At 40.9% G+C, this 72,089-nt stretch overlaps 1 protein-coding gene across 4 annotated transcripts; it reads right to left on the bottom strand.

The window, feature by feature from the left end:
• Positions 1–42,339: 42,339 nt before the first annotated feature.
• LOC105009343 (bromodomain-containing protein 1-like) lies at positions 42,340–56,997 on the bottom strand. Of its 4 annotated transcripts, XM_034288347.1 has the most exons (12): positions 56,672–56,994; positions 53,862–55,237; positions 53,569–53,737; positions 51,741–51,872; positions 51,430–51,558; positions 50,993–51,305; positions 50,625–50,894; positions 49,795–50,298; positions 49,056–49,182; positions 47,376–47,506; positions 42,662–42,816; positions 42,340–42,457 (listed from the first exon to the last, which is right to left on the bottom strand). In XM_034288347.1, the coding sequence occupies exons 2-12, from the start codon at positions 55,217–55,219 to the stop codon at positions 42,443–42,445; spliced, it is 3,303 nt and encodes a 1,100-aa protein (XP_034144238.1). In that variant the 5' UTR covers positions 55,220–55,237; positions 56,672–56,994; the 3' UTR covers positions 42,340–42,442. The 4 variants fall into 4 exon arrangements, with proteins under 4 accessions (XP_034144238.1, XP_034144239.1, XP_034144237.1 ...); XM_034288348.1 differs by lacking the exons at positions 42,340–42,457; positions 42,662–42,816 and adding an exon at positions 45,380–45,715 and having other exon boundaries at positions 53,581–53,737; positions 56,672–56,997; XM_034288346.1 differs by lacking the exons at positions 42,340–42,457; positions 42,662–42,816 and adding an exon at positions 45,380–45,715 and having other exon boundaries at positions 56,672–56,996.
• Positions 56,998–72,089: the final 15,092 nt, after the last annotated feature.

Raw genomic sequence — 72,089 nt, 5'->3', positions numbered from 1 at the left:
AAGTCAACCGATAGGTGGGACCATGGTCGTTGTGGAATGGGCAAGGGGTGCAACTTGCCCACAGGTAGGTGCCGGGGTGCCTTACTCTGGGCGCACACCGAGCAGGAAGAGACGTACACCCTCACGTCCTTAGCTAAAGTGGGCCACCAGTACTTACCGGCCAGGGCGCACACCGTTGGCCCGATGCCAGGATGACCGCAGGAGGGAGATGTATGTGCCCAGTAGATGAGGCGGTCGCGGACAGACGCCGGCACATACGTACGTCCCTCAGGGCATGTGGACGGAGAGGGCTCGTCGCGCTGCGCTCTAGCGATGTCCGCGTCCAGTTCCCATACCACCGGTGCCACGATGCACGACTCCGTCATCCACTGGCCTCTCCTCCGTGTCATGCTGGTGGGATAGTGCGTAAGCCCCGACGTTCTTACTCCCCAGCCTGTAAGTAAGAGTAAACACAAACCGGGTGAAGAACATAGCCCACCTTGCCTGGCGAGGGGTCAGCCTCCTCGCTGCCCGCATGTACTCCAGGTTCCGGTGGTCAGTCCAGACAAGGAAAGGGTGTTTAGCCCCCTATAACCAGTGCCGCCACGCCGACAAGGCTCGAACCACGGCCAGCAGCTCACGATCACCTATGTCGTAGTTCCGCTCCGCCGCACTGAGCTTCTGGGAGAAGAAGGCACAGGGATGGGGCGTGTTACGACTCCCCATCCGTTGGGAGAGGATGGCACTGAGCCCACAATCGGACGCGTCCACCTCCACGATGAACTGGAGCGACGGGTCGGGATGGGCCAGGACCGGAGCGGTGATGAAACAGTGTTTCAGTTCCACAAACGCCCGCTCCGCCTCCACGGTCCACTGCAACCGGGTCGCACCCCCCCCCTTCAGAAGGGAGGTGATCGGAGCCGCAACCTGGCTAAAGCCCCGGATAAACCTCCTGTAATAATTCGAGAAGCCTAAGAAACGTTGCACGTCCTTTACCGTGGTTGGGGTCGGCCAATTACGCACGGCGTCAATGTGAGGCTCCTCCATGGCCACACCTGTGCTAGAAAAGCGATATCCCAGGAAGGACACAGACGACTGGAAAAACAGACACTTCTCGGCTTTCACGTACATGTCATGCTCCAGCAGTCTAACAAGCACCCTGTGCACTAACGAGACATGTTCGGCGCGGGTGGCAGTGTAAATCAAGATGTCATCGATATACACCACCACGCCCTCGCACAACATGTCCCGGAATACGTCGTTGACAAAGGACTGAAAGACTGAAGGAGCATTCATTAACCCGTACGGCATCACTAAATACTCATAGTGGCCGGACGTAGTACTAAAGGCTGTTTTCCACTCATCCCCTTTCCGGATACGCACCAGGTTATAGGCGCTCCTGAGGTCTAATTTAGTGAAAAAGCGGGCCCCGTGCATCCTCTCCACCTCCGCAGAGATCAAAGGGAGAGGGTAGCGGAACGGAACGGTGATCTTGTTCAGCGCCCGGTAATCGATGCACGGGCGCAAACAACCGTCCTTCTTTTTCACAAAAAAGAAACTTGAGGAGACCTGTGACTTGGAGGGCCTAATGTAACCCGATTCCAGCGCTTCCTTAACGTACGCGGCCATAGCCTCCGTTTCGGTGCGGGACAGTGGATACACGTGACCCTTTGGGAGTGCGGCTCCGTCAACGAGGTCTATCGCACAATCCCCCGGCCGGTGTGGTGGTAACACAGTGGCCTTAGCCTTGGAAAAAACCGCAGCCAAGTCCCTGTATTCGGGGGGAATTGGCACGGCGGGAGCACTGTCTGGACTTTCCACCGAGGTCGAGCCAACGGAAACACCCAAACACCTACCTTGGCACTTCCGCAACCACCCCGCAAGACTCTGACTGGACCAGGAGATGACGGGGTCATGTAGGGACAACCAGGGGAAACCCAAAACGACAGGGAACGTGGGTGAGTCGATTACGTGGAACAAGAGGGTTTCGCTGTGTCGATCGCCGGTAACCATAAGGAGGGGGGCAGTGCATCGCGTGACCAAACCCGACCCTAGTGGCCGGCTGTCCAAAGCTCTTACGGGTAGGGGGGTAGTGAGGACCTGAAGGGGTATGCGTGAACGAAGGACATATCCATAAAATTCCCAGCTGCGCCTGAATCTACCAGCGCCTTACACTGGGAAAGCAACGGAAAACCGGGGAACATAACAGGGACAGTGCACATGGAGAGGGAAGAGGTAAGTGGTGAATGGGCATGTGCTACCTGGGGTGACGCGGAAGTGTCCTGCCTGTCGCCTCTCGACTCGGGGAGGGAGGTGCGATGTGGTGCGGTTGTGCGGCCTCGTCTCCTCTTGGAGGCTCTCCGCACCCGTCCTCCCCGACCCCTGCCCGACAGCGCAGCTGCCCCCAGGTCCTTGGGGACGGCGGCGTCTGGTTGGCAGGGTGGAACGGGCGGGCCTCTTCCGGGACGTCCTCGGGCAGCTAGCAGGTTGTCGAGACGGATGGACATGTCTACCAGTTGGTCGAAGGAGAGGGACACGTCTCGACAAGCCAGCTCCCTCCGGACGTCCTCGCGAAGGCTACACCGGTAGTGGTCGGTCAGAGCCCGCTCGTTCCACCCCGATCCTGCTGCCAGGGTCCGGAACGCCAGAGCGAACTCCTGCGCCGATCTCGTCTCCTGCCGTAGGTGGAACAGCCGTTCACCTGCCTCTCTCCCTTCGTGCGGATGGTCAAACACGGCTCGGAAGCGGCGGGTGAACTCGGCGTAGCTGCCCTGAGTGGGCTGCTCGATGTTCCAAACGGCGGTGGCCCACTCCAGGGCTTTCCCGGACAGGCAGGAGACGAGTGAAGAGATCTTCTGGGCTTCGGTCGCCACAGGATGCCTAGCCTGGAGCGCGATGTCCAGTTGCAGCAGGAAACCCTGGCAGCGGTCCGCCGCCCCGTCGTAGTCCCTGGGTAGCGGGATGTGCATCGCTCCCATGCTGGGCGGCGCGGCTTGGGGAGGCGGAGAGACGGCCGGTGCTGCGGGGTTCCGCTGGCTCAGCTCTAGGCGATGCACCGCTTTCAACACAGTGTCCATCGTGGCGCCTAGGCTGACCAGCATTGTTGAGTGTACTTGGACCACATCCGCAACACCGGCCTCGCCTGTGGCTCCATTTCCTTGCTGTATTCGTAGGGTGTGTAATTCTGTCACGGCTTCGGGGGGTGGAACAAGGAGGAGCAGGAGAACGGCGTGATCGTTGTATGTTTTTAATGCTACAACGTATAAAGTATATATATGTGTCGACACAAAGCGTACACAGCTCTTTCGTCTATACAGAGACAATTACACACAAAGACAGGGGGAGCAGAGGGAACATATATACTGGGGGGAATGATGAGGATGAGGAACAGGTGCGCTAAACAAGACACAGGTGAAATGCATGATGAGATGGACGGTGGTGTCAGAAGGCCGGTGACGTCGAACGCTGGAGCCCGTCCGCTGCAGGGGGAGGTGAAGCAGCAGAGGGCGCAGTTGTCACACCAGTGGTAAAACAAATCACTTTAATAAATAATTGTTCTTTATGTTAAGGTGATAAAACATGGTTCTTACAAAAAGACAGCATGAATATTCATGTGCTAACAACAAAGTGTTTCAGAACATGCTTTTCTTGTGTGGAATGTCATGTTAAAAACATGTCACATGTCAAAAACCAAGTCATCACATTTGGAGTTTCTAAAACCACAGATTGTCACATTTAAATTGTAGTGTGAAATAGTGTTATTGTGTATTAAGGGCAGTGAAGGAGAAAGACAAGCAATCAAAGACAGGGCAGTGCGTGGTGATGAGCCGACTTCTTATCTATGCTCAGCAAGTTTCCATTGATCGCACCACCCCCCCCACTCCCTTTCAATTGTGCGTCCATCAGCTTGCTGGTCCAAACATTACCATTTTGCCCTAACCCGGGAACCCCATTGATCCGTCATGCCATCGGACTTGAGATCAGTCAAAGCCGGGCCCCTTTGTGTTTCCTAATGAATTAAATAAACAGGGGATGGGTGGATGAGAGAAGTGCTACGTGGCTGACTGCTAAGGTGAAGGGGGGTCTAACGGGTGTACTAAGTGGTTGAAGTTAGAATCAGCTGTGTACAAGAGATCTGCCTGGACTGTGTTGGAGGAAATTAAAGGGACTTAATGGCTGATTTTGTGTGTCAGTGTATATGTTTCTCTGTACTTGTGGGGACCAAAATTCCTTGCAAAAAAAGGTAAAACAAGGAACATTTGACCTTGTGGGGACATCCACATGAGGAAAAAGTCTATTTTCAGTTTAGGGAAAAAGTTAAAATTTGGGACACAACAGTTTTTACTTCTATTTTTTTTGTTGAAAAAGCAGAACTTCTAAGGTTATTCCCAGTGTCAGCACATTGATTGCTTTGTCCTTTAGTGGTTTCAAGATCAGTAGAGGACTTGAATCAGAAATATGTAATTTCAGCCCTCTAGCGTGACTGAAAGCGGAATAACAGAACCAGTGTTTTTATCTCTTGATAGCCTTAGCAGCAACCTAGATAACCGCTAGCTGGATTGACAATCTAGCCAACATGTGGTTAGCAAACTGACATGTCAATGCAATGCTTTGATCTGTGTTGAGGACTATATTTACGTATACCAAGTCACACAAAGCACACACATTATTTGTACTGAATGTGAATTAAAAATGCATTAAATTGGATCCAACTTCTTATACCTACTTGTAAGCCTACTTTATTTTTGTGTATTTCAAAAATGTAATTGTTGTGTAAAAGCTTCAGATAGATGAATGCCTCAGAAGCATAATACAAAATATTAAATATACAGCTGTGTCACAAACTACTCCATCATTCAGCTGACCTACATCAACAACAAAATGAAGCAAGTGCATAAAGGTGTTGTTGGTTATTACGTTTTATTATAGCGTACGCACAGCTGTTTTATTTTCATTTGAGTTGAACAAACAACAATCCTGAAATATTATTAAGCTGTTAAGTGTGTTTTTTTCAATCCTACTTGTCAATAAACTGGCATGGGGATAATTTTTTAAATATTAATGTTTCTTAGTTCAGAACTACACAGAGAGCTAGGTAGTTAGGCCAACATTTACACCTGTACATATTAAAATTATGGCAGTACTTGAAAATACAAAAAACATATAATTGGAGTTATTAAAATGAGACGACAACTTGGCGGAAGGTCTTCCAAGCAAAATCAAAGCCGAGTTACTCACACTGAAGTATTGCAATTGCCAGATAAGGCTCCACAGACATAGCACTGATATACACTCACCTAAAGGATTATTAGGAACACCATACTAATACTGTGTTTTTCCCCATTTCGCCTTCAGAACTGCCTTAATTCTATGTGACATTGATTCAACAAGGTGCTGAAAGCATTCTTTAGAAATGTTGGCCCATATTGATAGGATAGCATCATGCAGTTGATGGAGATTTGTGGGATGCACATCCAGGGCACGAAGCTCACGTTCCACCACATCCCAAACATGCTCTATTGGGTTGAGATCTGGTGACTGTGGGGGCCATTTCAGTACAGTGAACTCATTGTCATGTTCAAGAAACCAATTTGAAATGATTCGAGCTTTGTGACATGGTGCATTATCCTGCTGGAAGTAGCCATCAGAGGATGGGTACATGGTGGTCATAAAGGGATGGACATGGTCAGAAACAATACTCAGGTAGGCCATGGCATTTAAACAATGCCCAATTGGCACTATAGGGAACATTCTTCCAGTCTTCAACTGTCCAATTTTGGTGAGCTCATGCAAATTGTAGCCTCTTTTTCCTATTTGTAGTGGAGATGAGTGGTACCCGGTGGGGTCTTCTGCTGTTGTAGCCCATCCGCCTCAAGGTTGTGCGTGTTGTGGCTTCACAAATGCATACTGCATACCTCGGTTGTAACGAGTGGTTATTTCAGTCAAAGTTGCTCTTCTATCAGCTTGAATCAGTCGGCCCATTCTCCTCTGACCTCTAGCATCAACAAGGCATTTTTGCCCACAGGACTGCCGCATACTGGATGTTTTTCCCTTTTCACACCATTCTTTGTAAACCCTAGAAATGGTTGTGCGTGAAAATCCCAGTAACTGAGCAGATTGTGAAATACTCAGACCGGCCCGTCTGGCACCAACAACCATGCCACGCTCAGAATTGCTTAAATCACCTTTCTTTCCCATTCTGACATTCAGTTTGGAGTTCAGGAGATTGCCTTGACCAGGACCACACCCCTAAATGCATTGTAGCAACTGCCATGTGATTGGTTGATAAGATAATTGCATTAATGAGAAATTGAACAGGTGTTCCGAATAATCTTTTATTAAAGCCCTCCATTTCAAAATATAATTTTTGCTGTAAAATTTTGGAAATCCTTCAAAATGCACATTTAACATAAAGGGACAACAGAAACTTTACGTTTCCTAGCCAACACTCCATCCGGTTACATTTAATGGATTACACATTCTGAAAGCATTTCAGGAAGTCTAAAGGGTCCTAGGTATAAGAACAAAAACAGACCACCTACAGCACTGGACCTTCAAAAACAGACCCATGTATATTCCTCACACTATGATCCTATGAAACACAAAACAGCTAAGTCACGTCCTCAACATCCCCTGGATGGCAAGTGTACCTGCTTATTAGCTTATACTTTTGTGCTCAGACCAATTAAGCAGGCGTCCTCTGCACGAAAACAACGTTTTTGTTTCCATTACAAACTGATAATTACTGTGTAATTACACTTCCATTGTGGTCTTTCATTGCAAAGAAGACTGGAGCTAATATCATTAAACTTCAAAGCGATGGAAGGATGGAGACAGGGAATGGTATTAATATTCATATCGCATTAGATGGAGTGAGGGGTTTATCCATAAGACAAATGAGCCAATGCTGATGAAAGAGGAACATTTTGCATACAGGACATCATCATTATCAAGTCCTTGGATACAATCATATTTGGGTATGTGTGTGCTGTGTGCATGTTTAATTGTGTTTGATTGCCAATATTGTGATGTAACCTTTCCTGCAGTTTAGTTTCAGTAGAAATAGGTCAAGTTAGGATTCTGGACATAGTTATCAACCTGAATGATCCATCAGCTCTGCACTGGGGTCATTGTTACAGGTAACATATGGCAGCTCATGTCAATTCTGTTAATACAGTGCCCTCCACTAATATTGGCAATCTTAGTAAATATGAGCAAAATGGGATTTCTCTGAAAAATAAATCTATTGTCTATCCTTTTGATCTTTCATTCAAATTATTAACAAAAATCAAATCTTTATTAAAACAAAAAATGGAAAGAAAATATTTTTCTCAAAAATATGTGATTCAGTTATTGGCCACCCTTAATATAATACTTTGTACAACCTCCCATTTGTCTCACATGATTACTGTATTCTTGAGGCATCCCCATAGTGATGGATGACTTTGGGAATTTGGCCGGTGTGTCACCTTGTATTTATACCCCAGTAAAACAGGAAGTTATGGCTTACCACTTAAGTTACCACTTAAGGTGGTCATGATCACTCGAGTGAACTTAAAAACATTAAATATTAATAGAAATATACTTCAATTAGATTTTCCTAATAAATATGGCCCATGCATTGTACTTTTTTCCCCATATTTATTATTTTGAATAATTTAAATTAAACAAAACTTTTGTGAATATTTTGAATGAAAGACCAAGAGGATAAACAGCAAAGCAATGTTTCTCTCAGTCCATTTTGCTGATATTTAACAAAGGTGGTAATATTGGTGGTAAATTGTGGCCCCTTTTCAGGGCTCAATCAATAACCCTAGAAAAAGAAAGGCTTAAATGTATTCACAGCACAGAGACACTTGTGAATCAGAAATGTAATCACATGAGCACACCAGGTATAGCTGAAGGAGAGATGTCAATTCATCCTCTCCTGAATAATTCGGTTTGCCGTGTTGTCAAAAATTACTCTGATGAGGTGCTGATAACACCTAGCGAGTTTATTTTGAAGGAAACTAGGACTAGTAAGCCATACATCTATAACTATGTATTATTGATAATCTGCCTGTTATGTTTCAGCCATAACTAAGGCTCTCTTTACTCAGATTGTTTTAGGGCATTGAAACTCCGGTCTGTGGAGTCTGAACTGTGACAAATGGAGACAATTTTATGTCAGGTTAGGCCGAGTACCCGCTTCTTGTCCACGAAAGCACCATAAGCTTCTCACTCGTCATTTTAATTGAAGCAGACAGAGACAGCTACTGTAATTATACAGATAATTTTCCCATCTGACTAATTATATTTCTCATTAGAGTCTGATAATGCTCATTAGATTAACTTTCTCATGAAGAATTAAGAAATAATCGGACCGAGGCAAGCTCATTGGAATCTTGTGTTGGACAAGGAGGAACAGCACTGCTGGGAACCTGCTGAATAGTCAATGTATTGGCCAGAGAAAAGACATAGCATACATGCAGTCGGTCTACAGTACATTTACCAACTGTTAGTTGCTCTGGGTAAGAGCGTCTGCTAAATGACTAAAATGTATTTGATGTAAAACGATTAATACCATTATACTAATATAATTAATTTAAAGCAATATTATTTTTCATCAGGGCTACTCTCATGCATACATGTTGGACCTCCTGTATCCACACAGATATAACCAACAGTGCTTCAGAGCTGACTTTATTTAGTTGGATGAGGAAAATGGGAACGACTATTGGGAATCATACTAAAGGAATTATAAAATCTTTTAATCTGAAGGCTTTTAAAGCAATGGATTCGCATTTTGTTGGATAAACATTAATTGCGTGCAGGCCTAATGGTGATGAAATGACAGGCAAGGCAAGAATGTGTTAATTCTCAACTCTGATTTCAGTTGTGTGATGTGACAGTGATGACATGTTCTCAACACTGACAACTCCCCAAGCATAAATTAACTCTCCTACTTTGTTCTTTTTCTCCCTGGGTAGAGTTGTTCCAATTTGTATGTGTTTGTTTGTGTATCAACCTCCAGTTTGTGTTGATTTATGTGAATTATAGGTAATACTGTGTCCAGCCCAGCTGACCACCAGTAACGGATAATGTTGGAAAGTTTTAATAATTGCATGTGGTCTTTGTATGTTCATTAGCCTCATGAGTCACAGCGTCACAGTGGCGTTATTTGGATTTGTCTGATATGTACTTATGGATTTGTCTGTTAGGACTAACCATTTATGTTTGTGATTAACAGGGACTAAAGTGGAACCATAAAATTTTTAAGTATCATTATGTGACATACATCATTACTCTACAGGTAATTGGTCATCAAAGCAGCAGCATTATTATTCTATGCTTTATATATTTCTTAAAACAAGAATTTCATTGTTCAGATTGACGCATGTTATTCGGTATACTTGACAATAAAATACTTTGACTTTGTATATAGGGCTTGTGGGAAGCAATGTTTAACAGAGTTAAGTTACAAGTAAGTGAGATACATACATATTTTTCACTGATGTCATATTTCTGAAGTTGTCTTGTCACCAGAATGAATGCCAGGACGTTGGATCTACAACCCCATTTCCCAAAAAGTTGGGACGCTGCATAAAATGTAAAAAAAAAACAGAATGCAATGATGTGCAAATCATAAAAAAATACAGAAAATACAGCTCCGGAAAGAATTAAGAGACCACTGCACCTTTTTCTTTCCTTTCCATAAAAGTTGAAAAGGTTGGTTTTGAGTGAGGAACAGAAGGGTTAAAATTAAGAGACCACTGCAAATTGAATGCTTCTGTTCCTCACTCAAAACTTTCCTTTTAAACTTTTTTGGAAAGGAAAGAAAAAGGTGCAGTGGTCTCTTAATTTTTTCTGGAGCTGTAGTACAAAGACTACATTTCAAATGTTGAAACAGACATTTTATTGTTTTCTTGAAAAAAATATACCTTCTTTGAATTTGATGGCAGCAACACTTTCAGAAAAGTTGGGACAGAGACAACAAAAGACTGGAAAAGTTGTGTAATGCTAAAAAAAAACACAACTGGTGCAATATTACACAATTAATAAGGCCAATTCGCAACAGGTCAGTAACATGATTGGGTATTATAAGATCATTCCAGAGAGGATGGTTCTGTCAGAAGTGAAGATGGGTAGGGGGCAAAAACTGTAACACTTAAAGAATAACGTTTCTCAACGTAAAATTGCAAAGAGTTTGGGGATTCCATCATGAATGGTACACAATATCATTAAAAGATTCAGAGAATCCAGAGAAATCTCAGAATGAAAGGGATTAGGCCGAAAACCTATATTGGATGGTCATGGTCTTCAAGCCCTTAGGCAGCACTGCATTAAAACCAGATACAATTCTGTAGCGGACATCACTGCAAGGGCTCAAGAACACTTCCAACACAGTACATCGCTGCATCCATTTAATGCAAGTTAAAACTCTACCATGCAAAGAAGAAACCACATATAAACAAGATCCAAGATCCCATTCTCTGGGCCTGAGCTTATTTGAGATGGACTGAGGCAAAGTATACTGTAAGGCCTTACTTATTTCAGCAAGAAAATGCCAAACCACATTCTGCATGTAGTCATGTGAAAAAATTAGGACACCCTATGAAACGTGTGTTTTTTAACATATTTAGACATATGGATATTTAATATAAATTTTAACAATACTGAGAGATTCAAATAATATAACTAAACAAGTAAAACTGAAGGAAATACTTTTAAAAAATGTTCTATAAAATGGAATAAAATAAACATGCAATTTCGCAATGTAATTGAATTATTCGGACACCAGAACAGAGGACATGTTTGGCGCACACCAAATAAAACGTTATAAGAAAATAACTTCATACCAACTGTGAAGCATGGAGGTGGAAGTGTCATGGTTTGGGGATGCTTTGCTGCAGCAGGACCTGGCCAGCTCACCATCATAGAATCCATCATGAATTCTACAGTGTATTAGAGGGTGCTTCAGCAACATGTGAGACCATCTGTAAGAAAATTAAAGCTGAAGTGGAACTGGACTCTGCAACATGACCCTAAACATACCAGTAAATCCACAAAGGACTGGCTGAAAACTAAGAAATGGAGAGTCCTGGAATGGCCCAGTCATAGCCCGGATCTTAATCCCATTGAGATGCTGTGGGGTTACTTGAAACGGGCTGTACATGCAAGAAACCCCTCAAACATCACACAGGTTAAAGCATTCTTCATTGAGTAGTGGGGCAAACTTTCCTCAGACCGATGTCAGGAACTGGTAGAGGGTTACAAGAAGCTTTTCACTGAAGTTATTTAAGGCCAAAGGGGGTAACACCAGGTATTAGGGGGTAGGGTATCCTAACTTTTTCCTCAGTTAGAATATGCATTTATGTTGATGTCTTTTGATTAATGAGTCAAACAATGTTATTTTTTGCTGTTTACCTGCAATTGGTTCACTTTATTTTCCAGAGATGAATAAAACAAGATTAGACATCGATAGGTGAACATTTCTTAATGAATAACTGAATATTTAATGGGGTGTCCTCATTTTTTCACATGACTGTATTACAACAGCATGGCTCCATGGTAAAAGATGTCCAGGTGCTAAACTGACCTGCCTGCAGTCCAGACCTGTCACCCACTGAAAACATCTGGTGCGTTAAGAAATGAAAAATATGACAAAGGACACCCCAAACTGTTGATCAACTGAAATATTGTATCAAGCAAGAAAGACAGTAATTTGTTTTCTCAGTTCCAAAACGCTTAGAGTATTGTTAAAAGAACACAGTGGTTAACATGCCCTTGTCCCAAAAATTGTTAAATGTGTTGCTGGCATCAAATTCTAAATGGGCATGTATTTTTACAAAAACAATAATTTTTGGCAGCTCAACTATTTCTTGGCTAGGTGTGTGTCATTGCACTGTTACTTCAGAAAAGCACTGGTGAGCTCTGTAATAGTAAGGGACCCTGTAAGACCACTGTAGTTGATTAAAGTTCCCTACTACCGCCGGAATCTAAGAAGAAACTTCCAGATTTTGAGGAGCGGCCAATCCACTTCTGGCTGTGTCAGGGGGAAGATAAGAGTACATATTTTTGCATTTTTGCATAAATATGTCCAAAGACTTTAGGCAGAAACTATATCAGCTGCACACCCAAGTGGACTTTAGACCGGACAAGGTAGGTAGTCCTAGGGTGCGGTCCAAGAACTCAGGACATCTTAAAATTCAACAGAACCGCACAGGATCTAAATGAACAGCAGAGTTCAGCTTGATCCATGTCCCCCGGCACAAACTATCGCAGTGTAAAACTAGGGCCAGACATGGGGGATCTGAAGGCACTGTGGCCCCCTTCCAAAGATAAATGTGGATAGGGACAATCACCTATGAAATAGCTTCATTCACTTTGCCAAGCCCCAGAACATCAAAAGTACGCCAACCACCTGCAAATCAGCTTGAGAGAGGTCAGAGTATAGCCCATAGAGTTCACTCCCACTGCATGAGCATTAGAAGCGGCATGGGGTAACAAGTCAGTGACTCAGCACCTGAACAGAACTGGAGAAAGGATATCCCAGAGGAGAGAGTGGAGCCTGCAAGGCAAAGACAGCAAGGTTGGTTTTCCAAATCCAGTGCCTTGTCATTCACCTTCACACCCCTGGGCCAGACTACACTTAATCATAGACCCTACTTCAGTAAACAAAACAAAAAAATAATCTTAGATTTTTTTTTTTTACTATATCAATTCCAAGTGTGTCCTTGACATTTATTGACACATTGTCTGGGGGTCTACCTATTCCCTACATGCTCGCCAGACATTCCCAAATAATTTAGCATAAAATAAATCCTACATTTTGGCTTCAACTTAAAAACCTTACTTCAAAAAATAATAGTTAATGACCAACTTAATAAAAAAGTATATGGTAATGACAGAGGAGACATTTACAACTAGTATAAACCGTAAGGAGAGTGTCAATGCACGGCATCCTACACTACATGCCCCAGTAAAGTATCTGGTAGCTATTAAGTTAAGTAGCTATGTCAAACAGTAAGTCAGGTTTGAAGGATAGTATTGTAACGTTACTGTTCCATTCCTCAAGCCTGTAGCTAGTAAGCCACAGTTCTATGTTATTTATAATGATTACACAGCAATTCACATGAGATGATATCAGGTTTGATTTAGCCTCAAATACTATGACGGCATTTTATTTTATTATATCTTATATCTTTATTATTATCTGTTTATGACACTTTGAACTGAAGTAAACACATACCTAAATAACATGTTGGCTTGCTCCAATTTCCAATACCTAGATTAGGTTGCTCTGGGCATTAATAATTCAAATGAATGATATCTGTTGGAAAAGATCAGTAGGTATAATAGTCAGATTCTCCATCACGTTTCTTTATTGGTCATGCTGAAACGTAGAATGCCAACACACAAATCACTGACCAAAACATAAGATTATAATAATTAAATCAACTCATGAAAAACCAAATCTTTTCTCCAAATGATTTCAGTTTAGCCATGATTGCATTCTCAACATAAAGCAGAGAAAATGTTCTGCCCTCAATGGTACTGTCCTTATCATAGATGTAAAGGACATCAGTTAAAAAATTCTATCTAATTAAATAATCTGTGCAAAAATAATGAATATGCCAACTTTGATTTACAATATTTTGGGGGAGAAACCAAATTATGTCCTGGTGCCACCAACTAAAAAACTGCGGATCAGTTTATTCTGGAGCCTTGCGTTGCCCACATTGTTTTCATGAGGATGTTCCATTTTGTGGATGTCAAGAATGTTTTCAAATCGACAGCTACAAGTACAAAGGATTGGCCCCTCCTTTTAATCGCGCACAACACTATTTACCTCCTGTCAAACACTGGCTGATCAATCCAAAAATGTCAGTGATTAATCAAAGGACTTGGCTATACAGCAAGTTTCCACCATCCCATAGGGGCCTAATGCCCTCCTTTCTGTCCGTTTTAAAAGCACACAGCGCTATCCTCCTAGTTCAGTGGCTGCTTATCTGCCTTAGGTGCCCGCTTAGGTGCCTGCTTCAGAGCCAGCGTTGATGGAACAGTGATTGATGCCCCTGGTCTGTGTGCAGCCGATAGGGAACACCAAACTCCCGTAGGCACAGAGCGCTGGGATAGTGAAGAATGTGCAATGGAGGTTTTCTAGGTGGTCTGCTCACCCCTACCAGACTGATACCATTAAACACAAAGGAAATACTATCTGGTCTAGGAAAACATGCGTGAATCTATGATTGTCTGGTAATGTAAGTGTGTGATAACATTCTAAAATCTGATTATATATTGCCAGATAAAGACACAATATGCCCTCTGAAAGACTGTAAACAAGCTGTGCTGATGATGGAGTTTCCTGTCCACACAAGCACATTTAAAACATTTCGGATATTAATATGGGAATCAGCAAGCTGAAACAGTTGCAGCATCTCCACAGCTGAAGGGGCTGGAAAAATGCAACCAATCTGTTCCAAGACAGAGCTATGGAAATAAGCACTGACCATCCATGATGTCAACATCATCGTAACTTAACCAGGTTTCGAGGCTGTAGACTTTGTTTACAACAGTTACACTAACAGCTGGGCACAACATTAAAACTAAGCTCATGTGGTGTTTTTAAGGGACTGATTGTTTTGTATGACACGGGGTATCCAGAGAATAAAGGCCCCCGAAATTATTAAAATGGTTGAGCATCCCAGAAACAAAAAAATTTTCACATCACCCTCCCAAAGCATTTGAGAAAGAATTGCGTAAGGGTGTTGAACACAATGATGGCAACAGTAGAAACCTGGAAATTAAATGAAAACTTATTTAAATAACTCCTACATGCTGGGGCCATATTCATAAAACATGTTATCTTACCACTAGAAGGACTCCTAAACAGCAATAAAGGTTCCTAGCTAAGAGTTTCCTCTTAAAACCTATTCACAAAGCTGCAAAGACCAACTTTTACTGAGGAAAGGGGAGAAGTCTTGAGCTAAGAGAAAGGGCAGGGTTGATCCTTTTGCTATGGATGATGTCATGAACAAGCTTACTTACTATGCCCACAGTGATTGGCTGATAGTGGAGGGGTCTGTCAGTGATTTCATCATAGTAATACTGTAGAACAATGCGTCATGTTGCCATATTGAAATAAAGATATTAAAATAAAAATGTAGAGTAAGTGTTACTGATTAAACATGAAACCAAGAATACTGACTAGTCAAGATATGTTCAGCTAATTGTCAGCCTCTTGTATGTATGGCAGCTTGTAAATAAATGCGCATTCATCTTTTGAGTGTGCAATAATTAGTGCAATTAAGTGTCCCATCTATAGCATCAACTACACAGGGTGGTCCAGCTATGGCCATGAAGTCAGATTTGTTTCTTTGTGGTTGGGGAATGAGGAAACCAAAAGATTATTCTGACAAAATGGGGTCTGGAGAGGGCATTTATTGTTTGGAGTAATATTCAAATGACTGAGATATATACGTAGTTCGTCTGGGCTGCATTTTCCATGTGGCCAAGTAGCGTAGAGTTACTCACAAACTTGATCTCCAGTGTTATTGGGTCGTTTCTGTGTGTCGGTGAAGTGACTGCATCAATTACTGGCTCTATATCACAGGTGTCAAAACGGTTCCTTGGAGGGCCAAGTGTCTGCAGGTTTTCACTCTCACCTTGTAATTGATTGATTAATTATGGCACTAATTGGTTAGTATCTACCTTCACCTGGTGGTTAAGGTCTGAACTGGGAAGCAATTTATAGGAAAAACCAAAAACCTGCAGACACTCGGCCCTCTGTGGAACCGGTTTGACACCCCTGCTCTATATGATCATAATACCCTCGCAATTAAGCCGATACCTTTTGAAAGGCTCTGTGTCATTAAGTGTTTCTAAAATGTTGACCAGATTATGAGGCGGATTGACGGCAGCAGACTTCAGGATTGTTTGTGATTTGGTCTTGGAGATTTAGGAGCTCTCTTGACTACTCCTAATATTTTCCAAATTTAGGAGCTGGTTTTAGCAGTAAAACACTTTGTGAAATACACTAAAAATGTAGGAGTCTAAAAGTTAGGACTGACACGCCCAATTTTTTAAGAGATACTCCTAAATCAGCAAGTGAGGAGCTACTTAGCCTCAAAATGTTTTGTAAATACGGCCCCTGGGCTTTATAATTATGTTGCTTATTTTGAATATTCTTTTAATAATTACTTATTTATTTGAACTCACACATCACATTGGTCTATGGCCCGTTTTCATTAGAGCTATGCTCCTCGTGACCTGTCCTGTAATTAAACTGGAAACCCCTTTTCATTTTATTAGAACAGACTTATGGACTCATTTTCATATTATTTAATATTATAGGGGTTGTTTTTACTTTTCCAAACATTATCCGTAGTTACAGTTAGTGGGTAAATACAATCACCTCCAGACCAAATTGTGTCTGCCATTTCCAGTGAGCTGGCCAAGTATGCCACTAGGGCATCAAGGCCATGACGAAGTCCACTAGCTCCAAATAAACCGCTACTTTCAAGCACCTTACAAACCTAAAAAAAAGCAAAATGTTAATTGGATTAAAAAAACTGGAAGGGAACGCTTCAATGTGTTTAAGCCACTTGTGTCCACAAGCCATATGGACTTTTTAAGATTGTTAAATAGAAAAGCATTTATCAGTTTCATTCATAGTTTTGTTACATTCCCCAATGACCAAACAAAAATAATTTATTTTCTCTAACAAAAGATTTTAAATTGGACTGGACATGGATGTGTCCAGTGAATTCTATCAAACATAAAGGAAAAAAGCTCTAAAATATTAATACCAGTGGCCACTAAATGTTCCCAAGTAAATGCCAACCACAGTTAATACCCACACCAATAAAGGAAGGGACTGAATACCTACAACTGAGTAAAGAAATCAGGGAAAACCTAAGTTAACGTTAACAGTTGGTCTTAATTATAGATTCAATTCATTATTTTCTTTGTTTTTTACTGACTTGGGAGTCACAATTCTATTAATTCAGTCATTAGTAGGAACGTTTGGCAGCAACAAGTTCTACAACAGAATTACAGCCAGGATTCATATGCAGAGCTGTGGCTCATACTTGACCCAAAAATGTTTCTTTCAAGTGCAAAAAATATAAATCAAGTTGCAGACAGCATTAAATGAGTAAAATAGATGTTTAGAACTGGGATGTTATGATAGACACAACTTTGTAGAAGCTAAAAGTACATAGAGCCTCCGCTAAAACCAAATTCCACTCATCGTTTCGGAGCTGATGTAGTTTGCAAAATATGTGGGTTAACCCTTACAAAAGTCAAGTAAAAGTGGTTCACAATTAAATCCGGTTGCAGGTACAACTAGAAGTACTTTGAAATTCAACAAGAAATACTCTTTATTGGTATGCCCAGCAGTTGCAAAGTGTATATTTTCTTAGTCACATATAACAGCGGTAAACCTACGTTGCTGAACTAATGTATACTGCACGCGAATGAGAAGCTTGTAGAATCATTACTCTTTCAAGTTTGCTGTTTATCGTTCACTGCAAGGGGGTCCTGGGCACTGGGGGTGTTATTGACAAAATTAATCAAGAGTTGTTCTTTTCACTCAGTGACTGATTAACAAAGACAGTAAAAAATATTACAACTTTCCATCACTAGTCTAAATACATGGGAGTGAGCAACTGAATGGAGTTGCTCTCCATGCATACCTTTTTTAAACTGGCATTGTGCTTGAAGCTTTTAAAAATCAGCCAACACAGGTGAAAGACATCCTGACTAAAGAGAGAACTGACACAGGTGAAACTAATGCTGATCAACCAAATGGGTCCAATAGCAACTTTCTATAAGCTTCTCTAAGTGTTTCCACTTTTAGGTAACTATCAGCAACTTTTTAGTCACCAATGCTTTTAACCGGTTGTGGACTGAAGCAGATATGCAAAGACATACAAAACATTTCTATTACAGAGCATTCATAGATAAAAAATATATTGTGCATCTGCCTTTACTGCTATGGTGCATAGAAACTCATTGTAAAACTTAAGTAACATGGCTAAACTGTCAAAAAAATAATAACTGCCCAGTTAGTTTTGAAGTGCATTTGCTAAATCTGAGAGATAAACATAGAAAAAAACTTTTTTTACAGCATGAATGCTCTATGGTTAGCCATTTTAAGAGCAATGATACTTACAAGCTTACAATTAGATGGTCACCAAAGCTTGCATACATCGTAGAGAAAACCCACCACAAAGATTATTGTGTTTCTGAGACTTACTGTGTTTCTTTGAAAATACAACTAATATGAAAAACTAAAATGTTTGCAAACCTGGACTAATTCCTGTGTAGCACTGAAAATGATTCTGTCGTCAAGACCAAGGGTTTTCAAATTGTGAGGTGCACTTCCGCATGGGGAGCCAAAAGAGCTTCAGGGGATACCTATCATATTTATGGTATCAGAAAATGTTATACACATTATTTAGTTACTGTAATTTGTTCCCGCTTTTAATTCAACCAGAAGCAAAGGAATGCTAATTGACCTAATGGGTCTGGTGCGCTCTTAGCAGGACTGATCAAAGCATTTCACTATAGCATGTTATTATGTACAGCTGTAAAACATGTAGAAGTCATAAAGCCAAAGATTAATCAGGAGGCAGGAAGGTAATGTAAATAGCAGATCAATTTCTTTACCCAGCGCTGGTAAGGATTCTTATAAATGTAGCCTAAACTGAAGAATTAATTTGAGAGAACGCCAGTGAATCAACCATACAAATTGACAGGAGACATTTTATAATTGTATAAACATTTCCCCTGCTCTATTCTTTGGCGTGTGCAAGATGTTTGTTTTATTGATCACAGTATGTCAGTCTCAGTGTATCCTGTCATTAAAGTATTTGTGTTGTAGTTTATAAAACATTTGTCTTGGAAAATTACCTAGAAATGCTGATATAGAGGGAAACACATGTTGTGTGTAGCAGAAGAAAACAAATAATAACAGAATTAGTTTATTAGCATGTGCATAAATAAGTGAACACTAAGTTGCATTGGTTAAATCAAGTAGGGAAGTAGACTAAATCAAGTAGTGGTAAAATACTCAGGTACCAAATTAACCAATTAAAAGAGAGATCCTCAGTAAAGACTTTGTGACTCCTATAAATTGAGACAGAAATTTGGTGTTAACCGTATAGGGTACATCAAACACATCACGCTGAGAGGAAAGGAGATCTTAGAGGACATCAAGAAGAGGGTAGTGAGAGAGCACCAGTCTGGGGAAGGCTATACAACCATCTCAAAACTATTTGAGATCAATCAGTCCCAGGATAGGCAAATTATTTACAAATGGACAGTTTTTAACATGACATCAACTCAGCCTAGAAGTGGACGCCCTTCCAAAATATCCCCAAGAGCCACAAGAAAAATAATAAATCTATTAAATGCCAAACCAAATATAACATCTGGCAGACCTCCCATTCTTCATCTCAGATTACTGTGCATGCTTTAGCAGTAAAAAGTACACTGAATCAAAATGACATTCGTGGGATGGTTGCTAGTAACAAACATCTGCTGTTGAAAAAGAACCAAACTGCCCAACTTTACTTTGTCAGACACTACCTGGACAAACATGAATGTTTTTAAGTCCAATTTCTGGAAAGATGAGTCTAAAATTGACCTATTTGGTAATAATCAAAACCTCTATGTTTGGCCAATGGCATACTTCCTACCACCAAAATAATATTATGCCAACAGTCAAGATCTGGGGCTACTTTTCAACCTCTGGATCCAATTGACTGCACATCATCAAGGGAACCATGAATTATGTGCTATACCAGGACATTCTTGAAGAGAACATCAGGCCATCAGTAAAGAATCTAAAGCTGGGCTGTAAATGGGTCTTCCAACAAGACAACGACCTAAGCAGGCTTGGAATTTCGTTATTTTAGGGGCAAGGTCAACACAAAAATGTTTAGGGCACAAAGCCCACATGCCAGAACACAAAGGCCATTGATTTAAAGAAATTTTGGAGCTTACAAATAAACAACTTGAATTGTTGATAAGAAAACAAGAAACAAGGCAAGCCTAGTTCAGCCGGCCCGCAATAGAAAGTGTTGATCGTGACTGCCCTATCGAGATTCAAACCAGAGTTGCCCATGTGAAAGGCTGCATTGTTAACCAGCACGCCATAGAGCTGTAAATATGCAGGGTGTCGGTATATATAATTTTGTCACACATGAACTTCATGCAAAGTTTGAACAATTCATTAGACACCATTAACTATTGTGTTAAACTGAGTAACATTTCTTATTAAGTTTACCTCTACAAATAGTATCTATAAACTATATGACTTTTGCCACTGGTTGTTTTAAATGTTTTTTAGCCAGTAATATGTCGCTAGCTGCCATTAAGCCTTCTGTTAAACTGAGTAACGTTTCTTATTAAGTTTACCTTCACCACAAATAGCATCTATGAACTGTATAGCTTTTGCAATTGGCCGTTTTAACAGCTTATTAGCCATTCATGAATGACATTGATACAATACCTACTGTATCAATATAGGTGACTATAATGGAATTTTTCGTTAAGTGAAAAGACGAGAGTTTCATGTAGCCAGCTAAGTATTTGTCTATCCTGAACAAATCCTAAGAGATAATTCAAAAATCCACCAGAAATAGTCGCAATATAACAGTAAACAGTTTCATTTTAGGTTTCCCATTACGTAATTACTGAAGGTTGTAGACAGCAAAGTTTTGTCTATCCTGTACAAATCCTCTTTTGCCACTGGCCGTTTTAACAGCTAATTATCTATTCTTGAATAACATTCATACAGTAACTATCAATATAGGTGACGATAACTGACTTTTTCGTCAAGTAAAAAGACGAGAGAATCGTGTAGCCATTGACTTGTTTGTCTATCCTGAACAAATCAATCAGTTCGTATAGGTGGATGGCATACCCTCCGACAAATGACTGTTTTGGTGTTCCTCAAGGCTCGATTCTGGGCCCATTATTGTTCTCACTATACAGTGGGGAGAACAAGTATTTGATACACTGCCGTTTTTGCAGGTTTTCCCACTTACAAAGCATGTAGAAGTCTGTAATTTTTATCATATGTACTCTTCAACTGTGAGAGACAGAATCTAAAACAAAAATCCAGAAAATCATATTGTATGATTTTTAAGTAATAATTAGCATTTTATTGCATGATATAAGTATTTGATACTTCAAAAAAGCAGAACTTAATATTTGGTACAGAGACCTTTGTTTGCAATTACAGAGATCATACGCTTCCTGTAGTTCTTGACCAGGTTTGCACACACTGCAGCAGGGATTTTGGCCCACTCCTCCATACAGACCTTCTCCAGATCATTCAGGTTTCGGGGAGCTGTCGCTGGGCAATACGGACTTTCAGCTCCCTCCAAAGATATTCTATTGGGTTCAGGTCTGGAAACTGGCTAGGCCACTCCAGGACCTTGAGATGCTTCTTACGGAGCCAATCCTTAGTTGCCCTGGCTGTGCGTTTCGGGTCGTTGTCATGCTGGAAGACCCAGCCACGACCCATCTTCAATGCTCTTACTGAGGAAAAACATGGCCCATCCATCCTCGTCTCAATACGGTGCAGTCATCCTGTCCCCCTTTGCAGAAAAATGAGGTTTCCACCTCCTTGCTTCACGGTTGGGATGGTGTTCTTGGGGTTGTACTCATCCTTCTTCCTCCAAACACGGTGAGTGGAGCAGATCACCTTCTCCCATTCCTCCTCTGGATGATCCAGATGGTCATTGGCAAACGTAAGACAGGCCTGGACATGCGTTGGCTTGAGCAGGGGGACCTTGCGTGCGCTGCTGGATTTTAATCCATGACGGCGTAGTGTGTTACTAATAGTTTTCTTTGAGACTGTGAACCCAGTTCTCTTCAGGTCATTGACCAGGTCCTGCTGTTCCCTCACCTTCCTCATGATCATTGATGCCCCACAAGGTGAGATCTTGCATGGAGCCCCAGACCGAGGGAGATTGACCGTCATCTTGAACTTCTTCCATTTTCTAATAATTGCGCCAACAGTTGTTGCCTTCTCACCAAGCTGCTTGCCTATTGTCCTGTAGCCCACCCCAGCCTTGTGTAGGTCTACAATTATATCCCTGATGTCCTTACACAGCTCTCTGGTCTTGGCCATAGTGCAGAGGTTGGAGTCTTTTGGATTGAGTGTGTGGACAGGTGTCTTTTATACACGTAACAAGTTCAAACAGGTGCAGTTAATAAATGAATGGAGAACAGGAGGGCTTCTTAAAGAAAAACTAACAGGTCTGTGAGAGCCGGAATTCTTATTGGTTGGTAGGTGATCAAATACTTATGTCATGCAATAAAATGCTAAATAATTATTTAAAAATCATACAATGTGATTTTCTGGATTTTTGTTTTAGATTCCGTCTCTCACAGTTGAAGTGTACTTATGATAAATATTACAGACCTGTGCATGCTTTTTAAGTAGGAAAACCTGCAAAATCGGCAGTGTATCAAATACTTGTTCTCCCCACTGTATAGTGAATTATTTGTGTGCGGATTTTTGTGTTTTAATCTTTCACCACAAACGCTGCCATGTCTAGTATAGCCAAACCTAGCGTTACAGTACTTTCTGGAGCTCTCAAAAAGGGTTCAGTTGTATTTTCCTGCTCATAGGTCGGAACTTTCCCAACTCCCAGTTGCTCAAGAAACGTATCTTCCAAAACAGAGGTTTTATTCAGGTAAGCACTAAATAAGTCAAGTTGAGCTCCACCCACTCAGCCTATTATCTCCCTGCCTAATAGCTGTTGTTTTTCTCCAGACAGCTAAGTAAAACATTTCAGAATAAGTAAGATGATACAAAATATGCCATTGGGTACAATGATCCCAGTTAGTAGTTTGAGGGTTAAGAATGAAGTCTGAAAAAAAGTGTAGGCTATATGATCAAATTTGAAACTAAATCGTATTACCCCATAATCCTCCCAAAATGAGTTGTTCATGACAGAGGGTGTTACACAGTTAATCTTCCACCTAAATCCATCACCCCAATGTCTCCTCATCTTAATCTGCAACTACCCTCACCATTCCCCCAGCCCCAAACATTCCTTATCTTTACCTGGACACTTGTCACCTATCATTGTGACTCATATCCACCAACACTGCACAAAATAATGCAGCACTCAGAAAGGCGACAATGTTTGTTTGAGTGAGAAGTGAAAAAAGTGTCATTCCAGCTATTCTTACCGAGCAAGCGCCCCCGTTATAGAGCCTCAAGGATCAAATCTAATTCAGTGGAGATACACATTAAGCCCTGTCACTCAACACTGGCTGCCCTTGAAGGAGTGCAATGGTGATGAGAGCAAAGGGTCTCTCAGGACTAAGGATGAAGCCCTGTCTACCAAATCACTCAAGACTACAGCACACTCCCACTTTTCCCACAACAGGCTAATTATGCTAACAATGGTAAGGAGTACACAACATAGAAAATGGATGGCACATTAATTACTGATCAAAAGTTTGGGGTCACTTAAAAATGTCCTTGTTTTCCATGAAAACATACATTACATGAGTTTGAATAGGAAATATAGCAAAATAAATAGGAGAGAAAAAAACATTTTTAATTGAAATCAAAGAATCCTCCATTTGCAGCAATTACAGCCTTGCAGACCTTTGGATTCTAGTTGTTAAGTTGTTGAGGTAATTTGAAGAGATTTCAACCCATGCTTCTTGAAGCACCTCCCACAAGTTGGATTGGCTTGATGGACACTTCTGTACCATAAGGTCTAGCTGCTCCCACAACAGCTCAATAGGGTTGAGATCGGGTGACTGTGCTGGCTACTTAATTATGGACAGAATACCAGTTGACTGCTTCTTCACAAAATAGTAATTGCATAGTTTGGAGCTGTGCTTTGAGTCATTGTCCTGTTGTAGGAGGTAATTGGCTCCAGTGAAGTGGCGTTCACAGGGTATGTCATGGCGTTGCAAAATGGAGTGTTAGCCTTCCTTCTTCATCCCTTTTACCCTGTACAAATCTCCCACTTCACCACCACCAAAGCACCCCCAGACTACCCCATTGCTTCCACCATGCTTGACAGATCTTCTAATTTGATCTGCATCTCACAAAATGTTCTTCTTTGTGATCCGAATGCCTCAAACGTACATTTGTCTGTCCAAAACGTTTTTTTCCAGTTTTCTTCTGTCCAGTATCTGCGTTCTTTTGCCATTCTTAAAAGGGTCTTTTTGTTGGCTAACTTGAGATATGGCTTTTTCTTTGCAACTCTGCCTAGAAGGCCAGTATTCCAGAGTGGCCTCTTCACTCTTGATGCTGAGACTGGTGTTTTACGGGTATTATTTAATGAAGCTGCCAGTTGAGGACCTGTGATGCATCTGTTTCTCAAATTAGACACTTTAATGTATTTATCCTCTTGCTCTGCTCTGCACCAATGCCTCCCACTCCTTTTTCTATTCTGGTTAAACCCACTTTGTGCTTTGGCATTTTTTTGCATGGAATAGCCATGATTTCAAAGAACAAGAATAGACTGATGAGTTTCAGAAGAAAGCTTTTTGTTTCTGGAAATTGTGTTCTTTGTTTCGAGTCTGTAAACACACCCACAATTGCTGATGCTCCAGATACTCAACAAGCCTAAAGAAGTACAGTTTTATTGCTTCTTTAATCAGCACAACATAATTGCAAAAGGGTTTTCTAATGATTAGCCTTTTAAAATGATTAACTTGAATTATCAAACACAACATGCCAGTGGAACACAGGAGAGATGGTTGCTGATAATGGGTCTCTGTAGATATTCCATTAAAAATCTGCCATTTCCAGCTTCAGTAGTCACTTACAACATTAACAATGTCTTCACTATTTCAGCTAGTTCACAATTTTAAGTTATTTTAATGGGGGAAAAATGCTTTTCTTTCGAAAACTAGGACAGTTCAAAAAGATTGCCACATCCTACTCTAACAAAAACATTCTTTAATATGTGCCTAATTGCCCTTATCATCAATGTATTCTATTTGTTTTGGTTTATGAATATAGTGAGTACAAACTGTCATGTATTATTATAATTATTATACTTTTTTTATTTGCAGTTAAAAATATATTTCCTTAACTTGCTGGGACTAATATTTCATTGTGTATGTACTTTGGTTGATTTCAAAATCTGTAATTTGTTCTGGATAATAAATGACCAAAATCATCAGGTAAATGTAATAAATATTGTCCACCTCTGCCTGTAACATGTTTGACAGAGTTGTTTTATTAATTTTTATTTGAGCGGTACACATCAAATACTTTTTAATGATTTAATCTTTAATCTACTTAAAATATCTGCATTTCATTCAAAAATGCATTTATTGACACAGGCATGCATGTGAATTCCCAATACATAAAATCCTCCTCCAGGAGAGTATAGTACACTGTTGGCATTTAGACTTCTCTGTGTGTTTTGCCGTGAGCACAAAGTTCTGTGCTTTGTTACTCAGGGGACTAGCTTCTCCAAAGGCGTTAGAGGCATAATTGTATGCAATGAAAATTGTGTTTATTTATGAGCCGGACATTGCTAATTATCTTAATTGCATAACTAATTATTTCTTACTTCAAAGGCTTTTCTAGTCGCTTGGTCGCTGAGGCGGATTGACTCACAACTCTGAAGACATTTATAGCAAATTGGGAGATAATGATGCTTCTTTTGAGAGGGGTTTCTCTCAGCAATCTATGCAATAAAGTTTGATATTTAAAAACATGCACGCAAGCAGGCTAAAACACATACACACAGAGTAAGAAATATCCAAAATAATCCGGATTTGGATTAAATTAAAATATTTCTCTTAATAGAACTTTTATTAAGAAGGCACTGCCTCTAATGTTTACAAAACAGAATTTTAAACAATGAAACAGTTAGAAACAGCTAGTTCACATGAAAATAAGTGGGTAATGTGTGTGTCTAAAGCGAGTATGAAGAGACTACAAGTCAATATTAACTGATTACTGGACCAGTGAGTTTATCTCAGGCACTTAGAACCATTTTGTATTAAAAAAATCATAGTACTAGTAGTACAGTAAAAAATAAAATAAACATGGCCCCTATAATATACCTAATTCACGACATCCAGTCATAATACAGACTATTGAGTGATGTTGAAAAAGTTCTCAAGTGGTCTATTAAGTATGCAGTGCAATTAAAACTGCGATTTTCCTTTTTATTTGATGATATTGAGGTTGAAAAAACACGCTAAAATTGTCATGTCCATTTATTTATTTTTACTTTTTAGCAGATACTCGAATCCTAGGAACATTGGATAAACTTTATTGTCGAAGGAACTTGTATTGTGGAAGGTGCATGTAAATATTGTTACCCATTAGTGCCCATTATGTGTTTCCTATTGCCTACATGGTCATCCATATTCTATCAATATAGAAAGCAGGCTCAGGGAAATAAATTATTGAACATATATATATACCTTTTAATTAAATTCACTCACAAAGTGATTAACACTATTATACAGTGAGGATTTTAAAACTGCATGTGAGCTTTAAAATCAAGAAAAAGGAATGGTATTATTTGACCACCTACACAAAGAGATTACTTAATCTCACTCAAAAGAGATATGGTTGTAAAATGGTTTGTGTCACCTTGGTGCATTTACAAAACCATATGAATAGCAGGTCACAAGTTATTGAATATTATTTTGGTTTAAAGATTTGTACTGTAGTACAAGCATAAATACAAGTATACATGACCAGAAGACATCTGCAAAAAAGGTTGTTAACATGTTAATGTTACAAATCTTTTTTGGTTGTTCACAGTGCCTGAGATATTCTCTATTTAAACTTTCTTGCCGGTCAATCTGTCGGTTTGTATCGACCTATAGTCTCCTCAAACTGGCTTTAGACACTCACAGTATGACCTCCCCACCTTAAACCACCCTGGACTAGCTAATAGTATTCTGATCTCGTTTGAAGGGAAGACAAGAAGGCGACAAGTCATGTTATAGTTTAAATTCAGTCTTGAATATGTTAGAGACAGGATTCTACACAGTGCCCCTTCAATGTTAGGTAACATTTGTGGTATGGTACATTGAGAAAATAAATGCATATTGTAATTTCCAATTGAAGAATTTGGGTTTGTTTGTAAAATCTGAAAGTTACTAAAGCTACTATCAAAAATGAGCACTATAAATTAATTTCTATATATCATTTTCTGCCTCTCTAACTTTGTAGAATGTGTCCATTGAGATTTAACAGGGAACGGAATATAAGTCAAGCTTGATTTGTCTGTGCACAGCCTTACTCAATATTGTCTTGGGCAACACTGCCCCTCAGCTGTCATTAAATGAAACCACATGGTAAATCCCTGCTAATGGTTTTTGAAGATCACTTATCAGGGACTTACCTATTTAATGATGGCGTACATTATCTATTTTAGGATATCCACAGTTGTAAACTGAGGGATTCAGCATCACTTCTCACCAGAAATATTGTCCCTTCCTCATCCTTCAAGGCCGTTACCTGGAACAGAATCACATATCTTCCCAAAGCCTTGTTGAAGACCTTGGCTTGAAACATTAAGTTGTCAGTAAAAATAGGCATCACTCATGATAACAAATTACACAGCATAATTGTCACAGTTCATAGGTGCACATTGTTTTGGTGCTGCTTTGTGTAATATACACTTCTGTTGAAAGGTTTGGAGTTACTTAGAAATGTCCTTGTTTTCAAAAGAAAAGCATGATTTTCTTAACATTAAAATTACATCAAATTTATCAGAAATGCAGTGCAAATATTGTTAATGTTGTAGATGACTATTGTAGCTGGAAACGGCTGATTTGTAATGAGATATCTACATAAGCGTACAGAGGCCAATTATCAGCAACCATCAATGCTGTGTTCCAAGGGTAGGTTGTGTTTGCTAATCCAAGTTTTTCATTTTAAAAAGCTAATTGATCATTATAAAAACATTTTGCAATTATGTTAGCACAGCTAAAAACGGTTGTGCTTATTAATGAAAAAATAAAACTGTCCTTATTTAGACTAGTTAAGTATCTGGAGCACCAGCAATTGTGTGTTCAATTATAGGCTCAAAATGGCCAGAAACATAGAACCTTCTTCTGAAACCTGTCAGTCTATTCTTGTTCTAAAAAATCAAGGCTATTCCATGCTGAAGATCTCGCTGTGTACTACTCCCTTAACAGAACAGCAAAAACTGTCTCTAACCAGAATAGAAAGTGGAGTGGGTCACAAAGTGATTGCAAAGAAGAACACGATGCTGGAGTAGTGCTTGACACCATCTGTCAAGCATGTTGAAGGCAATGTTATGGTCTGGGGGAACTTTGGTGGTGGTAAATTGGGACATTTGTACTGGGTAAAAGGGATCTTGAAGATTAAAGGCTATCACTCCATTTTTCAATGCAATTCCATACCCTGTGGATGGCAAGTTTCCTCCTACAACAGGAAAATTACCCAAAGCAGAGCTCATAACTATGCAATAATTTTTCAGGGAGGAAGCAGTCAGCTGGTATTCTGTCTATAATAGGCCAGCACAGTCACTGAATATCAACCCTATTGAGCTGTTGTGGGAGCAGCTTGACCTCTTGACATCTGGTTTTTGAAACATACGGGTGTTAAATTGGGGTTGTCGTCTATAACTTTTTTTTATAACTATTTATCCACAAAGTTGAATCCATACTCATGGGTGTAAATTGAACTTGAGCTGAATTTAGCCTTACTGAATAAGGATATCTATCTGCAAATGCGTGTTTTGTAACTGAACATGGCCACAGTGTTGGCTTAATAAGACAAACTAGGACTATCATTATCATGTTTCCCTGTATGCCCTACTGCAAATTTGATGGAATATGCAGTAATATGCTATGCAGAATCACATACACATAGAAAGCAGAATTACATACATAAAATAATGCAATCACTTAGATGTATATCACCGTTACTGAAATGGTTGTTTCAGTTTTAATTCTAAAGGTAGTCTCTCTACAGTAACCCTAACATTAGCAGTCATTTTAAATGCAGGTTTCAGATGAAAAATTCCAACTGTTGGAAGTCCTTTCTCTGGTTGGCCAAAATCCCTGCTGCAGTGTGTGCAAACCTGGTCAAGAACTACAGGAAACGTATGATCTCTGTAATTGCAAACAAAGGTTTCTGTACCAAATATTAAGTTCTGCTTTTCTGATGTATCAAATACTTATGTCATGCAATAAAATGCTAATTAATTATTGAAAAATCATACAATGTGATTTTCTGGATTTTAGATTCCGTCACTCACATTTGAAAAGTACCTATGATAAAAATTACATACTTCTACATGCTTTGTAAGTGGGAAAACCTGCAAAATCGGGGCAGTATATCAAATATTTGTTCTCCCCACTGTATTTATATATATTTATACAGTGAGGCAAAAAAAGTATTTAGTCAGCCACCAATTGTTCTCCCACTTAAAAAGATGAGAGAGGCCTGTAATTTTCATCATAGATACACTTCAACTATGAGAGACAAAATGAGAGAAAAAATCCAGAAAATCACATTGTAGGATTTTTCATTAATTTATTGGTAAATTCCTCTGTAAAATAAGAATTTGGTCACCTACAAACAAGCAAGATTTCTGGCTCTCACAGACCTGTCACTTCTTCTTTAAGAGGCTCCTCTGTCCTCCACTTGTTACCTGTATTAATGGCACCTGTTTGAACTTGTTATCAGTATAAAAGACATATGTCCACAACCTCAAACAGTCACACTCCAAACTCCACTATGGCCAAGACCAAAGAGCTGTCAAAGGTCACCAGAAACAAAATTGTAGACCTGCACCAGGCTGGGAAGACTGAATCTGCAATAGGTAAGCTGCTTGGTGTGAAGAAATCAGCTGTGGGAGCGATTATAAGAAAATGGAAGACATACAAGACCACTGATAATCTCCCTCGGTCCGGTGCTCCACGCAAGATCTCACCCCGTGGGGTCAAAATTATCACAAGAACGGTGAGCAAAAATCCCAGAACCACACGGGGGGACCTAGTGAATGACCTGCAGAGAGCTGGGACCAAAGTAACAAAGGCTACCATCAGTAACACAGTACACCGCCAGGGACTCAAATCCTGCAGTGCCAGACGTGTCCCCCTGCTTAAGCCAGTACATGTCCAGGCCCGTCTGAGGTTTGCTAGAGAGCATTTGGATGGTCCAGAAGAGGATTGGGAGAATGTCATATGGTCAGATGAAACCAAAATAGAACTTTTTGGTAAAAACTTAACTCATCGTGTTTGGAGGAGAAAGAATGCTGAGTTGCATCCAAAGAACACCATACCTACTGTGAAGCATTGGGGGTGGAAACATCATGCTTTGGGACTGTTTTTCTGCAAAGGGACCAGGACGACTGATCCATGTAAAGGAAAGAATGAATGGGGCCATGTATCGTGAGATTTTGAGTGAAAACCTCCTTCCATCAGCAAGGGCAGTGAAGATGAAACGTGGCTGGGTCTTTCGGCATGACAATGATCCCAATCACACCGCCCGGGCAACGAAGGAGTGGCTTCGTAAGAAGCATTTCAAGGTCCTGGAGTGGCCTAGCCAGTCACCAGATCTCAACCCCATAGAAAGTCTTTGGAGGGAGTTGAAAGTCTGTGTTGTCCAGCGACAGACCCAAAACATCACTGCTCTAGAGGAGATCTGCATGGAGGAATGGGCCAAAATACCAGCAACAGTGTGTGAAAACCTTGTGAAGACTTACAGAAAACGTTTGACCTCTGTCATTGCCAACAAAGGGTATACATAACAAAGTATTGAAATTAACTTTTGTTATTTGTTATCAGCCCAGAACTACACGGCAGGACCTGGTCAATGACCTGAAGAGAGATGTGACCACAGTCTCAACAAAAACCATTAGTAACACACTACGCCGTCATGGATTAAAATCCAGCAGCGCATGCAAGGTCCCCCTGCTCAAGCCAGCGCATGTCCAGGCCCGTCTGAAGTTTGCCAATGACCATCTGAATGATCCAGAGAAGGAATGGGAGAAGGTCATGTGGTCTGATGAGACAAAAATAGCTTTTTGGTCTATACTTCACTGGCCGTGTTTGGAGGAAGAAGAAGGATGAGTATAACCCCAAGAACACCATTCCAACCGTGAAGCATGGAGGTGGAAACATCATTCTTTGGGGATGCTTTCTGCAAAGGGGTCAGGACGACTGCGCCGTATTGAGACGAGGATGGATGGGGCCATGTATCGCGAGATCTTGGCCAACGACCTCCTTCCCTCAGTAAGAGCATTGAAGATGGGTCGTGGCTGGGTCTTCCAGCATGACAACGACCCGAAACACACAGCCAGGGCAACTAAGGAGTGCATTTCAAGGTCCTGGAGTGGCCTAGCCAGTCACCAGATCTCAACCCCATAGAAAGTCTTTGGAGGGAGTTGAAAGTCTGTGTTGCCCAGCGACAGCCACTGCTCTAGAGGAGATCTGCATGGAGGAATGGGCCAAAATACCAGCAACAGTGTGTGAAAACCTTGTGAAGACTTACAGAAAACATTTGACCTCTGTCATTGCCAACAAAGGGTATATATAACAAAGTATTGAGATTAACTTTTGTTATTGACCAAATACATATTTTCCACCATAATTTACCAATAAATTCATAAAAAATCCTACAATGTGATTTTCTGGATTTCCTTTTGTCATTTAGTCTCTCATAGTTGAAGTGTACCTATGATGAAAATTACAGGCCTCTCTCATCTTTTTAAGTGGGAGAACTTGCACAATTGGTGGCTGACTAAATACTTTTTTGCCCCACTGTATATATATATATATATATATATATATATATATACAAACCCGATTCCGAAAAAGTTGGGACACTGTACAAATTTTGAATAAAAAAAGGAATGGAATAATTTACAAATCTCATGAAATTATATTTAATTCAAAATAGAATATAGATAACATTTCGAATGTTGAAAGTGAGACATTTTGTAATGTCATGCCAAATATTGGCTCATTTTGGATTTCATGAGAGCTACACATTCCAAAAAAGTTGGGACAGGTAGCAATAAGAGGCCGGAAAAGTTAAATGTACAGATAAGGAACAGCTGGTGGACCAATTTGCAACTTATTATGTCAACTGGCAACATGATTGGGTATAAAAAGAGTCTCTCAAAGTGGCAGTGTCTCTCTGAAGTGAAGATGGGCAGAGGATCACCAATTCCCCCAATACTGCGGCGAAAAATATTGGAGCAATATCAGAAAGGCGTTTCTCCGAGAAAAATTGCAAAGAGTTTGAATTTATCATCATCTACAGTGCATAATATCATCCAAAGATTCAGCGAATCTGGAAGAATCTCTGTGCGTAAGGGTCAAGGCCGGAAAACCATACTGGATGCCCGTGATCTTCGGGCCCTCAGACGGCACTGCATCACATACAGGAATGATACTGTAATGGAAATCACAACATGGGCTCAGGAATACTTCCAGAAAACATTGTCGGTGAACACAATCCACCGTGCCATTCGCCATTGCCGGCTAAAACTCTACAGGTTGTATCTATAGAAGATCTAGAAGCGCATACGTTTTCTCTGGGCCAAGGATAATTTAAAATGGACTGTGGCAAAGTGGAAAAGTGTTCTGTGGTCAGACTAATCAAAATTTGAAGTTCATTTTGGAAAACTGGGACGCCATGTCATCTGGACTAAAGAGGACAAGGACAACCCAAGTTTTTATCAGCTCTCAGTTCAGAAGCCTGCATATCTGATGGTATGGGGTTGCATGAGTGCGTGTGGCATGGGCAGCCTACACATCTGGAAAGACACCATCAATGCTGACAGTTATCTCCAAGTTCTAGACCAACATATGCTCCCATCCAGACGTCGTCTCTTTCAGGGAAGACCTTGCATTTTCCAACATGACAATGCCAGACCACATACTGCATCAATTACAATGTCATGGCTGCATAGAAGAAGGATCCGGGTACTGAAATGGCCAGCCTGCAGTCCAGATCTTTCACCCATAGAAAACATTTGGCGCATCATAAAGAGGAAGGTGCGACAAAGAAGACCTAAGACAGTTGAGCAACTAGAAGCCTGTATTAGACAAGAATAGGACAACATTCCTATTCATAAACTTGAGCAACTTGTCTCCTCAGTCCCCAGACGTTTGCAGTCTGTTAGAAAAAGAAGAGGGGATGCCACACAGTGGTAAACATGGCCATGTCCCCACTTTTTTGAGATGTGTTGATGCCATGAAATTTAAAATCAACTTATTTTTCCCTTAAAGTGATACATTTTCTCAGTTTAAACATTTGATATGTCATCTATGTTGTATTCTGAATAAAATATTGAAATTTGAAACTTCCACATCATTGCATTCTGTTTTTATTCATAGTTGTACAGTGTCCCAACATTTTTGGAATTGGGTTTGTATATATATTTATATATATATATATACAAACACAGTGAGGGGTGACCATCCAGGGCACACACACCAAAGGGGACTCCCATTCTCGGTGTAAAAAAAAATTCAATATATGACAATAACCTCATTCAACTCAGAGCAAATAGGATCGAAACAATGTTTGTTAAAACTATAAAACCTCTCTAAATAGATATATTATTCATGATTTAATAAAAACATTGAATTTCTCCCAGTCTGTATGTCTTACTATATAAAGCATTGTACAGTTTCATTTGTTTTTACTTCATGTATGGGAACTGGCACTGGTGGTTATGTCGATGCAACAACAATATGGCCTTGTTTTTTTATTTAGCAGAAATACATTCATACCGAAATCATTTCAAGAATATAATGAAATATATCACAATAACTTATAACACTTTGTTTTTCCATTTTAATTGTTGCTCAGCAAGCTGGATAAGCAAGATCCCACAAGGGAACGAGGGAAGTAGGGGTGCTGAGGTTGCTGTGCAGCATTGTGGCCGACCTGTCGCACGTACATTCGATATCTGTTCAGGTCAAACACAAAATCCACCATTATCAACAAATGCTCAAAACATCTTCCCGTGGCCATGACACTGCCCACCAGGCAGGACTGGAGGTCAAATCAAATTCACCTATAGGCCTAACGCTCGCTAATGAAATAATTCAGATTACCATTTCTGCACTACCATCTGTCATGTAGACCCTAGAAACAGAATATTCAAAACATCTAACTCAGTGACGAGATATAGTGATTCTTTACAAATACAGCATGTTTTGTATTTAACAAGTTTAATGTAATTAAGCAACTCTTTATTATTTAAGGCTTTTATAAGTCACAATGTGCATTTCTCCTTTCAGCCATACAATTTTGAAGTAGCATTATTGAGTAGTTTTTTGATCAGGGAACATTGAACTTTCTAGTCATGAGTAAGACCACAAATCTGAGCATGAAGGAGAAATAATGTGGTGAGGCTGTGAACACGTTTTGGGCAGTCTCAAACAAAAAGCAGGTTTGTTGAGGTGGACACCTGCTTTTTACGCTGAGATGCATTCACCATCTATCCAGTAAAAAATTACCAACATTTCAATGTCTGCTACTGAAATGGTAAATCAGGAAATAATGAGTTTAAAGATTCATGGTAAATAATAATCCACCTAGTCTATCGTAATTTGTGACATGTGATTTATCTAACAAATGTGAAAGATATGTAAATTATATGCAAATAGTTTCATTACAATTGACTATTACATGCAACTCATTCATTACAATTGACTAAAGCTCACGCTATGTGTCAGAATAAATTATTTGTCACATTTTCCCCCATTAGGAGCACATCATTGTATTGTTACTATTACCGAGGTGTTGCAGCGCCTGATTGAAGTAGCTAGTAGGGGAAGTGCCTAGAGGTGGCAATTTTTGCCTGACCACGTAAGCGGAGCGGGCTAAGAAGAGCATATGTCTCTTACTGACTGACTGACTGGGTGCTTGACTGACTACACCTTGTAGTCTCTATTGAGAGTAATGACATTTATTAATTATTTCTGGTAGTTTCCACGATTCTCTCGTCTTTTCACTTGATGAAAAAGTTAGTTATCGTCGCCCTTGTGAATAGTTATTGTATGTAGTCATTCACGAACGAAAAGTACATTGTTTTGCCATGAAAGAAAAAAAAATATTATTCCTTGAAATGAAATAGCTTTGGCAGACTGGCTAGCAATTGCCCAATTCATATGACTATTCCAGTAAGTTAGTAGATACAAGTAAAGCTTATTACTGGCAAATACACTGTTCAAACGGCCAGTGGCAAACACAATACACATTAAGAAACGTTAGTCAGTTTAACTGTATCAATGTCATTCACGAATGACCAATGAACTATTAAAACGGCTAATGACGAAAGAGGATTTGTTCAGGATAGAGACAACAGGCTACACTAACACCCAGCACCTGTACAGCTCCGTCGTGTAGTGGTTAACCCTTATTTATACAGTCTATGGGTTAACCACACAGCCTTTCCGGCGGGTGACCCGGGTTCGAATTTCGAGGTAGCAACATGGCCGGCTGAATTAGGCTTGCCTGGTTTCTTGTTTAATACAACAGACATTCAACCACTACTAGTGGCTGGTATTCCATGCCTTTGACAGTTCTGTTGCTCACACAAAAATATACGTCACATGGTAGTATTTAAAATGGAAGTATTAACACACAATCTTTGAGCATTTTAACTTTCAGGTGCCACAAAAACAATACGTCCCCAAACCACGCCTGGATTCTCACCTGACTAGTTTGACTAAGCTTTATGCTTTTACTTCTGTTAGGTGGTTGATATATAATGTATATTGATGCATGACTGACATTTAAAAGACAGTGGCCATTCTGACAGTGTTCCCCAACCTAACTTGAATCCTAATATTTGCATGTACGGCTTTGCTCTGATTGTAAGTCACCAAATATTACAACCCTGTTTCCAAAAAGCTTGGGACACTGCGTAAAATGAAAACAAAACAAGAATACAATGATGCGCAAATCATTCATCCCTGTATTTAACTGAAAATCATATAAAGAAAACATATCAAATACAAAAAATTTGACATTTTATTGTTTTTGGAAGAATACGTACCCATTTTTTATTTAATGGCAGCAACATGGTTCAAAAAAGTTGGGACAGGGGCATGTTTACCAGTGTTGCATCACCTCTGCTTTTAACAATGGTCCCTTTTCTCTTTAGTCTGAAGAAAACGACGTCGATGACAAAATCATTTAAAATTTTGAAAGGACAGTTTTGCACTTCTCGTCAGTCCATCTTAAATGAGCTTGGGCCCAAAGAAGGCGACGGTGGTTCTGGATCTTGTTTATATGTGGTTTCTTCTTTGCATGGTAGTTTTAACTTGCATTTGTGGATGCAGCAATGTACTTTGTTCACAGACAATGGTTTTTGCAAGTGTTCCTGAGGCCATGCAGCAATGTCCACTACAGAATTGTGTCTGTTTTTAATGCAGTGGGCCCCAAGATCACATCCATCCAATATTGGTTTTCGGCCTTGTACCTTGCATGCATACAGAGATTTCTCCGGATTCTCAGAATCTTTTAATGATATTATGTACCATAGATGGTGAGATCCCCAAACTTAGCAATTCTACATTGAGAAATGTTATTCTTAAATTGTTGCACTATTTGCCCATGCAGTCTTTCCCATCCTCATTTCTTTAGGTTGTTATTTCAACCTTCCCATCCTCTCAGGAAGGATCTTTTAATACCCAATCAAGTTACTGACCTGTTGCCAATTTACCTAATTAGTTGTGTGATAATCCACCAGGTTCAGTTTTTTTGCATTATACAACATTTCCAGTCTTTTGTTGCCTCTGTCCCAACTTGTGTTCCTGGCATCAAATTCAAAGCGGGCATATATTTTCCAAGAAATAATAAAATGTCTCAGTTTCAACATTTCATATGTTGTCTTTGTACAATTTTCTATTGAATATAGGGTTTAAATGATCATTGGCATTCTGTTTTTAATTACATTTTACGCAGCAGGGTTGTAAATGACGAAGCACAAATGTAAATTACAAAAAATTGCATAGCAAGCTGGGTATTGTTCACTTGAGCACAGTGTGTGAGCACACTACCCACATATCAGATTTCTATCAAAACTTTTCAAAGATTTTTTTGAAAATACAACCTATTACACTTTGAATTACATTCAGTTTAGTGCAACATGTAGGGTGGTCTATTGTTTTATGATACATGTTTTATAGATAATTAAGCAATTGATAACCCACAAGGTGTACATGCTTAACTTTCTTGTAGATCGACTATTGGGCGTTATAAAGCAAAACCAAAACCACCACCTTGTTCCAGAGACTACTGCCCCTTGTACCTCGGAAATAAGTCAGTATGAATAAAATTGTGTTGCTAGGCCAAACCGGTAACTATGGGTAAAATAATGTAATGTCATGCCATTTGGTCTCAGTCACAACACAGCCAACATAAAAGTTATAAGTATCTTGTTAGAAAATACACAGGACATTGACTGTAGTTCCAGCCAGTGAAAATCGAAATAACAAAATACCAATAAAAAGGATGTGTAGATTGTTTAGAACAAAATACTGCCATTCTCTAGTTGCACCTGCCCTGCATCTCTGATCTAGGAGCATCAGTCTAACTGAATTGAATGGCATCAATGAAAGGACCCTTATCAACATACTGTTCCAGTGTTTCCATCCTGGCTGTACGGGGCAGGACTCTCTCCGTCTGCAGGCGTTGTTGTCCTTTACCAAAAATGGTGATTGAGTACAAGGTAGCAGGCAGAAATAAGGCATTTTCTAAGAGACTCACCTGCTGGGTTTTCTATCAGGTAATTTTACAGAACCCCATCACCCACACATGAGACAGGGGCTGCCGTAGAACTAGCAGATAATTAGCATACATGCCTCAGTCCAAAGATCTCTGATGAGGCTGATGCTGGGAGATTGATCTTCACAGTTGGTTGGCTTTCTCCGGCAGCCTTCCTCCCCAAACAATTAGCATCTGATTGAGGGGAGATGTGGGTAGTGCAAAGCCCACCGTTTCTTTATGGATTATGGGCTGACTAATATGCAGTTCTGAAGAGAAACATTACTTTTGCTCAGTTCAGTCCCTTTAACGACATAAATCAATGTCAAAGCTTCTTATAAAACTATTGGTTTTGTAATGTAATAATTAGCCTAACTGAATATAGCATTAGAAAAACTTCTTATCTAGATTAGATTGGTTGTACGACCGCATTTATAACCAATGCGGAAGTCCAAAATATGAGATGGGTGCATGCATTCACATGCTTGAACTCATAAATAGCACAAAACATGGAGGTACTGCAAGTCTTGTGACTGGGATGAGGAGTTTCCTTCACCACTAGTAGGGTTGATTGGAGTTAAACTCCTCCCTGGGTTAAACACCCCCCTCCCCATAATTCTGCACCAAACCACGAAATGACGGTAAATTTTCACAGATTCCTTAGTTTGCACTATTCTTGTTAATCTAGAAAGGTTGTTGAACCATCTCAACTAAGCAAGCAATTCCCCAAAACCGATTTTGACATAAATTGATGTTATTTTTTGTCATTTAGAAAACATTTTGATGTGATGAAGTTAGACTACACTGATTTAAATTTGCTGAAATATAATAGAAAATCAAGATATAGCCTAATATATTTATTTTTTTGTTTCATAGGTAGTTTTCTGAGCATATATTAACATCTAATATAATAGGCCTAGCCATTGGTACTGATATTGAATTAATTGCCCAATATTATTGATCTAATGTTTCTAACTTTATACTTTTACACGGTTAATATAACATATTTAAAAATTAGTGATCAAAGGTTATTTAAAATTTTAATACGTGTTATATATAGCTTTTTGTCTTTGGCTATTGGAATGTGCAATATCATGGTTATAATTGGTTTTGTTAACTCACTTAAATACTGCTATCAAGATAGAATTATTTGACATCTAAATATGGAATTAATTAATTAATTGGAGGTATAGAAAAAACCCAGGCGGCAGTTTTCCAGGGGCATTTTGCTATTTTCATAGTGGGGTATGATAACCCATAATGGGGTAAAACACCCCATTTTACATAGTTTGGCATTTGATTAAGTTTAAATAAAATAGATTCATTCTGCCCAATAATTATACAAAAAATTCTAAATGTATTTGTCTGACTATAGTCAATATAAAAATCTGATCAAACAATGCTTTTTTTTTGTCAGAAAATAGATATCCCTTAAGGGGGTTGTTTACCCCCAAGTTACCCTAATTACCAGTTTGTGAATAAACCTACAGTACTAGTCAAATGTTCAGACACACCTAATCATTCAAGGGAATTTCTTTATTTTCTATTTTCCACATTCTAGAACTTTTGTAAAAACATCAAAATAATAAAATAATACATGAAAAGATGGAGTAAGCAAAAAGTGTTAAACAAATCAAAATACATTTATATTTTCGATTATTCAAAGACACCATATGTCTTGATGGCATCTTCACACATTCCTGGGATTCTCTAAACCAGCTTCATGAGGTGTCACCTGAAATGTGTTTCAGCCTTGGAGTTTCCACATATGCTTACCACTTGTTGGCTGCTTTTCCTTCACATCAAAACCCATCGCAGTTGGGTTCACGGCAGGTCATCTAACGCAGAACCACCACTCTCCTTGGTCAAATAGCCCTCACACAGCCTGGAGGTATGTTCTGGGTCACTATTTTGTTGAAAAAAACTAATGACAGTCACATTAAGCACAAACCAGATCGGATGGCGTATCACTGCAGAATGCTGTGGTAGACATGCTGGTTGAGAGTGCATTGAATTCTAAATAAATCGCACTGTCACCAGCAAAGCACACCCACACCATCACACATCATCCTCCATGCTTCACAGCAGTAACCACACATGCAGAGATCATCTGTTCCCTCACTCTGCATCTCCCAAACGACAAGACAGTTGAAACCAAGAATCTCAAATTTGGACTCATCAGGCCACCAGTCTAATGTCAATTTCTCATGTTTCTTGGCCCGAGCAATTCTCTTAATAGTTTTCTTTGGAGCAATTCAATAATAAATGGCTGAGGTATGCAGTTTCCTCTAAACAGTTGACATTGAGATGTGTCTGTTACCCTGTAAAGCGTTCATTGGGGCTGCAATCAGAGGTGCAGTTAATAGCCGATTTCTGAGGATGGTGAAACTAATAAACGCATACTCTGCAGCAAAGGTAACTGTTTCTTTCCTGTGGCGGTCCTCATGACAGCTACATAGCAAATCATATTTTTTAGTTTCTTCACATGTAGTCGCAAAAGTTCTTGTCTTAAAGTAATGATGGACCGCCATTTCTCTTTGCCTATTTGAGCTGTTCTTGCCATAATATGGACTACTAAAGTACAGACATTATGGTCTTCATACCCACCTTGTCATCCTCTGTATTCTCAACCTAACACAATAAGGAATCAAATAGCACAAATTAATGTTTAACAAGGCACATTGAAATGCATTACAGGTGACTACCTCGTGAAGCTGGGTGAGAGAATGCAAAGTGCGTAAAGCTGCCATCAAGGCAAAGGGCGGCTACTTTGAAGTACCAACAATGTATAATGCATTTTGATCTGTTTAACACTTATTTGGTTGCTACATTATTCCACGTGTTTAACAGCTTTGATGTCTTCACTGTTATTCTACAATGTGGAAAATACTAAAACTGAACAAATAGCCTTGAATGAGTAGGTGTGTGCAAACCTTTGACGGGTACTGTATGTTGCATACGGCCATTCCATTGGACATTGCCCCTCAGAATGGCAGCCTAGCTCCATCTTGTGGGGATCTATGGAATTTTCCTCAAACAAGAAGATCCCAGAAAATCTGTGATTGAATACCAATTTTTTTATTTTCAGTTTTAATATAAAAATACTGGACATTGCCAGCATCCACTCCCATTGGCTATAATGTGGTTTTCCCAGAGAATAAGACTAGTACCAAGTCTATTTACAGAACATCCATACGAAAATTGATTGAAAAAAAAGAAAATAAATCTACCGACTGCTACCCCAGATCCTCCTAACAGAATAAAATGTAATGGATTATGTTGCCCCACCATTAAGATTAATGCCTCTGATTAAAACAAACAATATTCAAAACGAGCCTCTACAGCTGGTTCCTAGTGAGCCAATAGTATCTCTTACAATTCTTTCTCTATAAAGTAATGCATATACACTTCTCCCTTACAATAAATTAGTACAGGCACATTTACCTATGGTCATGGTATAGGTCCCTGTAACACAGTCAAAACCTTTTTGTACAAATACAATGTTTTACAGGTTCAGATTCACCAATCACACACACTAAACAAGAAGGAAACAAACTGTCAAAAAAAAGGAAAATCTGGGCAGTAAATTTTTGGTTTTGTGTGAATGATGCACTTTCGGCTTTTTAAACTTTGAAAGCATCTGATGTATACAATTATATAGATTTATATAAATATGTACAAACAAAACACACTAAGTCCCGTAAAAACATTCTTGTATTTAAAAAAACAAACATTAATGCCAAAAGAAGTTTGTCCATAAACTTCAATAACTTAAGAAACGGTAAAAAAAAGTAGCGGAAATAAAAAGAAAGTTCCATCAATACAGTATCTTTTTTGCCCTGGTTGAGTCTCAGTTGGAACTAAGACTGGCACAGGTTGTAGCACCAGCATTTATTTAATATGCACCACAGTGCTGCCATGTATCACCCCTACAGTATAAATAGCAAGTAAGTGAACACGCAGTACCAATAATAACTGAAAACAGAATAAATTAGTGTCAGGCCTTGTACAGGTATTTACAGGGTTAAATACAGGGCTGCTGCAAATAGGAGATCGGAGTGAGGGTGAGCATCGTAATGGCAGTGAAGGTTGCAGCAGTCTTGCAGCACATTACAGGACAGAGATTCAACTCCAGCACATTCATCAGGTTAGACCAGTGATTTTCATTGAGTCGGTCCTCTTTTCTCCATGTTAAGGTTTTTGCACCCACCAACCCAATCACGAGTTCAGTTGCATAGCTCATTGATTCACATGGCTATGACATGTAGCAAACTACAGTATTTCGAATGGAATAGATTAAAATGGAGCATGCATGTCGTGGCGTAATACCCATCATTTACCATGAGCAGCACAGTTGATATAATCAAGACATGACGTGGAATAAAAACCTGCACCAAAGAGACTGTTGGGCTGCTTGAGATTCTCCCACAGTACAAAGGTGACAGTAAACATGATAAGGACGTGTGTGCGCACGAGAGAGGAATACTGGGACTGCTGTGGAATATCAAGTAAACTAAGGAGAGCTGAGGAAGGGCTCCATCTGGAGGTGCGGGGTGGTGGGTGCATGAGCAGGTTCAGTCATGAGCACAGGGCTAGCTGCTAGACTTGTCCTTGACCTGGCTCAGGTGGGCCATTGCTCGCTGAAAGGCGGTCTGCACGGCTTTACGAATGCCAGATGAGCGGCCCTCTATTAGTTTGATCTTGTCCACGGTCTTATTGACACCAAAGGGAACCATCTTGGATCTAGGAAGCCATTGCCTGTAGAACACATTGAGGAAATGTTAAAATAACACTAGCAATAGGCCAATGTGGAAATCAAGATAACCTCAATTTCCAAATACAGGGGTCTGTACAAAAATGTCCTGCTTTTAGGTGTTTTAACTCAGTTTGTTTGAAAATTAACAGCTGGCCATTTCAGACCTTCATGAGTGGCTTAACTATAGAAGGGGCGCGTCATCTCACCAGCTGTGCTTGTTGTCGAAGAAGTGGACGAGGAAGAGTTTCTCTTCGGACCTGTACTGCATCTGCTCTCCGACCCTGAGGACGTCCAGAGGGGGCAGGGGGAGGGAGACCCCGTTGTGGTGAGACCCGGTCCTTGGCATCTTGGGGTCTATGATCTGCATGGAGGAGGAGATAAATAATTGACTCTACAGGCCTGAGAACAAGAGGATGCATGGAATCGTGGTGTTGGTACAGCAAAGGCTCAAACTGGTGGACAGGAACTGACGTTAAAACAATCACTCACTACTACAAACAGATTCCATGCTACTGGAGTCACCCAGAAAGCGCTAAGCAATCTGTGTGACTCCTTGGTTGATTCCTAACACAGCCATACTAACCACAACACACTGAAGCTGAGCAGCATGGGCGTGCGCGATCACAAGCTACACCACTTACAATGAGAGGAATGGATGGAAGATATAGAGACATACTGTACAGTGCCTTCGGAAAGTTTCGCCCTCAATCTTTACCTAGATTTCATTGCATTAGTTGTTAAGTGTCATTTTGCGGGGAACTATCATTGCAAAATACTCAAGTCAAAGTGGAATGTCAAACCAAATGTATGCAAGTGTATAAAACATACAGTACCAGTAAAAGTTTTGGACATTTCCAGTCAAAGTATTAGACAGTTTTGGATATTTCTTTTCCATTACCATTTTGTGGAATAATAGTGTAGACATCAAAACTAAAAAATAACACATGGAATCTTGTAATAACCAAAAAAAGTGCTAAACTGATCAAAATCTCAACCAGCTTCATGAGGTTGTCACCTGGAATTCCATGTGTTATTTCATCGACTTCACAATTATGTATTCACAATTATTCTACAATGTAGAAAACATTTTAAACTATAGAAATAACCTTGAATCAGTAGAAGTGTCCAAACTTTTGACTGATATATTATGAATTGTATTCAAACCCCACAGAGATGCGGATACTTGACATTTATTTATTGAAAATAAATAGCTTGGGGGTGTGTGGTAAAAACAAAATGTTACTGTTTATGTCTGATTCTTGTGAATGTGCCCCTATAAGGCATGTATTACATGTATTTTTTGCAGAGTAAAGTCTTGGGAACACAGATTTAGAGTAATCGAACAATGTTTTCTGAAGTGGTCTTAAAAAGAACAGTAAGACCAAATGGTTAAAACTACAAACTCATGAGTACAAACTAAACTCCATAGTCTCAGGAACACAATTTTTGTTCAAAGGTTAAGTAGAGTACTGTTGTTGCAAAAAAAGAAAAAAAAGTATTTGGAAGCCAATAACTGATTTTCTTCTAGTCTTCTGTTTGACCAAGAAAAAAGATACACATAATGGCAACATTTATGTCAATGAATACTCATTTTGCACCTGTTATGCTATTAGAGTGGAAACTACAGGTTCCTGGCATGGTTGCTTTGGTCACATTCAGTTATTTGCATCAAAGTCCCATATCCAGTTTTTCTATGAAAATTACTTGAGATTAATTTAACTTCCTCTATATGCAGTCCATTACGGCATTACCGAAATAGCGAACACTTGCAATAGGCCCATTTTTCTCCATATTCCTCCAGACATGGCTTAAAACCAGTCACTTTCCTGTCAGAAACAATGAATCATCATTAATTTGGTCATTTAGCTTGTAGTACAGTAAAACTAGTTTTCCTGTAAAACTTGTAGTTTTCCTGGAAAATCACAAGTATAATGACTTTTTCCTTTGTATTTTCCTTTAATTGCTTTAAAACCTTTGCAACACAGAAAGGTCTATGATGTCACCCAACTTCAGCAACAATGCAAGAACATCACACACGGTCAATGTAAACATTTCTGCTGTCAGTTGTCCAATGTTGATGACCTAATGTGTGTCCAGTGATGACCTAATTTTAGTCCCTTCAATTTCTTCAGTAAATTCTTCCGAATGTTTGAAATGCTGGTCCAAGTATCTTCTGAGCTCGTTTACACTAGGGCATTTAACACATATCCACCATTCATCTTTCAGGCTCTCATGCATCTATATATAATGTGATTAGGGACAATAATTATTAAATCAAATAACATTGTGTAATACCTTATACACAAAAGCTTGTCCCCCAGCAAAATAAAATGTTTTAGGATATTTACCATTTAAGACCACTATAGGCCACAACCTTTAAAACCTTCTAAAAGCCATTTAAATTCTTGCTTAGCTTGTTCACAGGGGAATGGTCTAAATGATACAGACAACTGAAATGCTGGACTCATCATTGTAAAACCCGGAGCCTATCCCACTACCAGGGTAGTACCTAAATCTAGCTGGGGCCAATTAACCTCTTGATTGGTAGCGGTGCAACCCTCGCCCCATTCTAAATTTAAACCGTAATGGATCATTTTTATCAGATGCTTAACTGGCAAAATGCTATGTGGATAAATGAGAGCTGTTTAAGCAGAAAGGACACCATCTAGTGTTCAGACCTGGAAATATAAGGTTGCACAACAGGTCATGAACTTCAGTGAAAAGTGTCACTGCACAGAGAAAAAAAGAAGACCATCTCCCAATTTGCAGAAGACATTAAACAGAATAATTTCCCCTGAAACAATGCTTTGCAATCAAGACAAAAACTTAAGTGCATTACCTTAGCGCCTTGTAACATTTCCAACAAAAGGATGCATATCCTCAGTTCTCTAATGAGAAACGCTCCAAAAACATTGTAACATTGATTGGCCTCATGGTAAAACATTTAATGGTTCCCTTTAGTTAGTAATGATGCTTTTATTGGCGCATGCAACATTTCTAAAACATTTCAAAACAATTTCCACTTTGACATTATAGGATTTTGCATGTAGATATGAAAAAAGATAACATCTATCAATTCTAAACACAAGATGTTTCTGAAGGCACTGTAGATGGCCAGTCTCTGGAACACATGATCTCACTCGCACTCACCAAGGCAGGGTAGGAGGGATATCCACTACACTTTGCCCAAACTAGTTTAAGGGGTTCCAGTACATAGGTTGTAGTACTAGTGGGCATCCAAATATTTCCGTTGCCAACCTCTACGGAAGCAGGAATAACGACAAGCAAGTTATGGGGGGTTAACGGTAAACAGAAAATAGTAACACTACTCTAAAAGCCATGCTCACACTGACAGGGGTAGACAAGGATTTGACAAGAATACAAGAACATGACGGTATGTTCACAGTCACACAGGGAAACATTACAGAAGAACATAACGGTTAAATACAGGTTCACTCAGTTCTGAAACAATGCAGGGTGGTGTAGAGGGCCGTTTGAGACCGAAAGGAGAACAGAACCTGCTGAATTATGTATAGGAAGTCAGATATATTAGTCAAGACAGGGAGACCGTTGCTGCCCTGGAGCATGTAAGTTCAGACCACTGGGACAAGATGGTGACAGAATAAAGAAATAACAATCACAACAAAATTAGAAGAGAGTTAGAACGTGGTGCTGGGAGGAACGTACACAGTGGCATGTCTAAATCACTGGTACATAACTCAAGAGCCTAGGTAGTGGGCCCTGAGCACTGCTGGTTTTCTATTCTACCTGGTCAATTTAATTAATCTGGCGTATATATCAGTCACGAATTGGAGGGTTAGAATGAAAAAACAGTAGTACTCTGGGTCCTGGAGGATGGAGCTGAGAACCACTGGTTAAAAGAATAAAGAAACACCAACATGATATCTTAAAGGGATACTTTGGGACTTCTTTAATAATGTGATGTCTTTTTTATTTTATTTTTGTCACCCTTTTACTCCCCTCCCTGATCTTGAGATTTTTATGCACAGCCCTGTGTCATTGCAGCGATTCTCAACTGTTTCAAGAGAGTTGAAGACCGCATCCAATATTAAGGAAGTTAGTTAGTTTCACTGGCCAATGCTGACCAGCATTAAAGTAAAAGGGCAAGAAGTCTAAGGTATGATGCTACCAATACAAATAAGATTTCCAGTCATTTGGCTAGTGCTAAATAACCTTTTTGGTTAACCTGTATTTTAGCAGGGGAGGTCATGCTGAGACCAAAGGTCTCTTTTGCAGATGAGCCCTGCATAAACATCTTCCGCAAGCGCTGGTTAGCAACTTAATTCAACTTCAACAGCACATTAATATATCAAAATGGTATCCACAAGTTAATCTCTCTGGATAAGACGACTAAGGCCCTGATTGCCAAAATCAAGAAGAATGTCTTGACTAGTGCTACTAGACCACCATTAGCCACCTAAACAGCTGTGATGTGAATTGATATAAATGAATATAAAAGTGCAGGGAACTCAGCAGGGCCTACCTAGAATTTTTATACATGAGTGGAAGGTTAGTTCCACACTTGTGTAAAAGCACATGCTTTCAAATATACTTTGCATTTATCATTCACTGATGTTTCCCTCGTTTTGCAAAGTGACAATCTCAGAACTTGCTTAAAACGAATTCCTTGACTTCCAATTAATCTGGGTTCCAGTCAGTTTGTCCTAACCTTCTGCTCCTTGTCAAGCCACAAGCAGGAGGGAGATCAGGGTACCCCCCAACACAATTCCCCAAACTGTAACCTGCCAATATCCTAATATTCTAAATAATCCAATGAATCATGTACGAAATTGAGGATGTTGCTAGATATTCCAGATCAATGTTAGATACTACATAATGTCCCATAGTAGCCTTCATCTAAAGGCAAAAGTGCATTTAAGCGAAAAACCAATGTCTCACCTGCTGCAATCTTTGCGGCTTTAGTGAAGTCCCCATTTTCAATACAGGTGATGAGTGTGTTTTTGTCGTCCACTGTGCTCCTACGTACCATGGACAGCCTCCCTTTACCACTTTTTGGCACTCTGACTGTACTACAGGAAACAAAGGCAAACCAAGTAAGCTAGTATGGCTAAAAGCAAAAGTGGAGTGCAACATTTTGCCTAGTACAGTGGGGAGAACAAGTATTTGATACACTGCAGATTTTGCAGGTTTTCCCACTTACAAAGCATGTAGACGTCTGTAATTTTTATCATAGGTACTCTTCAACTGTGAGTGATGGAATCTAAAACAAAAATCCAGAAAATCACATTGTATGATTTTTCAATAATTAATTAGCATTTTATTGCATGACATAAGTATTTGATACATCACAAAAGCAGAACTTAATATTTGGTACAGAAACCTTTGGTCTGGAGACTGGCTAGGCCACTCCAGGACCTTGAGATGCTTCTTACAGAGCCACTCCTTAGTTGCCCTGGCTGTGTGTTTTGGGTCGTTGTCATGCTGGAAGACCCAGCCACGACCCATCTTCAATGCTCTTACTGAGGGAAGGAGGTTGTTGGCCAAGATCTCGCGATACATGGCCCCATCCATCCTCGTCTCAATACGGTGCAGTCGTCCTGACCCCTTTGCAGAAAGCATCCCCAAAGAATTATGTTTCCACATCCATGCTTCACGGTTGGAATGGTGTTCTTGGGGTTATACTCATCCTTCTTCTTCCTCCAAACACGGCCAGTGAAGTATAGACCAAAAAGCTATTTTTGTCTCATCAGACCACTTGACCTTCACCCATTCCTTCTCTAGATCATCCAGATGGTCATTGGCAAACTTCAGACGGGCCTGGACATGCGCTGGCTTGAGCAGGGGGATCTTGCATGCGCTGCTGGATTTTAATCCATGACGGCGTAGTGTGTTACTAACGGTTTTCGTTGAGACTGTGGTCCCATCCCTCTTCAGGTCATTGACCAGATCCTGCCGCGTAGTTCTGGGCTGATGCCCCACGAAGTGAGATCTTGCATGGAGCCCCAGACAGAGGGAGATTGACCGTCATCTTGAACTTCTTCCATTTTCTAATAATTGCGCCAACAGTTGTTGCCTTCTCACCAAGTTGCTTGCCTATAGCCCTGCAGCCCATCCCAGCCTTATGCAGGTCTACAATTTTATCCCTGATGTCCTTACACAACTCTCTGGTCTTGGCCATTGTGGAGAGGTTGGAGTCTTACGGACTGGTGTCTTTTATACAGGTAACAAGTTCAAACAGGTGCAGTTAATACAGGTAATGAGTGGAGAACAGGAGGGCTTCTTAAAGAAAAACTAACATGTCTATGAGAGACGGAATTCTTACTGGTTGGTAGGTGATCAAACACTTATGTCATGCAATAAAATGCAAATTACTTATTTAAATATCAAACAATGTGATTTCTCTGGATTTTTGTTCTGTCTCTCACAGTTGAAGTGTACCTATGATAAAAATTACAGACCTCTACATGCTTTGTACATAGGAAAACCTGTAAATCAGCAATGTATCAAATACTTGTTCTCCCCACTGTAAGTGGCAATACATCACAGACAACTGCCAGAGGACCTGGATTTCACATGCATATGGCACAACATATATGTCGCCACTGTTAACAAGCATACCTGGTGCTACACAGCACGCTGCCGCTGGAAGAGATGCTGGATTCGGAGGCAGAGCGCCTGCGAGGCTCTAGGGGCCTACTGGGGCTGGCCGTCGTCTCCGGTTCAACAACAAAGCCATTAGCTAGTCCTAGAGACACGGAAAGGCATTAGCTAGTCCTAGAGACACGGAAAGGCATTAGCTAGTCCTAGAGACACGGAAAGGCATTAGCTAGTCCTAGAGACACGGAAAGGCATTAGCTAGTCCTAGAGACACGGAAAGGCATTAGCTAGTCCTAGAGACACGGAAAGGCATTAGCTAGTCCTAGAGACACGGAAAGGCATTAGCTAGTCCTAGAGACACGGAAAGGCATTAGCTAGTCCTAGAGACACGGAAAGGCATTAGCTAGTCCTAGAGACACGGAAAGGCATTAGCTAGTCCTAGAGACACGGAAAGGCATTAGCTAGTCCTAGAGACACGGAAAGGCATTAGCTAGTCCTAGAGACACGGAAAGGCATTAGCTAGTCCTAGAGACACGGAAAGGCATTAGCTAGTCCTAGAGACACGGAAAGGCATTAGCTAGTCCTAGAGACACGGAAAGGCATTAGCTAGTCCTAGAGACACGGAAAGGCATTAGCTAGTCCTAAAGACATGGAAAGGCATGTTTTAAAAACATCCATCAATACAGCATTCATATACCCAAAAATACGCTTTTTTAAATACATGAAATAGGAAAAATTAAATATGCATATGCACGTTTACCTGTGTCGAGGCGCTTGATGGGCGATTCCTCCTCATCTTCGTCACACTCTCCACTGGCGCTGTGGGTCCTCTTCCTGGGTAGAAGCAGGGTCTCTAGGCGAGGAATGACCACAGACAGGAAGGTTTTGGCGCCCAGCGGCGGGGAGCCGGGAAGCTGCTCAGCGGTCCTTGGGGCCTTCTGCGGGCTGGTACTCTTCGACTTGCGAAAGAGCACATTGGTCCGCCTGTTACCCGTGACTGAGGGCTTTGCTAGCACAGACGTGGCCACGACATCGAGGTCAGTGACAGGGAACTGCGGGTTAGAGATGTGCCCATTGATGGGTTCCCGGGGTATTGAGGTAGCGGTTTCGGTCTTGACGCTGTTGCAACTCGGGGTCTTCTGAGCCTTGTCCGCATTCGCGTTGATGGGCTTTAGCATGGGAGGTTCTGAATGATTATCGGAGTTCATGGCTGGTGGAGAAGAGTTCAGTGGCTCTAGTTTGGGTGGGGGCAATGACACGCCTTCTATATAACCAAAACAGAAACACAGTAGAAAACATAAACACCCTGGAATGACCTGACTCTACAGGCCAACCACTTAAAAACACTAACTAGGGGAAAAACACTGCTTGATGTTTTCTATAGTTTTGTGTGTGGAATTCTACAAACCCATTTCATTAACTGCAATCAATTCTTAATCCTAACCCTGCCCCCAATACTTATGGTCATAGATCCTCAATGTTAATATAGGTCTACATGTAAATGGTAGCATAGAACCCTGAAGGCTGAACACAAGCAAGGAGAAACCATTACTGAACCAAGTCGTAGCTTTTAGACAGCCAAATACGAACCCTCTTCCTCTGTGCTCTGTGTAATTGGGGGAAGTGGTTTCTCCTCAGTCTCGGCTGGTTTCACTTCAGAAGGGGTGACGGCGGGGCGCCTCGTCTTCAGGTAGATTTCGCTGCGAACATCTGTAATGGTCTTTTTAAGCAGCTTCAGCCGCTTGCTGCGAGATGGACTGGACTTCATTGCACTGCTCAGGTCCAGCTTTTCCAGCAGCTCTTTCAGTTGCTCTTCCAAAGACATGTGCTGACGGTTGGCTGGGTTTAGTATCCGGTCCACTGCAAAACACCCACAAAACAAATTGTTGTGGTGGGTTCAAACATTTCTCTATTCTCCAAAGATAAGTTCAGCTGTGTGGTAGTAAACATTAACTTACCATCATCCCAAGAGAACGGGGGAGGGGCCTCCACTTTGGGCGGCTCAGGGAAGTGCATCCCGCTGGCAAAGTCAAAGCCGATTCGCTCTGCATCCCGACGGGTCTTCCTGAGGATGGCCCCTCCTTGGTCTTGCAGTCGTAGACCGGCCTTGTGGAAGAACGTGTCCTTGGCGTTGTACTTCATGCAGTTGAATATTATCTGGTTGAAGTCTGCCTCAAACTCCTCCAGGCTTTTGTAACCGTGTGCATCGATGCGCTTCCTCATGGTGGAGAAGTCCATCGGGTTCTTGATGTGGTCAAAATAATCAGGCACCTGACGAGATGGCAAAAAGATGACGCTGAGCAAAGGGTATTGGAATAACCCATATGATCTATATGGTACCAATTATTTTCGTTTGTAAAAGTCACATTCTATAGTGAATGACATAGCATTATACCTCTATAATGCTGACAGGCTGAGCAAAGATCTTGGCTTGGTCCTTTTCCTGAAGCTGGTCCAGGACTGCACGTAGTAGAATGTTGAATGGTGTAAGCTGCACCTCTAGAACCGACTGTTGTAGTTTCATCTAATCGGGTACAGGACATAGCACAAAGTTCTAGTATGTAAACATTTACAAGAGATTCCCAAGCTCTTTGAATTCAATTATAATAAAGGAAATACATTTCCAGCTGATTTTAGTCATGGACATGCCATCAGATAAACATTCCTATGGGACTACCAGGGTAAGCAGGGACTAACTGTCAGTACCTCTTCTCTCTTTAGCTTCTCCCTTTTCCTGATCAGTTCGAGCAGGAGGCGGGCTCGCTCGAGGTCGTGGCGTAGGCGATGCCATTTCTTTAGCTGCTCCTTCATTGCCTGATTATTTTCCAGCCTGCGGTCCTGTGACAACAGTGTCCAAAAATGCATTTCACATTCACAAGATTTTAATCTCAGGGGAAGAACCTCTCTCGTCTCCTCCCAGGGATTACAGGATCTGAAGCCTCTGACACTGTGGTCTTTTCTCTCTTATCTACTTGTTGAGAAACAGAGGAGTTGTAAATTGAGCTTGTTTACTAAAACTTTCTGCAGGATCGCTTAAGAATACTATAGCACATAATAGAACTAAATTGTAGTAGTAGAATAGTAAAATATCAACAATTGTCTGTTTGAGTCAATTCCTTCAACTCCCAAGATTCCCCTCTTTCTAAATGAGTGGAGCATCTGTGTCTTGGCTAAGGGATACAGCCACTGACAACTCGCTGACACAGGGACCAACATAAAGATAAACAGCATGTAATATTGAACAATCTGTCACACTAACTCTATAGCGGATTTTGTAGTATCCAACGTTACTGCCCCCGGGACAGTAAGTCAGTGCAAAAGGCCAACATGACATAGCCAAGCACAGCTCCTGATCCAGCAAGCTTACATTTAAAACACACACGCATATCAGTCTGGTCGTGATGAGTAGACAGGTTCGGGGCCAGCTGCTGTTTAAACGGGCCAATTAGGGGCACTTTCACAAATTATGGGTGTGGCCTAGGTGACGACGAGTATGAAGCACCCGCTCAGTGCAACCAGTGTGCAGAAATAACAACAATAGATTATTCTGAGAAGTTTAGCGTTGATACTGCTACAGCATTAGACATATCTGAACTGGAGGGGATTGTTTGTTGGAAGGAACATCAGCTTACTGAATAATGGCGCTTTGGTACTGTGTCACGGGCGTTGTGGGTTTGATTAGTTGAAGGTCGATCCAATTGCAATTAAATTAACTTTTTTGAACGCTCGTTTGAAATGCCCAATGCCCTAAAGGTATGAATCACAGGCCGATCAGGCTGATATCCATGTAGTGTTTAAATGTAAGTTTGCAGGATCCGGCGGCTGTTCGAGGCTAAACGTGACAAGTTGATCCCATGACCTGCTGTATCATAGGATATCACAACTGTATCACCAACATGTCATCGAGGGATCTAATGTGACCACCCCTCTGACCAATAGTAGTCTACACAAGAAATTACTTGTAATACTGGGACAATAACTTGTTTGATACCCCGTTTATACAGTCTACCATGTTACACAAATAAGAGTGAAGAATGCCAAGAGCCAATTACACAAGCACACGGTGCCTTAATGCCTGTCCTGCAAGTACTGTAGCTAGTAAACGTTAGCCACAGCTACTACCAATGATGGACGATGGATTTATGCAGACTGCATCTCGCTCTCCCTCCATCATCTCATTCCTGTCGTGCACACAGACACAGACACACACGTACACGCGCAGACAGAGAGACGCGCAGACAGAGAGACGCGCAGACAGAGAGACGCGCAGACAGAGAGACGCGCAGACAGAGAGACGCGCAGACAGAGAGACGCGCAGACAGAGAGACGCGCAGACAGAGAGACGCGCAGACAGAGAGACGCGCAGACAGAGAGACGCGCAGACAGAGAGACACGCAGACAGAGAGACACGCAGACAGAGAGACACGCAGACAGAGAGACTGCTGTGCTCGCATGTACTATTGGGATAACCGTATGACAGAAACACACATCCTGAATTCAAAAGTCATGAAAGCGAATGTGCACTTAGACTGACCACTGGACTGACCAGTTGCTCCAGTTTGGGAGGCTGAGGGTTGGCCTGTAGACGCCTGATCAGTGGCACCCCGTTCCTCGACTGTCTCTTCAGCATCCAGTAGCTCAGCACCCGCTCCACAAACACCTTCTTCTTTTGGACAGACACTTGATTGAGGATTGTGTCGAAACTGTGGGATTGGTCAGATGGAAGATTACTTTTGAAATTACATTTTGCCAATCGGTTGGGAGGTTTGGTCATTCAGAAAAATCTCAGTTATAGCTAGACTAACTGATTGGAGAGCTTGAGCCTACCTGCTGGGGGTGATACTGGGCCCGGGCACAGAGGGAGACTCTTCTTCCGTCTCAGGAACCGTCACCACTAATCTTTTGCTCTTCTTCTGCCACCCTTTTAACCTCGTCCTCCCCCTTTTGTCAACCCTCTTGTGACAGACAGTGTTTTTAGCCCGGCCTTCTTCGTAAATGGCCAGGGGTCTCCGAGTGCACCCTTTAGGAGTGTGGGCGCAGCAGAAGGCCGTCTTCTTGACGGAGAATGTGGGTGACCCCATCTCTGTGACTTCCTTGACGGGCTCCATTTTCATGTAGAGGCCAGCCTTCTGGGCACAGCTGACGTGAAATGCAGTGTAACAGTTAACCTTGTGGCACTGGATGCAGGCCCCGACACCCTTCTCCTTACAGAGGTAGCAGGTGAGCTTCCAGCGGGCGGGCGGGATGTTGCTGACGCCGTCGATGGGCTCGATGAAGACCGTGTCGGAAAAACCCACCTCCGGCACCCACAGGGCACACACCACGTGGCCCCAGCGGTCGTCGTCTGTTTTCTTTAGGGCGCCACCCTTGTTGGGACAGAAGACACAGGCTGCGGGCCGCGAGGGACACTGGAGGCAGTGGCGACACAGCCACTGGCCCTCTGGGATGTACGGAACACCATAGCACTCCTGGTGCACAGCAATGTTGCAGGAGTCACAGAAGAGGATGACGTTGCTGTCCTGGCCGTCACCGTCCATACAGATGCAACAGACGGCGTCCTCGTCGATGAGGGACTGCGGATCGCTCTGGCCCTGGCTGGCAAAGAAGGACTCCTTCTCGAAGCGGTCCATAAGGAACTCAAAGAGGTTCTGGGACACCTGACTGATTCCCTCACTTTTCCTTTTCTCATTGAAAAGCTCCAGCCAAGCGTAATCCTCCTCATCCATGTCATATTCCACCTCCTCGTCTAGCTCTTCCGCTGTTTTTTCTGAATATTTATAATAGATGGAGGGCCTTCGAGGCACCGCAGGAAGGTTGTACTCCACAGTGCGAAACTTGGGTTCAAGGAGGGCGCTCCCTTGTGGAGCAGCTCCGTGAGAGGTGGTGAGGGTGGGGCTCTTCTTGTACTTGAGCCTCACAGAACGTATCAAGACTTGCTGGGGCTTCTCGTTGTTCTCCTTGTTGCTGTTACACTCCATGATCTCTTGGGCTGTGGGGTCATCGTCAGCGATGACATCCAGCTTGTCATAGATGCTGATCCGGTGCACGCGGCCATCTATCTCCAGGTCCACCATGCGCTGGGCCTGGGCATAGGTCAGTGTCTCCTTGTTTGGTGAGGGTTTGATGGGCGAAGGGGGTCTCTGGGGTGTGGACATGCGATTAGGATGCCGCACTTTTTTCTTCATCTTGAAGACCTTATGAAACTACAAAATATACAATTAATACATGAGATATGACATCCAATATTTTTTTAAATCATTAGCCACAATTTTCATTTCTTGGTTCAGTTATGTTTATCTTTCTGAAATGGACAAAAAGGAGGCTTTTAATTAAGGTATCATAGCATGGATGAATACAATGTCACCACTAATTCCTTGCAGACAGGATACATTAATACATTTAGTTCCATGTAATGAGTACTAATTCTCCAAAGCCTATTTATTTGTTATTAAGGTGGCCATTATAACACTTTTTGCCAATAGTTAAAAAGGCTTGCTAAGTGTGGCATTTGCTGATATTCAAATCATTACAGTCGGTAATGATTAACAACCTTGATTGCCAACTACCGGATATTCCTAGTAACCTAGGATATGCTCACGCTAACTTTATATACTCAACCCAACGAGGCTACTTGAGTGTAGGTTATTTCATTCACGTTTTTCCCCGTGTATGCCAGGTGTTTGCTGGTATCTATAGTTTATGAACAGATATCACTGGTGAGCACTTTTAAAATTAATAATATTAATAACTGAACAGATTGTGTTTGCCAAAAGTTTGATCTCTTTGTCGAAGAGAGAGTGTCATAAAAATGAGGATACAAATTACACAAGTAACGCCAATGACAACAACTAGTTTAGGACTCCTGGGACAATGCGATTTTTCTATGATTTTAGACCCATTACGATGACAACAAACGTAACGATGTCCATCTAGTTCCAAAACTGCAGAAACAAATGCAAAGTCATAGCGCCTGCAATATTGAAATAAGCTGACAGCAGAATTGTTAAATAACCACCTAGCTATACTGGCTAGTCAATGAATTGTCAGCGGAAAATATGTTACTGTATCAGGCTAGCAAATGTATGCAAAACAACGCTAAGTTAGGCTAGTAACCGTTAGCTGGCTAACAGCTTAAACAGCCCTAACGTACGTTATGGTAGTGTTTTGCGTTGCTTGGTAGCTATATTAAACTCGTGTGGCAGTTAGCTGGCTAACTAGGCTAACTCTTAAGGTGAAACCAATTTGTGGACGACTGACGTGCATATTTAAATTAACATTACTTGAACCAGGCCAAAGAGAATGCAACGAAAACAATAGCCAAGTCAATGAGAACACTTGTTCAGGAATAAATATCAATAGAGCCTGGACCGCTAGATAGGTCCCATACAAAGCGCAGCGCCCGTGCAGTGGTCTCCCATTTGTAGCTACTGTAGTTACAGCGCTAACTAGCTAGCTAGGGCAGTCCGTTCACAATAAACTAAGGAAATATGGCGTCCGACTAAAAAAAAAATCGAGTCGATTTCGTAAAGTTAAGCTGTCATTGTATTCCCTAGTCTGTATAATGCTCGGGCATACATGCATTAAGGTCAACATGAAAAGCATATATGTTTGTGAATTAGACATGTGTCTTTATCTACCTTCGTTTCTTCTGAAATTCCGCTTTTGAAAACAGCAGCGCTTGCAAGCAATGGCGATGTGGCCTGCAGAGCAGCAGCAGTAAATCCACACACAATCCTCTCATCCAACGGGCACCGCTCGAGCAGCTTTGATTTGTAATTTTAAAAGATACGGCGACGTATCCACCACGACTGTCTAAATTCCAAATTCGATTCTATTAGAAACATAAATATTTCGGAAAAGCCACCAATTACTAATGTCCTTTAGCGACTTGCTAATGAGCTTCCCTGGTTTCTTTCCCCCAACAACAATGCGGTTGTGCGGCGGATCCACCAGTTACGGCATGACGTGCTCACGTCCAGCGAAAATCAGGAAGTTGTCAGTGTGAAGAAAATCCAGTAGAAGGCGCTTTTTCCCTTTAGGTATGGATGAGTGACTTTCTTGTCCTTATAATAAAAATAAATTGCCATATACATCACAATAATTTCCCACAGGTTGGCTGTAGATTAGGGAATCGGGGAATGGAGTAAGGCATCCGGAAGGTTGGTGGTTTAAATCCAAGATAGTTTGAACATAATGTACCGTTTTCAAATTGCTACAAAGCGCGGTACCTGCATATATTTAAACTGATTCAAATAGCCGACACCACATAATCCCCGTAACATTTTGCGGCAAACTGTGATACTGATTCTTTTCGCATTTCACTATTCATTTTTCCCATAAGGCATATTTCAAATGCTTCTAATTAACGTTTTTAAATTGTTCAACAGCATTCAACAAGTTGTATTATATTATCCTTTTCGTGAGTTATTCTTTACATAAACTGAGCATTTGGGCAAATCGTATAGCCTTAAGTGAAATCAACCATCAATAAAATATCAGAAGTAAGTGCTGTGGTGACTTCCAGGAACGAATAATGTGACCCCAACAGCCCCACAACAGTACTCTAACAACCCCAAGCAGGATGCACATTAGGTTAACGTTTGAAATATAGTCTATATCAAGTCATTGTCATGTTAAATTCTATTGTGTACAAAGGCCACAACCTTGATTATTTCCCCATTTATAGGTTTTTGTTTAGAAACAGCTGCATGTTGAAATTTTTTCATTCTGTTTCTTCTTCGGCTCACCAACTCTCCTGCCTTTGATTAAATCATTTCTGAGGGTGCTGATGAAACAACAATTCCCAGGTATTTTGCTGTAAGTCTGCTTAAGGATTGGGAAAGTTTGCTCATGCTCTGGCCATCAATGTTTTTGTCCTGGTCTGGGGGAATCAACCTTTCCCTGAAAGTAGCAGCAGATTTCAATCAATGCTTCGATCAATGCCTGTTGAGCAGTGCTCTTGGCCTGACAGAACTTTTATGTCAAAATCTGCCCATATCCCTCCTTTTGCTGCAGCTGGGGCTGAGCTTGGGGTAGGTGCAGGAGTCACTGGTGAAGCAAGACTTCGTATAGGTGCCGAGGCATAGCTTGGCACAGGTGCTGAGGTCGAGTCTGGGGGAGGTGAAACTGAAGTGGGCTGATTGACTTCCTGCATTTCAGTCAGGAAACATTTTTTTATAGTTTCCAAACTGTTCTATCACAAAATGCAATGTTTGAAAACCGTATGTCCAAGAACATGCTGGCAGTAAGACTGTAAAAGGTTTCAACCACACAGAATCTGCATAGACATTGCAGTGCAAATTCTGGGGCTTGGGAACTACCTTGACACTCATTGGCTGCAGTTGCTCTGACAAGTAGTGACCTAAGGGGAGAATGAGAAACATGTTTATTGGCAGAAACTTTGTCTTGACATTCTTTATATTGTACCTGTCATCAAGCATTTGCTGCTTGGGATTTTAGATCACAAATCAAGGGACTAGACAAACAAATTAAAACTGTCTTCAATAATCGAGAAATGGCTGGCGGTCCCCCAAAATTATCTCACCCAGGTTTCTTGTGATATCTCTTTGGTAGTCATCAGTTTTCATACAAGCTACTTAATGTAGTACTGTGTATTGCCCTTTAGCATCAATGACAGCATGCAGTCTTTTGTAATAGTTGTTTGTGAACCTACAAATTCTTGCAGGTGGTATAGCCGTCTGTCTTGGCAAAATGCCTTCGTCTTGGCAAAATACTTCCAGGTCACGCAAAGTCTTTGGTTGTCTTTCATGAACCACATATTTGAGATCTCCCCAGAGTGGCTCGATGATATTAAGGTCAGGAGACTGTGATGGCCACTTCAAAACTGTCACCTTTTCCTGCTGTAACCACTGGAGGGTCAACTTGGCCTTGTGCTTAGGGTCATTGTCGTGCTGGAAAGTCCAAGAGCGTCCCATGCGCAGCTTTCGTGCAGAAGAATTAAAATTGTCTGCCAGTATTTTCTGCTAACATGCTGCATTAATCTTGCCATCTATTTTCACAAAATTCCCTGTAACTTTAGAGCTCACACCCTCCCCAAAACATCAGTGAGCCACCACCATGCTTCACAGTGGTGATGGTATTCTGTTCACTATAGGCCTTGTTGACCCCTCTCCAAACATAACGCTTATGGTTGTGACCATAAAGCTCTATATTGCTCTCCAAATTACAGTGTTTCAGAAGCTGTGAGGCGTGTCAAGGTGTTGTCAGGCATATTGTAAGCAGGCTTTTTTGTGGCACTGGCGCAGTAAAGGCTTCTTTCTGGCAACTCAACCATGCAGCTGATTTTTGTTCAAGTATCATTGTATTTTGCTCCTTGAAACAACCACACTGTCTTTTTCCAGAGCAGCCTGCATTTCTCCTGAGGTTACCTGTGGGGTTTCTTTGTATCCCGAACAATTCTTCTGGCAGTTTTGGCTGAAATCTTTCTTGGTCTACATGAGCTTGGCTTAGTATCAAGAGATCCCAGAATTCTACACTTCTTAATAAGTGATTGAACAGTACCTACTGGCATTTGCACAGCTTTTTTCCGTCTTTATAAAGTTTCATTACCTTGTTACGCAGGTCTTTTGACAGTTTTTTTCTGCTCCCCATGGCTCAGTATCTACCCTACTCAGTGCATCCACATGTGAGCTAACAAACTCATTGACTATTTATACACAGACACTAATTGCAATTTAAAAAGCCAAAGGTGTGGGAAATGCACCTTTAATTGCCATTTTCACCTGTGTGTTTCGCCTTGTGTGTCTGTAACAAGGCCAAACATTCAAGGGTATGTACATTTTTGATCAGGGCCATTCGGGTGATTTCTGTTATCAATATGATTTAAAAAAGGGCCAAACAACTATGTGATAAGAAATGGCTTCATATGATCATTATCCTTAAATAAAATATTTGTTTTGCATGACTAGTCATATTTTCAAAATCAATGCAAAAATGTCACTATTTCTGGCAGGATATGCAAACCTATGAACACAACTGTAATTCCAAAATGCAACTGTAATCCACCATTTGTGACCCTAGTCATATATCGCTGGTATAAGACTTGTATTCCCTATAGATCAATCCTGAAGTTATTAGCAACATGAGATCTTTACTTTGAAAACATTTTAGAACATAATATCTATGTTTTAGTAATCGTGAGCAATACATATTACATTTTTCCTCAAAATAGATTTTATGCATTCAGATATTGTTTAAAAATATTACCAACTTATTGGTTTATCAGAGTATTAGTTTACATGCACCCAATGCAATATCATGATGCTCAAAAATAGCTAGTATTTTTATGTTCTCTATTGAAATGATTTAAATAACTTTTTATCACTTAATAACTGGATAATGCATGCCTCTTTGAAAGTCAGAGAACTCTGCCTCCCTCTGTCATCAAATATGGGGAATTTTTGAATTGCTTCAAATAAGGCTTGTGTTTGGTTTAGGCTTGCTTTGGCTTGGTGTTTTTAACAGATCTTATTTGAAGTGGATCTAAAAAAAATATTTGTGGAAGAAATGAATGTTGTATGTTGTTTTTCTAGTTGTTACAAGGTTTTATGCGTATTATGACACATACTATTTCAGTCTATGACCCAGTACAATTTATTCAAATTGCACATTGCAGTCCTCTCTTTAGTAGAAGCCAGTATTTTACAAACACTAATTAGGGTGTTTGTTTGAGTCAAGCAAATGTGAACAACGTGACTGAAACATTAACCAAATGTTCTGTGATATTTCAGATCTATCTTACCAATTAATCATGCCAACACACAAGATCACACAGTGTCATATGTGATATGCGGGTTAGATACCTATTTATTTTGACATAAAGAAAAACGTATATAAACAGTGGTGACTGTTAATGATTCATTGATCTGCATCTAACTGTAACAAAACCACAACAGTATTCATATTCAGCTGTTGTGGAAGCACCTCCTCCAAAATGTTTAGTAGCAGTTTCAAAGCCGGATAAACAAATACCATTTTCAGACATATGGAGTAGTGCCTCAAAAGCGCTTCAGTTAAATTTTTTATTAACATTTTATTAATAGTGTAGGCCCTGATATAAAACCCTCACTAACAATGGACATTTCAGAGAGATTTCTCTATTTTGCTCCCACCTTTTGGAAATTAGCTGAATTACAGCAACACCCGTTTACATTCAAACTCACTCTACCAATAGCACTTTTGTTTCACCAACTTGCATCTTTTAGAAATATAAAAAAAACTAAATTTAGATGGAACAATGGTTTCCTACACTTAATGGCTTGTTTTCTCGTTCAAACAAAAATTTAGACAACTGAATGCTAGCAACCAGGAGCTGACTTTCTTTCCCATGCTATCGTTTGTTTGAGGTGAGTTGATTGCGTGTCTTGGTGATGTCAGTGGAGGAAGGGCCAGCTTCTCCATTTCACCAATAGATTTCTGTATTTTAGGATGCAATTTTGTATGCACCCAAAATAATTTCTGGTGAAAAACTATTGTGAAACTCTACCATTCCACTCTTACTGCACATATAGTATGAGCCTTGTCAGATTTAACAAAGCCAAAATTACACAAAACCTCCCATTTAATGCAAACGCACCGTACACTCATTGTACCAATTAAAAAATAAATAATGAATCGGTTCATTGCTGGGTTATACAGCTCTGGAAACAATTAAGAGACCAATGCACATTTTTCTTTTGTTTCCAAAAAAGTTTTAAGTGAGTAACAGAAGCATTCAATTTTCAGTGGTCTCTTAATTTTGACCCTTCTGTTCCTCACTCAAAACCTTCCTTTCCAACTTTTTTGGGAAGGAAAAAAAAGGTGCAGTAGTCTCTTAATTCTTTTCAGAGGTGTATTCTCAATTAGATTGAGGCCAGGCCGCAGGACATTTTTGCTTTGAAGCCACTCCAGTGTGTCTTTGGCTGTATGTATGGGTTCATTGTCCTTCTGGAAAATTAATCTTCTCCAAAGTCTCAAGTCTCTTGCAGACAGCATGTTTTCAGCATGTTTTCTTCCAGGATTTTGAAGGACCTTATTCTGGATTTGTTTTGAACGTTCCTTCATCTTCATTAAGTGGTTTTTGATATGAATTGTACTATCCAGCAGTGGGACCACCCAGAGACAGGTGTATTTAAACAGAAATTATGAAATTGTACGTAGAAGTGGTACTTGCTCTACAATGACAAGAAGTGTTATATTATAACACAATAGGTACTGGATGTTCAGTATTTTTGCAGAGAATGTATTAGTACCCCTGGATGGCCACAATGTGGCACTATAAACCAAATAAAAAAGTATCCATTCTCTATGAAATTAACCCTCCTATCCTAAACTAGAACCAGATTGGCATTTAAAAAACAGAACAGAAACAGAAAGTTTCCATCTGGACAAATTGATGCCTGCTACGACATCTGAACTCCTTTTGATACATTTTGTGAAATACGTGCTGATTCATTCCCAAATCATTCTAAATGAAGCTTAAAACAATTTGCTGTGCACTGTTTAGCAAATTAAAGTGCCACCTGCTCAGTGGCGTTTTTATATGTAAATAATTTGTGGGGCACAAACCATTTCAAAATATAGGATACATACCAGTAAAGCTACAAAACTCCCTCTTGCTACTGATGTGTTTATTTAACACATCAACAAACAGCATGGCTCCACAAAACACTTTTAACGACAGAGCGGCTTCCTTCTACCAGGTGTTGTAGTACACATACTGGAGAGAGAGAGAGAGAGACCTTCTTGTGTAATTACTCTCCTTCTCTCTCACACACATCTAAAATTACCACTGTCACATTTACAAACCTAAATTAGGAATGCAACCAAGCTCAGAACCAATGTGCCTACAGGGCCATACGCGAACAGCAATGATCTCAACACCAATGAAGGCCACAGCGAAGCGGAAAGACAACTTTTTAGGGATACAGATCCATTCTATGACAACAAACTTAATAGATAACCATGGACACACTGACACTCGTCACCATTTATATCAATCGATCCAGCACAAAAATATGACCAATGCACCAGCACCACAAAGACAGGATGATAAAATATGCTTTCACTCACCAAGGCTGAGGGCTCACTTGAAGAGAAAGGTGGGACGGCAGTTGTTCCTCTGGGCAAACTTTTCGATGACTTTGAGAATAAAGTCATGTAGCTGCTGAATCAGCTGGCTTTCAATGGACAACATGGCCAATGCGTTGAGTTGCGGCTGTCCCATGGTATTGCGAGTGAAGGTTTTTACCCTCTTCAAGGTGGAAAGGTTCCTCTCTGACGGATGTCATCATAGGTGTTGTTATGATAGTTTTCAGCAGAGTGACGGTCTCAGCAAAAGCCTCCTCTAGATTGTTCTCATGGATGGATCTTAACAGAGACAGGGCCGTCTTACCAGTGTGAAACTCAGTGTGGCGGTACAGAGTGGTCAGCTCAGACTTTTCCTTGTTTCTTAGAGGCCATAGTTTCACTGCACAGTCAAGCTCAGATGTAGGGAGTGACAGGATGAATTTTGGGAAGAGCGAGCTGTCAACCAGCTTGGCAGCGATCAGGTAGTCACTTTGTGAAAACCTCTGCTCCACCTGGGAGATGACTGTGACGCATGCCTCCTTCATCACCGGTGCTGTGTTTAGTTACTCGTCGGCCTGGCTCGTCTGTTCCATCGTGAACGGTGGCAGCCCATTCATCAGTTTGCTTTCGCATATTCTGGACATTCTTCTTGAAAAGGGTGAGTGCACTGCTAATCCCAGATGCATTGATGCTCCGTTTTTGCAGAGTGTTGTATTAAACATCAACTTCTGGCATAAGGAATTTTTTTTTTTCCAGCAGCTGCAGAAAGGCTCGGTCCTAGAGTTTTTTTGACAGGCCATATGCCTCACTTATGGTGGCCTCATCCCATCCTGGTTGTGTGCATATGTCCTCCATACACAGGAGCAGTGCAGCGCGGTTTTCCCAAACTGCACTGACAGTTCTACTTTTAAAGTTCCATCGTACAGTGGGTGGCCTTGGAATGCGTCTCTGTGTTGCCTCAGCAAGTGCCGCAACACGTTTTGGAGTGCCATGGAAAAAGGTCACAAAAGCAGTTAAATCTGCAAAAAACACTTTCAGGATGCTCATCCTTGCTGAACAAAGTTGCTGCAAGGTCAGGTTCGGCTGGTAAATAGCAGTGAACAAACTGGGCATGTGGGTATGTCTCTTTCATTAGTGTCTGTACCCCTCGGACGTTTCCACTCATTACAGCCGCACCATCATAAGTCTGAGCGATCAGCTTTTCTCCCAGCTTCAGTGGTTCCAGCACACCCTTGATGCTATTAGAGAGGCAGAGTCCAGTTTTATCTTTGACTTCCACAAACTCCAAAAACCTCTCTGTCACTGTATTGTCAGGCAACATGTATTTGTGATTTACAGGAGACACCAGTTGTGTCATCTGCCTGTATGGCAACACATGATGTCTCGTCCACTTGCTTGGCTAACTCCTCCCTGTAAACTTCATACATCCTGTCTAACAGTTAGTTTTGTACAGTACTAGATGTCCCTTTGAAGATGGGCTGAGCGTCATAGTGCCTCTGATGTCTCGAATCGCCCTCACACATGGTCTCGAAAATTGATATTCCAGGATTCAGGGAGTCCACCGACTTCCACACAGTTTAATACATGTTATGATCCAACTGAGAACGTACCTGTTTTCCTCCAGCTGTTTGTTATGCTGCTCAATGGAGCGCCTGTATGCACTGTCAACTTGGGCTGTGACATTTACCCTTCCAAGTAAGCCCAATTTCACAGAATTGTCCAGATTACTCCCGCTGCTCTCATGTTTTGCAATCCTCTCAGAAAGATGTTTCAAATATTTGTAACCCGTCCTCGACCAAGTGCCATCTCCACCAAATAGCAGACATGGAAAACAGAAGAGTGCCTTCTTTTGTACGCTAACCGTTAGCCACTTTTTCTTCAAAAACCACTCCATGTTAAACCTGCGGTGACTTTTACCAGCAGTTTGAGTGATGACAATATCCTGTGGCTGATGGGCACCAAGTCGCTTTACTTCAAGTTTCTCCTCCAAATTAAGGGTTTCAAATCGGTGTTCAAACCAGTGCTCGAGTAAATCCACTTTATTAATTTTCTCAAGTTATCTGGAGTTTGTGAAGCTAACAAGCTAGCTATCAAAATCTACCCTCCTCGCTCTTCTTGACGACTAATTTTGGCGCCAGACAGACAGACAGCCAATCAGGTCAGAAATACGAAATTACGCTGTAGTGGGGCTACTGGCTGTACTGGGGCTGTACTGGCTGGGGCTACCGGCTGCATCAAATTTGTGTGATCTACATTGATCACACTAACATTCTGAGCATGCGTATTAATATTTTTACACGTACAATGTACATTGCATTGTGAGAGAGGGGCTAGCCCCGCATTCACGCTTAGCCTATGGCCTACTGCTGTGAACTCAAATTGGTAGAACACAGTCTGAAGCAGAAGGCAGGGACCAATGGAAATAAAATCCTAACACAAATGATATGCAATTTAGGAAGATCCTATATTCATAGATAATAAATTATATGAAGTAATCTTAGAGAAATAACAATTTGGTTGCAGTTCTTTCTGTTGACAAAAGGTGGGGCTATGCCCCACCTGCCCCTAATGACCAGTCACCCCTGCACCTGCTCCACAGAGAAACTTTAGTTTTCATTTTGTGGTGCTGGGTTAACTATCATTAAGCTTCCAACCTTTGAAGTTTTGAGGCATATATAACCTTAGAAAAAAGGGTGCAAAGTAGAATTTTCACTCCACCTATTAACACTATATTCTGCATGCTGTAATTGATAAATACTGTATCTGGCTTTCCTTGGAGACAAAATTAAATGATCAGTAAAACCAGAGAGTTATGCAGAACCTGTGTCAGTGATTTTGTTTTTACCAGATGGACATATCCTCTGTCTAGTTATAACTAGTTATGTATTCACTTAAAATTGTACTTTTGCATACAAATTATGACTGTGTACAAAACTTAGTTGTGCATATACAAATGGTATAACAAACGGATTATGTCTGCATGTTTTCACAAATGACATTAGTGTTCTATGGCTCTGGCCAGAATTAAAAAAAATAGAACCTGACTTTCTTTTACATCGCAACACTGCAGCATTTTTTCAGTGCAGCACTGAGAATGCTTTCAATGATTAAAACCACACCAATTTTCCTCCTGACAAAGTATAGCTTTACATTTGACACAGCAGCGTATTTATACTTGTAACATGCCTGACTTGGCTAGTTATAGCAAGATAACTGGCTATGTTTTTGTAAAAAAAGTATGTAAAAAAAACATGCATTGTGCTTTGTTTCACTATTTCCTGAACCTTTGAGAATGTTATTTGAGGAGTTGCCTGAAGCGAGAGAATAGGAGATAGAGGATATAGTGGAGCTAAGGAAGAGGGTTCATGGTGAGGACAGCTTGCTACTATAAGGAAATGTTTATGGTGAGCTTTCTGGTGCCAATACCTGCCAAGGCATCACACAAGTTGATGCCAGACAGAATGGAAGAGATGTCATTCAGGCTGTTTCCCACTCTTAACCTGTACAAGATCATCATCAGACTGCATTCAGACCATTTACCATCTGATCCTCTTCTTCTGCTCAAACATGACATGACCCTTTATGACTTCAGAATATGCAGCATTTAATGACTTGGTATAATTTGTCTTGACGTTTTTTGAAATGTTTTTTTCTACATACCAGGCACTTTGATCTGTTTGAGATATAGAAGTGCTTTGAGAATCTTTGAACAATGTGATGGGACATTTATGTGCAATATTCTGAACAGAAAAATCACATAACGTTGAGGGAAATTAGCTTTCTAGTAGGCCTGCTAATGTAGATTGCAAACTAAGCTGCATTGTATAAAAGCAAAGTACAGTATATATTTCTGCGAATATGCTAATTAAATGTAATCATGCTAAAATAACACTTGGTTTTTGTCCTTTTTGCCGGACCACAAAAGCGGAGCCTGCCAAGAAGAGTGAATGTGAGTGAGTGAGCGACCGCCCACCCACTTATTGTTAAATAACGTAGTGGTTCGACGCAGTGGAACAACGCGATGGAACAACTTTTAAGGGACATCATAAATCTCGTTAGGGTCTTGAAACAAGCTGCTCTCTCACTCAGGAAGAGCAGTTTATTGTGAGGGCAACGAAACGTTTTTCTCAGTCCCAACTAATCCACTAGATAGAACTTTGTGAATAAACAATTTAACTATGCGAAACACTAACAACAAAATTATATAATGTAGACTGACAAATGTATTAGTAGTATACTGTAGGTATTTTCCCTACCACCTATGTTCTTTCAGTTGTATACAGGAAATGAGGATGTTACACCACCCTCCGATACTGCGTGGCATAGTGGTCAGAGCAGCCAACCTGGTGTCACTGGAATACGTGGACTATTTTACGTAAATCTATGGCAAACAGATTTCGTATGATATGTTAGGTTACGTTAAGTTACATTATAATGTGCTACCAGAACATATAATGCTTTACAAATTAGCTATACAATTTGACATGTTACAAATGCTAGACAAATGTATCATATGTTACGAACGCTACTAAAACGTATAATACATTTAGAATTTGCACAAAACATCCAACCTGTGTTTTGACACGCTGACGTTCAGCCGAGCGTCCTACCCACTGCTCCATAAGGGACAAAATGTACAAAACTAACAGATTAAGAGAGATGAATAATGACCATTCCAAGGTCGCTACAATATGTAATAAATGCATTTTAACGTTACAGTTAATGTTAGGTATCACAGCACTGGGGTTTAGGTTTGGGTTAAGGTTAGATAACGAAAAAAGGTTGGGTTAAGGTTTGGTTAGGGTTAGGTATCACAGCATCAGGGTTAAGATTAGGGCTTGGTTTAAGGTTAGGTATCACAGCACTGGGGTTAATTTTAGGGTTAACCTTTTCACACATGAGTTTCAAATATCCCTTAACCTTTTCACGCGTGAGTTTCAAATATTCCTTACCGACCCCCCAGCATGAGTTTTTTTGCGCGTGACTTCAGTACTCACTCAGAGTTCCAGCATTTGAACAGTTACCTTGCCAGGTAAGGAACACTACATACATTGCGTTGCAAGCTTCTCTCATTGACTCGAATTCTAAGAGCTGCAAAATTGATGTATAACTGTAGCTAGCTATCAAACGTCAGCTAACCGCTAGCAAACGTCAGCTAACCGCTAGCAAACGTCAGCTAACCGCTAGCAAACATCAGCTAACTGCTAGCTAACAAAGCTTGACCTGTAATTCAGTGCAGTTAAAATGAATAAACTATATAAAAAGCATAGCGGCTCCCACAACGGGTGACATAACTTCTAGAAGGTTTTTACAATGGTTTTGATCGGTTGTCAGCTCTTCCAGGAAATGTTAAGATGCTCTATAGTAGTCGCTAATATCATTCGTTTTTGTGTATTAGTGTTGGCTGTCTGTAAGTAACGCTTCTTGTCCCGATTTGAATGCTTGCTACCAGGTTAATATCAGTGTGCTCTTCAAACAATTACAATGAGGAAATAAAGTTATAAACACTGTTTGAGCTAAATGTGAGTAAATAAAAGCGCGGTCTGACCAGCCATTGTTACGTCACTCGTACCTAGACGTTCTAATTGTGCATTCTAACAATACGTTCTAATCACACCGGTGTGATCGTACGCATCAGGGACCACTCTAGCCTGATCACACTGGTATGATCGTACGCGTCAAAGGGTTAAGGTTAGGGTTAGAAAGAAAATCACTTGTAACATATTGACCTTAACACCCCTAACAGGAAGTTCCCATTTGGAGTAGCGGGTAGTGCAACTGTCTGCAGAGCTGAAGGATGCGGTTTTGAAACACTGCCTGCCAGTCGCTATTTTTTTCTTGATTATTACTCTAAGGTTACTTCACCTAACGTAATATATCTAACGAATTTGGCTGTCAAAGATTTTCATAAAATAGTCTATGTATTCCAATGATTATTACTCCCATGTTGCTTCACAGAAGGTAATATATCTTAAGAATTTGGCTGTCAAAGATCAATTTAAAATAGTCTATGTATTTCAATGAGAACAGGTTGGAGATGCAGTGTACACACTGAGTTCGCCACCAGCCGAGTTTATACTATTGCGTTTATCTTCTTGCCGGTCCTAGCGCATTTTATGTTAATGTTGAGATGGACTAACTGCAACCAGCATGTCTGACATCATAAATCGCTTGCAGTGTTGGACTATGTGTCTTAAAATGTTGCTCTCTCACTCAGGAAGAGCAGGTTAGAGTGAGAGCAATGCAACATATTGCTTTCTCCCAACTAATGCGCTTGATAGAACTTACATTAACTATGCGAACAACTAACAAGGAAAATATATTATGTAGACTTGACAAACAAGTAGTATACATATTTTTCCCAACACCGATGTTCTTAGAGTGTATGCAGTATACTGACATTTAGTATTTTCGTTTCTGTTCCTCTTCTAACAATTTCTAAAAGCTGTTTTAAAAGAACAAGTGAATATAAAGCTCCAGAAAAAATTAAGAGACCACTGCACATTTTTCTTTAACTGTACATTGTGTAATTCGTTGAGAACAATGACGTAACAACGGTCAATGGAAACCAAACTCAACAACTGATTGAGGGCTGGATTCAAACTCACACTGAAAATCAAAGTAAGCAATAGAAATCACAGGCTTGTTCCAACTTGCGTAAAGTTCATCACGGCAACTCATAATGTGACTCTGTAGTGTGTATTGCCCCTACGTGCCTGTATGCACTCCCGACAACAGATCTCCCAGACCAGGATGAGGGCATCAGTGAAGTCCTGGACAGTCTGTGGCGCTACTTGGCTGTGACGGATGCACTACACGTCCCAGAGGTTCTCAATTGGATTCAGGTCTGGGGAACGTGAGGGCCAGTCAGTGGTATCAATGCATTTGTCATCCAGGAACTCTCACACTCTGGCCACATGAGGCTGGGCATTGTCCTGCACCAGGAGGAACCCAGGGCCCACTGCACCAGCGTAAGGTCTGACGATGGGCCTGAGGATATCATCCCAGTACCTAACAGCAGTCAGGGTCCCATTGGCTAGTATGTGCAGGTCTGTGCGACCATTCAAGGATATCCCTCCTCAGACCATCACTCACCCATCACCAAACTGGATGATGTTGCAGGCAGCATAAAATTCAACACAGCGTCTCCAGGCTCTTTCACGTCTGTCACATGTGATCATTGTGAACCTGCTCTCATCTGTTAAGAGAACAGGGCACCAATGGTCAAACCTGCCAATTCTGGTGTTCTCTGGCAAATGCCAATCGAGCTGCTCGGTGCTGGGCTGTTAGCACAGGTCCCACTAGAGGACGTCGGGCCCTCATGCCAGTTTAATGGAGTCTAGTTCTGACAGTTTGGTCAGAAACATACACACCAGTAGCCCACTGGAGGTCATTTTTTAAGGCTCTGGCAGTGCTCCTCCTGTTCCTCCTTGCACAAAGGAGCAGATACCAGTCCTGATGCTGAGTTGATGCCCTTCCATGGGCTCTCCTCATGTAACGGCCCGTACCTGTGCAACTTGATAGGCTGCAGGTACCGCCTCATGCTACCAGCAGTGAAAAGGACACTAGCAAGACGCAAAACTAGAGAAGAATCAGTCAGGAAATATAAGGAGAGAGCAATTGTCCGTGGCCACCACCTGCAAAACCATTCCCTTTTTGGGGGTTGTCTTTCTATTGCATCTCCAGTGCACCTGTTGTCACTTTCATTTGCACCAAAACAGGTGACATTGATTCACAATCGCTTATACTTCCTAACTGGACAGATTTATATCCATGAAGTTGAATTGACTTGGTGTAGTAATTACATTACTTAATTTTTTTGAGTAGTGTAGTTACCTGAATCCAAATGATTATGAAAATCAAATATTAATAGTTGACAGGCATCATTTTCATTATAGGTCATGTACAGCTATTAGCTAACCATCTACAGTAATTGGTTTCTAATTTAACATTTTTGATATGAAAATAGTCGTTCCATACACTAGATTTTGATTAGCACAGCAACAGAGTAGAGTATTGGCCACTTCTCACAACAAAGATGGCAGTGGCCCATAAATAGCTGCTCTTCAAACCCCCTCCCCTGTTCACCACAATCACTTCTACTCGCGGCTGGGCCAAACTAGGCTTGCCTAGTTTTTCTTGTTTATGTCAGACAAATGGAAGCTTTTCAATTAGAACATAAAATAGAAAACCCATTGTTTAACAAGATCACAAATAAAGGAAAGAAAGTTTATTAATGGAGACCCAGAGTTTATGTTTAGGTTTCAATGTGGTTTTATTTTGAGCTGGAGAAATCATTATTTTCATTGTTTGTAGTTCAGGAGCAGTGGGATTGTAGTGGTAAAGCTGATGCATACAAAAACAAATCCTTAGAGAGAGAGTGTGGCTGGGGGGCAACCTGAGCTGACCTCCCCAGCCCACGTTGGCCTTAGCTGGTGTTGGTGGTGATGGGACAGGGTCCAGGAGAAAAGTAACCCCATATGCTTCAACTCAGCCTCCTTTTCTTGTGATGTGGTCACTCACACACATGCCCTTGTTCTCTGATGTGGTCTCTCCTTGTCCTGTGTTGTGGTCACTCACACACAGCCCCTTACTCTCTGATGCGGTCTCTCCATTCTTCCCTCCCTCATGACTTCCTCAGCATTATTCCGCTCTAAACCACTGTCAATAAAGGCTAACAAAGCCTTTTAGATGTAGAGAAAAGAACTGCTGGTTTTGCTTTGATGTAGGGCATTTCATTTTTTGTGTGTGAAGGGGTTTCCCATTCTCCGTTTGTTGGATAGTAGCATACTGGATTTAATACCAACCAGTGTTTATGTGGGAGCTGCCCAGATTTTAAGATCTAAAGAGGAAATCTGAGGATCTAGAAGATGTTGGGCAGTGTTTGTTCAGTTGACCTTTATCTCGTCTTTGAACAAGGCATTCTTACTGATAAGCAGGTGTGTTTGCGGGTTGATGGTTCAACCTGAAGCTGCTGTTTGTCTTGGA

The sequence above is a fragment of the Esox lucius genome, chromosome 19 (genome assembly GCF_011004845.1).
Source record: "Esox lucius isolate fEsoLuc1 chromosome 19, fEsoLuc1.pri, whole genome shotgun sequence".
Lineage (NCBI taxonomy): Eukaryota > Metazoa > Chordata > Actinopteri > Esociformes > Esocidae > Esox > Esox lucius.
The sequence above is the reverse complement of the archived record's forward strand: the minus strand, read 5'-3'. Positions and strand labels throughout refer to the sequence as shown.

Coding starts and splice junctions, on each gene's coding strand:
- LOC105009343 (XM_034288346.1), bottom strand. CDS start 55,219: ATGAAGAAAAAAGTGCGGCATCCTAATCGCATGTCCACACCCCAGAGA. Junction 53,738..53,861: donor CCCAGTATCACCCCCAGCAG/GTAGGCTCAAGC, acceptor CCAATCCCACAG/TTTCGACACAATCCTCAATC. Junction 45,716..47,375: donor AGCCGCAAAGATTGCAGCAG/GTGAGACATTGG, acceptor CTGCTTCCGTAG/AGGTTGGCAACGGAAATATT.